At 41.1% G+C, this 72,089-nt stretch overlaps 2 long non-coding RNA genes across 5 annotated transcripts in view; one reads left to right on the top strand and one right to left on the bottom strand.

Moving 5' to 3' along the window:
- Positions 1–45,226: 45,226 nt before the first annotated feature.
- LOC112442315 (uncharacterized) lies at positions 45,227–48,834 on the bottom strand. 3 transcript variants are annotated; one of them, XR_003030393.2, is made up of 4 exons: positions 48,738–48,834; positions 46,338–46,558; positions 45,559–45,625; positions 45,227–45,452 (listed from the first exon to the last, which is right to left on the bottom strand). It is a non-coding gene; the product is annotated as an uncharacterized lncRNA (long non-coding RNA). The 3 variants fall into 3 exon arrangements; XR_009491528.1 differs by lacking the exon at positions 48,738–48,834 and adding an exon at positions 47,341–47,615; XR_003030394.2 differs by lacking the exon at positions 46,338–46,558 and having other exon boundaries at positions 48,738–48,817.
- A 16,266-nt stretch (positions 48,835–65,100) lies between these two features.
- LOC112442314 (uncharacterized) overlaps positions 65,101–72,089 on the top strand; it is a 10,335-nt gene continuing 3,346 nt past the window's right edge. Inside the window, exons 1-3 of one of the 2 annotated variants that reach the window (XR_009491527.1) lie at positions 65,101–65,206; positions 68,710–68,863; positions 68,972–69,047. This is a non-coding gene — a long non-coding RNA (uncharacterized lncRNA). Of the gene's footprint in view, positions 65,207–68,709; positions 68,864–68,971; positions 69,249–72,089 lie in introns of those variants that run through there. The other variant, XR_003030391.2, reaches the window with a different exon arrangement.

Raw genomic sequence — 72,089 nt, 5'->3', positions numbered from 1 at the left:
CTCACATGTTTGGGAGTCACCATTCACCTACTCTTTACCATCTGACCCACCACGGGAGCCCTAGACATTCACCCACTCTGGCATGCATATGTTATACAGATAAGAACATCTGAGCAGACAATGGAGAGCAGAAAGAGAAAAGGGCCCAAGACCATGCCTAGAGGAAATGCAGTGTTTATTCAGTGGGCCATGTAGACTCTCATTACGCAGCAACCAAAATCCATTGATTAAACAGTTCCTTAGGAATCTGAGATTATTATCAGATAGAAACCCCAAGAGTTTCCCATTTATTCATCATTCTTATGTATTACCCACCTTGCTCATATACCCTGTCCTGCAATCTCTTTTTTCAAATTCTTTTTCCCAGTACATTTAGCATTTAATTAGCACTCTCATTAATTATTCTCTAAATGTTCTTTATGTACTAGTGTTAGTGTGACCCTTGAGGGCAAGCCTGTGTATTCTATTTCCTCACAGCATTAATATAGTACTGGACACACGACAAGTAATCCAACAGATAACTGTTGACTGATGAGCACTCTTTCAGTTTTCTATTATTTTTCCCCATTATTACTAGCTTTCTCTTAGGAATTTTCAGTATTTTTATTAAACTGCATACTTAGTGGCTCAAAACACCACAAATGTATTATCTTACAGTTAACAGAAGTCCAACATGAGTTTCACTAGGCTGAAGGCCCTTCCATCCCCTGCTGGAGGCCTCAGGGGATGATCCCTTTCCTTACCTTTTCTAGCTTCTAAAGACCTCCTGCATTCCTTGGCACATGGCCCCCTTCCTCTATCTTCCAAGCTAGTCATGGCAAGACAAGTCCTCAAACCATATCACTCTGATCTCTTCTGCATTCCACTTCCATTTTTTTGTTATCTTGCCATTACATTTAGATCTACCCAGATAATCCAAGATAAAGTCTCTATTTTAAGGCCAGCCAATTAGCAATCTTAATTCCACCTGCAACCTAAATTCCTTTTGCCATGTAAGTAACCTAGTCACAGGTTCTAGGGATTAGGATGTGGACATATTGGTGGGACTGTGGGGGTGTCATTATTTTGCCTGCCCTAAATTCATTCACACTTATTCATTAAATTACATGGCTAAGATATCTGTTCTCTGAGCAGAGGCTCTCAGAAAACAAACTCTCCTTCTCCATTTTCATGAGCAAGAAGACTTCTAAACAAAAGAATGAACCATTGATTGGTAATAACTAGTTATCAACCAGCAGAGGAAAGATGAGTGCAAAAAGTTGGCTCCTGGCCCCGGACAAAGGTGTCTACTGGGCTTTAGAGTCTTGTAAATCCTATGACATGCAAGCTTCCAAATTTATTCTATAAGTACCTGGTCAAATACCTAGTAAAAAGGGGATTATATAATTTATCATTTGAATTTGGACACTATTAAGAGTAGAAGGGATATGGTAGGTGTAAACTGGGTCTGTGGTTGCCCTGAAAGAGGTAAAGAGTGCAGCCAGATGAAGGAAGTCCTTTTCACTTGGTGATTTTGGACCAGAAAGGGTAAAGGTGATCCCACTGCCACATGAAACACTTACTCTTTCTCTGTGGTCACTAGTTTGGGACCAACTCAAATCCCAGGTGTCTCAGTGGTAAAGACTCCACCCACCTGCCAATGCAGGAGACACGGGAGATGTGGGTTTGATCCCTGGACTGGGAAGATCCCCTGGAGGAGGAAATGGCAATCCACTCCAGTATTCTTGCCTGTAAAATCTCATGGACATAGGAGCCTGGCAGGCTGCAGTCCATAGGGTTGCCAAGGGTCAGACATAACTTAGCATGCACTAAATACCTATGGTGTGCCAGAGTCTCAGACAGCTCTGTTCTGAGAATTATCACCTTTGTTCTCCTTGCCTTGCCCACCAAAAACTTCAATGCATTCCAAAATGCTGCTTTGCCATTCATTTACACAGTGCATTTTCTTATCAGAGTACTTCCACACATTCCTTTGGGTCTTCACAATAGCTCTGTGAGACAGGTGAGGAAGATGCAGCCTTGATTTGTTCCTTTTGCCATAGAGGAGGAGAAGGCCATGGCACCCCAGTCCAGTACCCTTGCCTGGAAAATCCCATGGACCGAGGAGCCCGGTAGGCTACAGTCCATGGGGTCGCACAGAGTCGGACACGACTGAGCGACTTCACTTTCACTTTTCACTTTCATGCATTGGAGAAAGAAATGGCAACCCGCTCCAGTGTTCTTGCCTGGAGAATCCCAGGGATGGGGGAGCCTGGTGGGCTGCCATCTATGGGGTCACACAGAGTCGGACACGACTAAGCGACTTAGCAGCAGCAGCCATAGAGGAAGCTAGATGCTAAAGTGTTGAACAGCTATCCCAAGGTCATGGAATTGCTTAAACCAGGAACACAAACTACCCCAGACCTGGGCCCATTCCAGGGCTTTTTTCCATCACCTCCAGACTCTGGGGGGTTGTCACTAACCCATATTTGTAACAGTATTAGACAGAAGCCTGGGATAATCAGAAGCTTGCTACTGACTTCTCAAGGGCCAACTGGAGAGTTTCACTTAAGGTTTAAAGGAAAATAGTACAAACACTGCAATTAAAATTTAACTTCAGTTTAACTTCCAAATGAGCTAAAGAATATTCAAATCATGTGTTATGTGCCATCCAGCCATTCTGAAAACAGAGCTGTTTTGAACTTGACTCTCTAGCAGGTGGCTATAGCAGTAGCTTTTAAAAAGCACAATGACATTTTTGATATGTAAAACGTAATTTGCCTTCCTTTCATTAACAAACACCTTTCCAGAGAGCAAAGCTCATAGTTCAGGCAAATGTGAAAGGATTGCCTACCTGCTAGTGGATTATATAAATCTACACTGTCTCCTCCACCAGGAGGTGATAAGAATTAATGGTTATAAAGTAATCATGAACTTTTTACTGCAAAATTCAGACTTAAATTGAAGAAAGTAGGGAAAACCACTAGGCCATTAAGGTATGGCCTACATCAAATCCCTTACAATTATATAGTGGAAGTGACAAATAGATTCAAGGGATTATATCTGATAGGCAAAGTGCCTGAAGAACTATGGATGGAGGTTTGGAACACTGTATAGGAGGCAGTGATCAAAATCATCCCCAAGAAAAAGAAATGCAAAAAGGCAAAATGGTTGTCAGAGGAGGCCTCACAAATAACTGCGAAAAGAAGAGAAGCGAAAGGCAAAAGAAAACAGGAAAGATATACCCATCTGAATGCAGAGTCCCAAAGAAGAGCGAGGATTAAAAAAAGACTTCCTAAGCAAACAATGCAAAGAAATAGAGGAAAACAATAGAATGGGAAAGACTAGAGATCTCTTCAGGAAAATTAGAGATACTAAGGGAATGTTTCAAGTAAAGATGGGCACAATAAAGGACAGAAACAGTATGGACCTAACAGAAGCAGAAGTTATTAAGAAGAGGTGGCAAGAACACACAGAAGAACTATACAAAAAAGATCGTCATGACCCAGATAACCATGATGGTGTGATCACTCACGTAGAGTCAGACATCTTGGAGTGCAAAGTCAAGTGGGCCTTAGGAAGCATCACTACGAACAAGGCTAGTGGAGGTGATGGAATTACAGCTGAGCTATCTCAAATCCTCAAAGATGATGCTGTTAAAGTGCTGCACTCAATATGCCAGCAAATTTGGAAAACTCAGCAGTGGTCACAAGACTGGAAAAGGTCAGTTTTCATTCCAATTTCAAAGAAAGGCAATGTCAGCGTTCAAACTACGGCACAATTGCACTCATCTCACATGCTAGCAAAGTAATACTCAAAATTCTCCAGGCTAGGCTTCAACAGTATGTGAACTGAGAACTTCAAGAGGTACAAGCTGGATTTAGGATAGGCAGAGGAACCAGAAATCAACATCCACTGGATCACAGAAAAAGCAAGAGAATTTCAGAAAAACATCTACTTCTGTTTCATTGACTATGCTAAAGCCTTTGACTATGTGGATCACAACAAACTGTGGAAAATTCTTAAAGAGATGGGAATACCAGACCACCTGACCTGTCTCCTGAGCAACCTGTATGCAGGTCAAGAAGCAACAGTTAGAACCGGACATGGAACAACAGACTGAACTGCTGGGAAAGGAATAAGTCAAGGCTGCATATTGTCATCCTGCTTATTTAACTTATATGCAGAGTACATCATGTGAAATGCTGGGCTGGATAAAGCTCAAACTGGAATCAAGATTGCCAGGAGAAATATCAATAACCTCAGATATGAAGATGACACCACCCTTATGGCAGAAAGTGAAGAGGAACTAAAGAGCCTCTTGAAAGTGAAAGAGGAGCATGAAGAAGCTGGCTTAAAAGTCAACATTCAAAAAAAGAAGATCATGGCATCCAGTCCCATTACTTCATGGCAAATAGTTGGGGAAACAGTGGAAACAGTGAGAGACTTTATTTTCTTGGGCTCCAAAATCACTGCATATCATGACTGCCAGCATGGAATTAAAAGATGCTTGCTCCCTGGAAGAAACGCTATGACAAACCTTGACAGTGTGTTAAAAAGCAGACACATTACTTTGCCGACAAAGGTCCATATAGTCGAAGCTATGGTTTTTCCAGTAGTCATGTATGGATGTGAGAGTTGGACCATAAAGAAGGCTGAGCACCAAAGAATTGATGCTTTTGAACTGTGGTGTTAGAAAACACTCTTGAGAGTCCCTTGGACTGCAAGGAGATCAAACCAGTCAATCCTTAAGGAAATCAACCCTGAATATTCATTGGAAGGACTGATGCTGAAGCTAAAGCTCCAATACTTTGGCTGTCTGATGCAAACAGCTGACTCATTGGGAAAAAACACCCTGATACTGGGAAAGACAGAATGCAGGAAGAGAAGGGGATGACAGAGGATGAGATGGTTGGATGGCATCACTGACTCAATGGACATGAGTTTGAGCAAGCTCCAGGAGATGCTGAAGGACAGGGAAGCCTGGCGTGCTGCAGTCCATAGCGTCGCAAAGAGTCAGACACGACTGAGTGACTGAACAACAACAACAAAGTGATACAAGATTTGAAGCACATTGCAAATCATCTAGGTTAAAAAGCAGGAGAAAAGACACAGGAAGACTTTTCGTTCTGACCTTGGAGCAATCGAGCATACGTTTTATAAAGCAGGGAGCATTTCCCCCCAACAGTCAATTATTTCTAAAGAGCAAAAAGGAAGGGACTAACATATAGGTTTCAGAATCAATAACTGAATTTTCAAGGGTTGATTTACTTAAATTTAGAGTTCAAACTGAGAGGAATAGCTTATAGGAAAAAAGATAACGGTGTGTTAGTAAGAACACAAAATCAGACCAAATTTCTTAGCATCTGTTCACTGTTAATGTTTTCTTTCTTCCAGTCATTCTTTCATTCAAGATGTATTCACTGCATGGCTACTATGTTTCAGTCATTGCTCTACAACCTGAGCAAGAAAACAGATAAAATAACTGGTGTGTTTGAAATGTGGGGAGTTTTGAAAATTTGCCCAGTTGTGAAAAACATGAAAACTTAATCCAGATTGAGAGAGTCAAATTCCAGATTCTGGGCAGTTCGATAAGATCTTTTATTGGAGAAGAATTATCAGAGCCCTGGGTTCAAGTCAGCTTTGTCACAGTTTCCTGTGGCTTTTTCTATTAAAGACTCACAAGTCTCCATGGCTAGTTCTGTTCATGGAAAATAGTATTAAGAGAAATGATCTTACATGATATGGGGGAAGGGAGGCTTTACTTAAAGATCCAAGTAAGTTTGCTGGCTAAAATGTGTAGGTATTAAGTCGTTTCAGTGTGGTATATTTAGGGCTACAGGATGCTGATAAAACTGTTATCTTAAGCTGGTTCATAGTCAGTTCCAGCCCTTCATTAAAAGCCGAGTTGACATCCTGTCCCATGACCTTTCATCCATACTCACCCTTTCTAGGTTGGCTCCTGCTCCTCCATGTCAGAGGACTGCTCATGTGCCATCTGACAGATACCTTGAGCTCTGGTCCTATGCATCTTCTTCCCCTTCCTGGCACACCATACGTTCCTGCTAAATTCTGGTACTTTCCATATGCTGTTTCACCTGGAACCCTCCTCCCCTCACCACCATTCTGTCAGACTCCTTCCCAGACTCCTGCCATGCTTCAAATCCTCCCTATCCTTACAAACCAGGATGAATTCCTTTGCCATAGGTTCCCTCCTTTCTCTGTGAGTGTCTCCACCTGCTTCACTTGCTTTACTAGGTTTCCATCCATCTTCCCGGAAGACTAGAAGGATTGTAAAGGTGGTGGCTCCAGTAAGCTCAGTGCCGGGTCCACGGAGATGCAAATATTTGTGGAATGGATTTGAGCCTGTGATAGGTGCTCCTTTGTTCTCTCAGGAAACCCTGTACTTTGCCCTATTGCAGCACACATGCACCCTTGATTATATCGTCAGCTTTTTTCTCTTCCCCTCCAGTGAGAGGAGGGGAGGGAAGAGTATATATCTCTCATTTCTGTGTCTCTCCTGCCTGCCCCAGTGACAGACATGGAATATATTCTGAGAATCCAACACTAGTTCTTATAAAACAGAATTCATGCTATGCCTCTGTCAAGCAATATCAGTCAGTTTAACTACTGAATTTTCTGTCAGATGAAACAGGCCAAACATAAGGTACCTCTGAACTTCAGCCTTTTCAGTCCAAAAGTTGGCACGGTTTTCCTAAATGGCAAAGGACTCAAAAGACTGTGGTTAATAGTACCCTAATGATAAGGCAGCACAAGATTCATGTCATGTTTATTATGTTAACTGGGAGGCTTGCCACTGCTACTGCGCTTGATTCTTTACTCATCTGGGACTCTTATGAAAAGTGAATAAGAAACAAGAGGGACTTGTTGGACACCTACTCTGTACCCAGCATCATCTATAGCCAGAAGAATAAACAGATGGTCTCTCCCAGCTAAGTATTAAGTTTGGAGACAGGGCTAGCCCACAGTAATCTCTGAAGCATGTGAAACATCTGGACACCATATAAAGTCCTGGATATGAGGGAACAACCATCATTTAAGTCATTAGTGTGGTTCTGTAATGTCTCTAGGCAGACAAGAAATCACCTCCCCTCTCCCCCTCAAAGAGCTTCCTGATGGTGGTTTTAAGCCAAGAGACTCCAGTTAATGCTGCCAATAGCTCAGTTTCAGAGAAACAGATGCGAAACATTTTCCTCCCCCACTGACTGCCATAGAGTGAATCTGTTGACCTTTTCAATATGGACAGAACTTGGCTTTTAAAGTTAGCTTTCTCAAGAGGCTGTATTTTACTTGCTTTTAAGATTTTAAAACATGCATTTTTAAAAGACAGTGATTTTGACAATATTAAGTGTTGACAAGGATAGAGCACAACTGGAATTCACATATATTGCTGGTGAGACTATAAAAAGGTATAAGCAGTTTGGAAAACATACAAAGCTAAATGTAACATAAAGCTAAACTAAAACAACCCAGCAAGCCCAATTCTAAGCATTTAATGAAGAGAAAAGAAAATATAAAGACTTGGATATGAATGTTCATACCAGCTTTATTCCCAATAGCTAAGCTAGATATAATCCAAATGTTCATTGACAGACAAATGGATAAATTGTAGTATGTATATCCACACAATAGGATACTACTTACCAATAAAAAGAGACAAACAGCTGAAACAACAATGTGGGTGAATTTTGAAAACATTATGAAAGTTAAAGAAGCCCAGCACAAATTAATCCTGATTAATTGGTTTTATTTATATAAAATTTTGGAAAAGGTAAAGTTATAGTAGCAAAAGGCCAATCAGTGATTGCCTGGGGCTGGGTTCTGACTGGGAAGTAGATGATAGAAATGGTTATATCTTATAGTCATGGTTACATGACTGTATACATTTGTCAAAACTCATTTAACTGCACACTGAAGTTGGGTGCATTTTATTAGATGTAAATTATGTCTCAATAAAGTTGATTTAAAGAGTGATTTTTAGCCACATTTTTAAAAGGCCTTTTTTATTTACAATTGACCTTGAGACCAGAGAGAATTTTTAAACTGAATAATAAAGACTGAAAATTCCCATTTACTATGAAAAATTCGTCTTATGTTCTTAATGATTCATTTTACATTCATGAGCTTCAAAATAAAGCTTTCTTGGCAATATAATGTTGAATAATTATCATGAATATGACCCAAATGCTTCATAAATATGTCTCTAAAGGGTTGTTGTAATGGGTATTTCCATGTAGGAAAATGAGTGAAGTGGGGTAAAAGTGAAAGCAGTCTTACTGCATTTCTGCCTACCTGACAAGTGTATGCATCTCCACGAGTGATTCCATTCAGGAATCCTTTCTCCGGGAAATCTCCATGAAGACATCCGTAAGCTGCTTCACAGACATTCAGTCAGTGTGGACTTTGTACCTAGTTGGTCAAGTTTACTTTAGGGAAATTCTGTCTTCAGAGTGATGGAGGAAATTCTGCCTATCATTTTTGTCAAGAAAGGCAGTATGCAGGAGACTGAAGAGCACAGGCTCTGAAACTCTAATTATCTATTCAATCCATCCCAGTCAAATCTGGGCTCTTCCTTTTGCTAATAATGTAACTATAGGCAACTAATTCAAGCTCTCCAAGTCTCAGTTTCCTTCTCTGTAAAATAGGCATATTAGTATATATCTACCTTAAAGGATCATCTAGGTGAACAGAAAGACACTAGATGGCAGCGCTTAGCACAATGATGGGCATAGGTTACATCCTCACTAAGTATTAGCTGCAATTATCAAGGGGCTGAGGGTACTTCCTGACCCATTTAAGCTACAGCAAAGAATAGGTGACATCATGACTAATTGCAAAAGAAAATGGAGAGATAAACACACTACATGATTATGAGTCATATTTATCAATGAACTAGTTATGAAATCTCTGTACTTTTCCTTTAAAATTCTGTCAAATATTCAAATTCCTATTTTTAAAATCTCTTAGAAATAAATAATAAATTAGCTTCACGCTCACACACATAATTTAAATGAAAAAAAAAAAAATCTGGGGTAATATCTAAACTTTAAACCATGAAATTAATCCCAGGAGTAAACTACTGCTTGACACCATGGTCTTCTCTCCTGAAACATTCCAACCTCTTCTCATTAAAAGAAATTTATTTAATGTATTAAAAGAAAATACATTAATTTTTGGTCAAGAGTGTTAAATCCACTTAGAAATGTGATTAACAATGACAAACCATCTGAAATATTAACAGGAGTTGTGTTTTGATCATTTAAATGTGATGGTTGACCAAGCTGACTTCCTACCCATTTTATTAAGAGCCAAGTGGTAGTGAAATTGCCTTCTGTGGTTCAGTTCATTTCAGTGCCTGACACCCACTGGGACTTCAGTCTTCAGAACCATGTTTAAGGTGACAGTAAGGAAAACCAAAACAATACTGTTTGGTTCAAGGATTTCCCTAGAGAAGATGTTTTGCCTGAGCATTTAAGAAAGAAAGCAAAATAGCACTTTGCTACTTTTAAACGAATAATAAAAAAGCATGAAAATATCCTTTTTGGCTTCTTAGAATCTTTGCCTCTGGTTCTAGGAGCTTTTAGATGTAAAATGGGAATTAAATGGTTGTTAAAGGTTTAAAATTACATAAGAACAACAGCAGAACTTCTTCCAGCTCTGATGCAAAGTTCACATTAGGGAAAATCCAACTGGTGGCAGAAAGTAAATAGATTGCTTTTCTGAAAACTAGTTTTAATATTAGTTATGAAATAGTCTGCTTTGATTAAGATATTTCCATTACTGTGGGAATTCAGTAAATTCTTTTACATGAAAGTATAAATTTTGGTTCACTTGAGGAAACTAAATTCTAGAAAAGGTTAAATATCAAATGACTATCTCTCTACCCTTTCTGTACTCTAGCTCTGGGGATGATGGCAACCTCTCAGGTGATCTCACAGCCACATTTTCACTCTGCTATTTCCTCTGCTTAGAACTTGCTTCTGCCTCTCTTCATCTGGCTAATTTATTTTCTTCCAGGAGGCCTTCCTAACCCACCTTGGCTCTTGCTTGTGAGAGACTGGCCCTCTTCCAGTGGTTCCCATAGCACCCTGTCTCTCTCCAATCTAGAATTTGCTCACCTCTTGTGTTAGATTGTGAGCTTTCCAGAGGCTGAGGTCTGTGCTCATCTTGTTTACCATTATTTCCCTGCCACCTGCCCAGTTTTCAACAAACAGTTGACTAATTAATTAATGCTTCTTCTACTAACTTAAAACACATTGGTCCTTTCGAATGAACCCTTCAGCTCTGATCTAAATACTGACCTTGGGCTTCAAGGCTTCCACTCATACCCACCACCCACATGCCTGATTTTGTCACCTCCTCCAACCAATTTAGACCAATTGTGAGTGTCCTCGTATTTCTGTAACCCTGTTGTTCTTCCTATCACCTCTGGTCTTACTCAATATTAAACCTGTTAACTAGTTTATCTCATAGATGTCCCCAAGTTCCAATATTCTTCTGTTCATGGCCTTTTTTTTTTTTTTTTCTGGAAATAGTTATAATGAATTAAAAGTAGATTTTGTAGCACAGAGTAAGCTAGTTCAGAGAGAAATTCATTATTTTGCTCCTTGAGTTCCAGCCAAATAATATATCTTACCAGTTCATCCAAATAGTTGACTTATAAAGACAGCAGGTATTTGGGTGCCAGGGTGGAGGAGCAGGGATGCTGGCTTTCCCCAGAGCCATGGTTTCTCTTCTAGCCACATAGGGGAACCCCTGCCCCAGGGCCTCTGTCAAAAGCATAGGAGTTGAACTACCTTTTATAACATTAGTTCTATGAGAAAATATGCTCAAAGTTTTAAATAACTGACTTCTAGATTTGCTTCTGGAATACAGTCTTCTCATTTAAGCTCTGTGTATAGAAATCAAATGGAGTAGAATGGGAAGGGGCTGGACAGGACAGGACATAGTAGGAAATGACTCCAGTCTTTGCATCAGAAGTGACCTGTTCAGTTTCCTCAAGGAGCAGCAGTACAAGAAGTAGATTTATAAACTGTGACTATTTTTAGAGAGCTAATATTTGAAGCTGTGGATGTGACTGGTGATAGAAGCAAGGCCCGATACTGTAAAAAGCAATATTGCATAGGAACCTGGAATGTCAGGTCCATGAATCAAGGCAAATTGGAAGTGGTCAAGCAAGAGATGGCAAGAGTGAATGTTGATATTCTACGAATCAGCGAACTGAAATGGACTGGAATGGGTGAATTTAACTCAGATGACCATTATATCTACTACCGCAAGCAGGAATCCCTCAGAAGAAATGGAGTGGCCATCATGGTCAACAAGAGAGTCCGAAATGCAGTACTTGGATGCAATCTCAAAAATGACAGAATGATCTCTATTCATTTCCAAGGCAAACCATTCAATATCACAGTAATCCAAGTCTATGCCCCAACCAGTAACGCTGAAGAAGCTGAAGTTGAACGATTCTATGAAGACCTACAAGACCTTTTAGAACTAACACCCAAAAAAGATGTCCTTTTCATTATAGGGGACTGGAATGCAAAAGTAGGAAGTCAAGAAACACCTGGAGTAACAGGCAAGTTTGGCCTTGGAATACAGAATGAAGCAGGGCAAAGACTAATAGAGTTTTGCCAAGAAAATGCACTGGTCATAACAAACACCCTCTTCCAACAACACAAGAGAAGACTCTATACATGGACATCACCAGATGGTCAACACTGAAATCAGATTGATTATATTCTTTGCAGCCAAAGATGGAGAAGCTCTATACAGTCAGCAAAAACAAGACCAGGAGCTGACTGTGGCTCAGACCATGAACTCCTTATTGCCAAATTCAGACTTAAATTGAAGAAAGTAGGGAAAACCACTAGACCATTCAGGTATGACCTAAATCAAATCCCTTATGATTATACAGTGGAAGTGAGAAATAGATTTAAGGGCCTAGATCTGATAGATAGAGTGCCTGATGAACTATGGAATGAGGTTCATGACATTGTACAGGAGACAGGGATCAAGACCATCCCCATGGAAAAGAAATGCAAAAAAGCAAAACGGCTGTCTGGGGAGGCCTTACAAATCGCTGTGAAAAGAAGAGAAGCGAAAAGCAAAGGAGAAAAGGAAAGATATAAACATCTGAATGCAGAGTTCCAAAGAATAGCAAGAAGAGATAAGAAAGCCTTCTTCAGTGATCAATGCAAAGAAATAGAGGAAAACAACAGAATGGGAAAGTCTAGGGATCTCTTCAAGAAAATCAGAGATACCAAAGGAGCATTTCATGCAAAGATGAGCTCAATAAAGGACAGAAATGGTATGGACCTAACAGAAGCAGAAGATATTAAGAAGAGATGGCAAGAATACACAGAAGAACTGTACAAAAAAGATCTTCACAACCCAGATAATCCTGATGGTGTGATCACTGACCTAGAGCCAGACATCCTGGAATGTGAAGTCAAGTGGGCCTTAGAAAGCATCACTACGAACAAACCTAGTGGAGGTGATGGAATTCCAGTTGAGCTATTTCAAATCCTAAAAAATGATGCTGTGAAAGTGCTGCACTCAATATGCCAGCAAATTTGGAAAACTCAGCAGTGGCCACAGGACTGGAAAAGGTCAGTTTTCATTCCAATCCCAAAGAAAGGCAATGCCAAAGAATGCTCAAACTACCGCACAATTACACTCTTCTCACACACTAATAAAGTAATGCTTAAAATTCTCCAAGCCAGGCTTGAGCAATATGTGAACCATGAACTTCCTGATCTTCAAGCTGGTTTTAGAAAAGGCAGAGGAACCAGAGATCAAATTGCCAACATCCGCTGGATCATAGAAAAAGCAAGAAAGTTCCAGAAAAGCATCTATTTCTGCTTTATTGACTATGCCAAAGCCTTTGACTATGTGGATCACAATAAACTGTGGAAAATTCTGAAAGAGATGGGAATACCAGACCACCTGATCTGCCTCTTGAGAAATTTGTATGCAGGTCAGGAAGCAACAGTTAGAACTGGACATGGAACAACAGACTGGTTCCAAATAGGAAAAGGAGTACGTCAAGGCTGTATATTGTCACCCTGTTTATTTAACTTCTATGCAGAGTACATCATGAGAAACGCTGGACTGGAAGAAACACAAGCTGGAATCAAGCTTGCCAGGAGAAATATCAATAACCTCAGATATGCAGATGACACCACCCTTATGGCAGAAAGTGAAGAGGAACTAAAAAGCCTCTTGATGAAAGTGAAAGTGGAGAGTGAAAAAGTTGGTTTAAAGCTCAACATTCAGAAAACAAAGATCATGGCATCCAGTCCCACCACTTCATGGGAAATAGATGGGGAAACAGTGGAAACTGTGTCAGACTTTATTTTTCTGGGCTCCAAAATCACTACAGATGGTGACTGCAGCCATGAAATTAAAAGACGCTTACTCCTTGGAAGGAAAGTTATGACCAACCTAGATAGCATATTCAAAAGCAGAGACATTACTTTGCCAACAAAGGTTCATCTAGTCAAGGCTATGGTTTTTCCTGTGGTCATGTATGGATGTGAGAGTTGGACTGTGAAGAAGGCTGAGCGCTGAAGAATTGATGCTTTTGAACTGTGGTGTTGGAGAAGACTCTTGAGAGTCCCTTGGACTGCAAGGAGATCCAACCAGTCCATTCTGAAGGAGATCAGCCCTGGGATTTCTTTTGAAGGAATGATGCTAAAGCTGAAACTCCAGGACTTTGGCCACCTCATGTGAAGAGTTGACTCATTGTAAAAGACTCTGATGCTGGGAGGGATTGAGGGCAGGAGGAGAAGGGGATGACAGAGGATGAGATGGCTGGATGACATCACTGACTTGATGGACATGAGTCTCAGTGAACTCCGGGAGTTGGTGATGGACAGGGAGGCCTGGTGTGCTGTGATTCATGGGGTCGCAGAGAGTCGGACACGACTGAGTGACTGATCTGATCTGATCTGAATATTTGAAGCACACTGGTAAGTTCTCAGTGTTTGAACACAACAGGCCCTTAATGAAACATTCCTGATACATAGAAGTTTGAACCCGGGTCTCCTGCATTTCAGGCAGATTCTTTACTCTCTGAGCCACCAGGAAAGCCCCCAGTGAAGATTAATAGATACTATAAAAGGCAGTTCAAAGTCCCTTGGGTGGAGGAGTAATTCCTGTGTATGGTTCCTTCAACTGGGAGCACTACTGAAAGGAAGAGAGGAAATAAGTAATGCTTAAGTAAACAGAGCGAAGTTTGAAAGAAAGACAGGCCCGAAGTGTCCCATCTGGAAGAGTCTCTTGAATGCTGGCCCAGCCTGGCCTCTTCCACTGCCTCTTACTGCTCCTCTGGACCCTCTCTGGATGGTTCCTTCCAGTCACCTGGCCTTCGCTGTACAGGAGAAAAAAAACTATAGCTTCATCATGGAGCTCCTACTACTCCCACAGGTATGGTTCTAAATGTCAGCTAGACCTCCCCACTTGGATATTTTATAGCACTTCATATCCCACTCCCATTTCAAACTATGTCACTCTCCCTTTCAAAAAAAAAAATTCCTACCACCAACTCTCTGAACTCCCTAGCTTAGTTCATAGCATAACTGACATTTTTTTTTTTTTTTGCCATCTTTGATCCCTACTAGTTCTGTTCATCCCATGTTCATTCTACCAGCACATTCTGATGACTCTACTCCTACCAATCTCTTAAATCCAAATCGACTGCCTTCTGAGGCACCTAGCCATGTAGCAGCAGGACCTGGCTTTTCCAATTCCTGCAGAGGTCACTTCCCTCTGGGATATTAAAGAGAAGGTGGTTAATTTCACATCTGCTTCTGAGTCAGTCACCCTGCTCCTTGCTTCACCTACTGCCCGGCTCCTAACTTGGCTCTTGTGCCTACCTGGGACCTAGGCTCACTTTCTGTTGGTCACTGCCTCAGTTTCCAGAACCTGTGCCTTTTGGGGACATGATACCTCCATGCTGACCTAAAGAGGCCTGACCACCTTCTCATTTTCCCATCCTAGGCACACATCCCGTCAACTATTCATCCCCCAAAGCACCACTCACACAAGCCAACGTGTGTAATATACTTTTACTTTTCAGATTTTAGAATCACAGAAGGCAGCAACACAGTTCAGCACAGATGAACAAACAACTTAAAAGTGTTCCAGTCACCACTTGTGTGAGGCTCATTCCTGCTTCAGGGAATTTTTAACCCCTCAAAAGTGAACCAGCACCACTTCTTTGGGCCCCTCTCCCTCTCTTTAAACAGACCATGGCTGTGTCTCCCACTACTCCTCTAAGTTCCTGTGTCCCCACAAAATTCCTCTCTCTCAGAGCCAGAAGAAAAGGAAAAATTCATGTGACTTTGTTTTGTAGGACATTTGAATTTGACTCTGAAGAGGCCTCCCCAAGTATAACATCCTCTGTACATCAAGAAGCTTTCTAGCTGAGGAGTTCTCCCACAACCCTGGAGAGACACAGTCCAGGTGACATGGCCATTTCTTCTTCAGAGTAAACCCTATTTTCTCCTTATATCATGTCTTTCTCCTCTATTCCTTCAGCCTTCACCTGAGTTCAGGCTGTCACGATTGTCACTACCTGGCTGGCCTCCCTCTCTCCCATCTCACTCAGTCTCCTCCCTACCCCATCTCCCACTCCACCATCAGATTTATCTTTCAAAGTCCAACTGTGTCACTCCCTCTCATGTTGTTTAGTCACTAAGTCATGTCCAACTCTTTGCAATCCTATGGACTGAAGCCCACAAGCCTCCTCTGTCCATGGGGTTTCTCAGGCAAGAATACTGGAGTAGGTTGCCATTTCCATCTCCAGGGCATCTTCCTGACCCAGAGATCAATCCTGTGTCTCCTGCATTGCAGGCAGATTCTTCACCACTGAGCCACCAGGGAAGTCCATGTCATTCCCTTATCCAAGCCTTTCACAATTTCCTACCACTTGCAGAAACATCTTAGTGTGCAGGGCAGCCAAGACTGTGATTTGGCTCTGGAAGCCCCTGACCCTACTCATAACTAAAGTCTTGGCCATTCCCTGAACAAGTCAGAGCCATATCTCCTTGAATTTGCACCTGTCCTCAAGAACTCCAGCTCAGTCTCCAAAACAGCTCACACATCATCCTCCCTATAAAATCCTCCCAAGGTATGGAGCCTCATCAGGGTCATATGTTCTGTTCTCCCACAGAATTGTTACTTACCCCTACTGGCCCCAAGCAAATGGCATAGATCAATTTATTTCTATTTCTATCTTATTTACAATATACTTTACTCACAAGAAACAGACTCTGTTTTTTCCCCTTTGAGCCTCAATGTCTTGCACCGTGATTATCACAGATTGTCTACTGAACAGAAGATTAATTTGTGAATGGATGCCTATTATGGAAGAGTCTAAAGTCAGCAAGGAGAATTATGACTGGCCAATGTGAGTCTCTTCATCAGACTCCATGCACTTGAAGGATGAGGACAAGAAGGCTTGTTTTGATACCTCTTATGCTGCTGCTGCTGCTAAGTTGCTTCAGTCGTGTCCGACTCTGTGCGACACCAGAGATGGCAGCCCACCAGGCTTCCCCGTCCCTGGGATTCTCCAGGCAAGAACACTGGAGTGGGTTGCCATTTCCTTCTCCAATGCATGAAAGTGAAAAGTAAAAGTGAAGTCGCTCAGTCGTATCTCAGTCTTAGCGACCCCATGGACTGTAGCCTACCAGGCTCCTCCATTCATGGGATTTTCCAGGCAAGAGTATTGTAGTGGGATGCCATTGCCTTCTCTGTGATACCTCTTATATCCATTCCCAAATGGAAGATGAACTGGACTCAGAATCCAAAGACTAAACAGGAGGGGTCTTCCAGGAGTATCCTGAACAAGACTCACTAAAATTAATAGAATATGGATGGGGAATTTATTTCTGTGCCTTGTGTATGGCAGCACACTTTTTTTTTCTTTTTTTGGCCATGCCACACAGCTTGCAAGATCTTAGTTTCACAGTCAGGGATCGAACCCGGGCCCTTGGCAGTGAGAGCACAGAGTCCTAACACCTGGACCACCAGGGAATTCCCACGGCGTCTTTATTCCTGAAAGCAGTAGCTAACCATGTTTGATTAGTGCTAAAAAACTAAAAGAGAATGGCAGGGCCTATTTTTCTTAAAAATATTCACAGACAATGGCTCTGAATGACCACCACACCTTTCCATTCGCCATCGAGGGCAGGCTGGGTGCTTTCAGGTGCAGCTTCAGGGTGCCTGTGAGAACATACACAGAGTACAAGCAAGTAGACAGACAGAAAGCATTTATTTTTCACTCTGATTTAGCAAGGGTTCTGTGGACACTGGGTCAGAAGGCAGGAAGCGAGTTCAGGGAACAAAGTTGGAAATGATAGATCAGCTGAGGGGATGCTGGTGAGGAGCAGTGGCTACTACTTTACTAGTTTGAAGCTGTCCCGAATCACCCAATTCTCCTCTCTCTAGCATTTTCTGGCTTTGTCAAATCTCCAACAGTGAGAACACTATATTACAAAGCATAAGAGACCTATGATGCACCCAGTATGAGGATGACACTAGGAATTTACAGTCCAAATGGCTGCCCCACAACAAACTGCACATTTAAATGGAGTACCTAAGTCATATCTGGCTAACAAAAGAGCCACCATCTGTGCACTTTTAGCAAAAAGAACTTTGCCACAGAATGCTGATGTGGACTGATGCCTCATCATGAGGCTTTCACAACAAGTGAAGCCTGGTGTCATCAACTCTAACAGGAATGTCCAGATCTGAGATTATTCCACAATGTTCCAAAGCCAGGTGGAAGAGAGTGGGTGCTACCAGGCTTTGAATCTCACGTAGAGGCTGCCAGCCAGGACTTGCCCACCAATGGTACCACACTGGACAATAATCCTGTTGGCCAGGTCTTTCAATCTACCTCCAAATCAGACATTAAACTGCTCTGATGATGACAGCACACTCCATCTGGGTTCATTACAGAAATTGCAACAATGTTTGTTACTTATATATAAACTATAGTGATATTTTCATCAGCTACCAAACATTTATTGAGTACTTGCTTTATGCTAGAAATTGTGATAAATTCTTTTCTATGTTCAAACTCAATTCTCAGATCAATGCTAGGTCATGGCTCTTATTTTATTATGATCCCCATTTTACAGAATGAAAAATTAAAGCTTGATAGGATTCATCATGGCCACTTACCCAAAATCACACAGTTACTGAGTGGGAGAGGAAGGATTTGTACTCCTGAGTGTGTACACACACTTAGCCTTCATGACATTGGAGACAGAATCTGGAATCTGAAATGTTTATACAACTTTATCTTTATATGACTTTCAGGTCAGGTCAGTTCAGTTCAGTCACTCAGTCGTGTCCAACTCTTTGCGACCCCATGAATTGCAGCACGCCAGGCCTCGCTGTCCATCACCAACTCCTGGAGTTCATCCAAACTCATGTGCATTGAGTCAGTGATGGCATCCAGCCATCACATCCTCTGTCGTCCCCTTCTCCTCCTGCCCCCAATCCCTCCCAGAATCAGGGTCTTTTCCCATGAGTCAACTCTTCAAATGAGGTGGCCAAAGTATTGGAGTTTCAGCCTTAACATCAGTCCTTCCAATGAACACCCAGGACTGATCTCCTTTAGGATGGACTGGTTGGATCTCCTTGCAGTCCAAGGGACTCTCAAGAGTCTTCTCCAACACCACAGTTCAAAAGCATCAATTCTTTGGTGCTCAGCTTTCTTCACAGTCCAACTCTCACATCCATACATGACCACTGGAAAAACCATAGCCTTGACTAGACGGACCTTTGTTGGCAAAGTAATGTCTCTGCTTTTCAATAGCTATCTAGGTTGGTCATAACTTTCCTTCCAAGGAGTAAGCATCTTTTAATTTCATGGCTGCAATCACCATCTGCAGTGATTTTGGAGCCCCCCAAAATAAAGTCTGACACTGTTTCCACTGTTTCCCCATCTATTTCCCATGAAGTGATGAGACCATATGCCATGATCTTTGTTTTCTGAATGTTGAGCTTTAAGCCAACTTTTTCACTCTCCTCTTTCACTTTCATCAAGAGGTTCTTTAGTTCCTCTTCACTTTCTGCCATAAGGGTGGTGTCATCTGCCCCACTCCAGTACTCTTGCATGGAAAATCCCATGGACCGAGGAGCCTGGTAGGCTACAGTCCATGGGGTTGCTAAGAGTTGGACACGACTGAGTGACTTCACTTTCACTTTTCACTTTCATGCATTGGAGAAGGAAATGGCAACCCACTCCAGTATTCTTGCCTGGAGAATCCGAAGGGACAGAGGAGCCTGGTGGGCTGCCGTCTATGGGGTCGCACAGAGTCGGACACGAATGAAGTGATTAAGTAGCAGCAGCAGCAGCAGCATCTGCATATCTCAGGTTATTGACATTTCTCCCGGCAATCTTGACTCCAGCTTGTGCTTCTTCCAGCCCAGCATTTCTTATGATGTACTCTGCATAGAAGTTAAATAAACAGGGTAACGATATGCAGCCTTGACGTACTCCTTTTCCTATTTGGAACCAGTCTGTTGTTCTATGTCCAGTTCTAACTGTTGCTACCTGACCTGCATATAGGTTTCTCAAGAGGCAGGTCAGGTGGTCTGGTATTCCCATCTCCTTCAGAATTTTCCACAGTTTATTGTGATCTACACAGTCAAAGGCTTTGGCATAGTCAATAAAGCAGAAATAGATGTTTTTCTGGAACTCTCTTGCTTTTTCGATGATCCAGCGGATGTTGGCAATTTGATCTTTGGTTCCTCTGCCTTTTCTAAAACCAGCTTGAACATCTGGAAGTTAACGGTTCAAGTATTGCTGAAGCCTGTCTTGGAGAATTTTGAGCATTGCTTTCCTAGCATGTGAGATGAGTACAATTGTGTGGTAGATCTGCCTTTCTTTGGGACTGACATGAAAACTGACCTTTTCTGGTCCTGTGGCCCCTGCTGAGTTTTCCAAATTTGCTGGTGCATAGAGTGCAGCACTTTCACAGCATCATCTTTCAGGATTTGAAATAGATCAGGTGGAATTCCATCACCTCCACTAGCTTTGTTCATAGTGTTGCTTCCTAAGGCCCACTTGACTTCACATTCCAGGATGTCTGGCTCTAGGTGAGTGATCACACCATTGTATACAACTTTAGCCTCAACCAATATGCATGTGTATGCACAGGGTGAGGCCCTGCCCACAGGGACCTTGCACTATTGATTCACTTAGTTATACTAAGCAGTAGCAAGATGGTTTGGAGGTCAGCAATGTTCCTTCACCGTATGAACTTAACTGAAACAAAATCATCTCTGGCTTACTGTGTTCTGGCCCCACATTAGAAGCACAGTTACTCACTAAGGGAAACGACATCCACGTGTTTCTGATTTATTTACACCTAACTTATCCCAGTCTTGGTCTGAATGTACTGTCAACCGAATGACTTAAAAAAGCTTTCCAAGAGCCTTTTAACTTGGTCTTTCTTCAAGTTATGCCAAGAGTAAATGGAACTAGACCATCTTAAAATTTTAAACTTAGAAAGTAAGGTGTCCAAGGAAGCCAGAAATACAGCCAAGAAGACATTCTCATCTCTGTAAGGGACATTTCCAAAACTGCAAGTGTAAGAGTTCTCCAACAAATGAGCCCTTACTATAATTTAAAATCAGAAAAGAAAAAAAAAACTTGTCTAAAATCCTTGATTTATAGCTCAGGTTAGAGCTTTTTTATTCTCTAAGCAAATATTCTGACTACTTCACCACATAGAGGAACAACGAATGATTGATGGTTATATTAGGATTTTCACCTTCAAATCCAAAGTATTTTGAATCTATATCCCATATATTGAGAGAGACAAGGGAGAGGGGTGTGACTATTATGGGAGGATAGAACTAGAAAACAAAGAGTTTGTGATGCCTGTCACTTTCTCACCACACAGCTTCAAAACACCCCCAATCATGGCAGGAACACAATCCAGTATTCAATTTTTTTATTTGCTGTATTCATGTTTGTCTGAAACTTTCTACTCAGGACATGAGCCCATTCAGGTTAACAGAAGATGCTGAGTAGCCTGAGAAAACCATCATGATCTGAGAAGACTAAAGCAACTTAAAAACTGTAGGCTTCATGGCTACAGAAATCTTGTTAGGTTCTCTCTGTGGACAACTGAAGTTAAAATGTCCTTAACATGTTCTTCTGTGCAGAAACATACAGCTCTTTGTTTTTCCGATATTGGAGCAAGGGGCTCTCCAGAGATGAAGGCCTCCTGAGAGGGTTGGATTTTCTTTACTTAGGTGGTGATTATGGCTGGGGAGGGGCCACTCAGGGGTCATGATAGTCTTCCAAGCACATAATGTGCCATTAACTCTGCCCTAGCCATGGAGGGGGAGAAAGCATAGCTACAATTAAGGATGTTAATGCATTGTTGATTTGCATGTTTGATTTTTTCCCCCCAAATTTTGAAAGACATGAAGTTACAGCCCATTAAAATTTTTTAATGAAAAAAAAAAAGGACCCAAACCACTCTTTATTACAAGCATATCTGAAAAAGAACTCACCCACCACATTCATCTTTCTTCTAAATTGGCTGAATATTTTAAATGGTCCCCAGCTGATCTACTAACCTTACCGTCTGGCCTTACTTACCTTTACAATCATTATATAAGGAAAGTAGACTGATGCTAAATCCAAAGAATCAGTGGCCCCCTGAACAGCGAAATATAAACAGTAAGAGAAAGTAAAGATCGATACTTTACTCCATACTCCAAACAAGATTCCCTGGATTCCTTTTCCTTCACATTCCTGGGGTTTTAAAAATACAATTTCCCACTCAAGGAATTGTTTTAAAATGTTAGGGAAAACTTCAAATTTCTAAATGGAAAATCCAATAGCATGTAGCAAGCCCTTTGGGAATATTCCTATGATGATCATTAAGAGAGAATCCATAGCTTGTAACCAGATGGATCTGTGACTAAAGGCAAGTTAATTTCTGCCTCTTGCATTAGTTATCTCTTGCTATGTAACAAACTATCACAAACCTGGCTGTTTAGAACAACACATGGTTATCAGCTCAGTTTCTGAGGGTCAAGAATCGAGGGGCCAGCCAGAGCAAGAGTCTCACCTGAAGGTGCAGTTAGGAAAGTCTTTGCTTCCAAGCTCCTTACATGGTTATTGGCAGACTTCTTGTTCTTCAAGAACTGTTAGATTGAGAGTCTCAGATCCTAAGTAGCTGTTAGCAACTTAAAACCTACAGGCTTTGTGGTTACAGGGATCCTTTTGAGAGTCTCTTGGCGGATGGCAATAAAGTCTCTAAAATGTCCTTCTGAGTGGAAAAATAACTGTATGTTTTGACACGTGGATCTCCCCAGCATGGCAACTTGCTTCATCAAAGCCAGCAAGGGGGAGAAGCTGCCAGCATGATAGCAATCATTATCTTATGCAGCATAATAACATCCCATCAGAAGTAAGATCCCATCACCTTTGCCATATTCTGCTGATTAAAGCATGTCCCCGGGCCATCCCACACTCAAGGGGAGGCATAACACTGGGCACAAATTACCAGAAGGCACAGATCACTGGGGTCTATCATAGAATCTGTACACCATTATTGCTGTACTTCAGTTTTCTCATGTGTCAAATGGGAATGATATTGACTCCTACCTTGCCATATTGTATTTATTTACATAAAGAGCTTCAAAGAGTGCCTGACACATAATAAGTGCTTAATAAATGTTAGATACTGTTTTCATTGGTTTTTTTTTTTTTTTTACTATTTTTTTATTATGTGCTGTTTGTTACACTCTTCTTGCTTCCTATCAATTTTATGCACACATCAGAGTAAAGAAGGTAAGCAGTACACTAAGGCATGGGAATCTAAGCTGCCTAGTGTAAGTATCATCCAAACCAGAATCCAGCTGTCTCCACCACATGCCACTATCAATCTAACAACCTTGGAATGTCAATTTAAATGGGAAAAAAAGAGGCTTTCTGGTTAAGACAGGAGAGATCACTAATGTCTCAAGACTTAAATCTGAACCTATCTGTCTCTCAAAAGTCAACCTATGTAGTGGGTCCAACCTTTAGGAAACATCACCAACTTTCTATTTCCAAACATTATTCTAAACATAAATTTACTGAAAATAACTAGAATTACAGAACCTATGGGTCCCAGTACAGTTTTCATCAACAGTGCATTTAGATCTGGTATTGCTCTAGCCTCTGCATGGGAAGGGTGTTTTGTGCCAGTGTGCCTCATTTTAAGAAAATCCACAGCACAGGAATTCAAACTTTAAATATGAGAAACCAAGAGTATTTACAAACAAAACAAACATTTATTTTCATTAGCAAAAGGATTCACATCTAACCATTTTACGTGTTTCAAGATTAGATGGATGACTTGAAGAAAAGAAGCCAAAAGTTAAAAAGAGTTAGGAGCTCATTCAAGTTATGATTGTGTGTAGTATTTTCTATGGTAAAAATAAAAATATTTAGTGAGAACTGCTTTAAGAGACTGTTGGGCAGTCATTAGAGTAGTTAACCTTTAAGTCTCCCTACAAACCTGGTTCAAATCAGCACCCTGAATCCTTACAAAACCATGGAGTTTTAGAACTCCCTCATCTCCCTGAAGGAAGTTTCTCCAGAATGCTCTCCTAGAATCTGAAGAGAGATGCAGAATTCATTCATTAGTGCATCCAGCACCCAGAAAATTTCCTGACACATAGTAAGCACTGAAATAATATTGGATGGGTGGATGGATCAAAATCAAAGTCGCTCAGTCATGTTTGACTCTTCACGACCTCATGGACTATGCAGTCCATGGAATTCTCTAGGCCAGAATACTGGAGTGGGTAGCTTTTCCCTTCTCTGGGGGAATCTTCCCAATCCAGGGATAGAACCCAGGTCTCTCACATTGCAGGCGGATTCTTTACCAGCTGAGCCACAAGGGAAGCCCAAGAATACTGGAGGTGGTAGTCTATCCCTTCTCCAGCAGATCATCCTGATCTAGGAACTGAACTGGGGTCTCCTGCATTGCAGGTGGATTCTTTACCAGCTGAGCTATCAGGGAAGCCCCAGATGGATGGATAGATGAAATAAATGAATCACTCATTTATTAACAACTTCACAAACTCTCTTAGAACCACCCTGGCAACAGTGGATCTCTGACCCAGAAAAAGTTCCTCAGAATTGACTCATTCCATCTTGTACTTGATTCAAGGGCACTTTAGGATCAATCCAGGTCCCTTTTGACAAGAGATAAACAGAAATTGGGAGAGCTTTTATTTTCTTGTGGTACAGAGATGCACATATTACATTGAGGTCTTATCTTCTGAGACTCTGAAATGTCCTACACTTTATCAGAGATGCACAGATTTTCATTGCCATGACCAGTCTTTAAGGTTTCACACAGTTTTTCCAAGGTCAACTAGGGATATTTTGTATTTTAGCATAAAAAGTAACCTGAATATAAGAGTTACGCTCCTGAACTGCTCCTGAAAGATCTTGAAACTATCCCATGGGGTTGGGTCCATGTTGCAACAACTTTTACTAGTTATTCAACCAAATATTTATTAATTTTGTTACTAGATGCTAGGAATACAGCAGGAAATGTCCCTACTTTCTTGGGGCTTCCATTCAAGTGTGGAAAAATAGATAATCAACAAACAAATGAATCAAATACCTACAGATAGTAATGTGTACTGTGCAGACACCACTAGGGTCATGAAATCTATTAACTTAGTTTATCAACATGTTTTCTTCCCTGACTGATCCTCAAGTTTGTGCCCACAACTAGTACTTTTTTCCCTCTATTGCCTTTGTTTTCTAACTTCTGGGAAAGTTACTAAAAAATTGTATGCAAGGACCCCATATTTGCAGCCAACTCAGACTATCATTTTCCTTCTTTGTGGGTGTCATTCAAAACTTCTAGAGGCATTCTGGAGCAGCTGCTTTTTCTATTTCAGTAAGAATATGTAGGCAGTCTCTTGATATATGGCAGTACATGGGCTTTAAAATTAGGAAACCGGGGGAGAAAGCTTCCAGCTCACCTGGTATATTTCTCTTCATTTCATCACAGCGCTTGAGGGTTGGTCAACTGAATAACTCAGAACCAGCACACTATTTTAACCTTGGAGAACACTCCACCAAGATTTCACACAACAATCTTTGACTAACATTTCCCTGGGATGTCAGATCTTTCTCTTATTATCACTGGACAGCAATATTGATTCTAAAAGGAATGACTTCTAATAAAGTTTTCTTCTAAATCATACCATAAGATGTTATCTTATTTAACCAAATGGTGTTGATTAAAAGGCTAAAATGAAAGGTAAGTGGGCTGCTTTGTTTACTGGTGGAAGCAATTATTTCTTCAGCCCTAGTCTTCCATCTCCATAAATTAATGCTCTTTTCCCTGTGCTTCATTGATGGGTGATGAATTATGCAAATATTTTTCCTGCAAGAATTACATGAAATAGTCTCACCAATTCTTACAGCAAGACATTATAAATAATGGCAAACTATAATTCGATTTAAAATATTGTCCTCATCTATGGCCATACCACCCTGAATGTGCCCAATCTCATTTATTAACAAAATATTGTCCTCAACTTAGGTCACCTAAGTTCAAATGTTTTAACCTTTAAATCAACTCTATGAATCAAATTATATTTGTATGTACATGATTTTCTACAAAATTCAGCCATTTTGGCATTTGCTTTATTAAGAGAGTGATTTTTGGCCAGTTTAGAATTCTATCATTTCAATTCAAGTCATCTTCTACTACTAGTTCTACTGCTTGAAGCTACAGTCATTTCATCCTAATGTCATAATGAAAATAAAAATAAATTTGATTCATTAATTCACATAGTCTGCCTATTTCACAATAAGGGTATAGGTGCATTAACAGTTTTAAAAGTCAAATAATGAAGCTATTTTTAAAAAACTAGATGAAAACCAAATGACTCAAAATAGTTCATAATTAAACCAAAAACTTGCTCACGCCCTTTCTCTCACAAAGGAGGTATTTAAAACTGCAAATTGGCTGAGACTAATTGATCCAAAAGCATTTCTGATTAGCAGTCTTAATAATGTGCTAGCATCGGTTCGTCCCAATTCCCAGGATTTGCACGCGTCAGCATGACTCAAGAGAAAGAGCTAAACCATGGTCTCAACAGCCTGACGCAAGCATACACGGTAAAGGGTGCCTCTCAGCCCCAGGCCGTCCCATCTCACTTGACCCCACTGTACCAGACGCGGAAAGCCACTGGGCTGCGCTCCGCAGTGAGGGAATGAAGTACATCGATCGCTTGAGATTATTAGCTGGAGTGGAATGAGCCTCCTCCTTATTATGCAGATTAGTGGAGCTCCCCGTCCTAGCATATTGTGCAGATGCGGGCCAGCAGCTGCTCCTACAGATGGCAAGTACACAACTCCATTAGGATGGATCTATTGTCTGCGCCGGGCTTGCAGAGAGGCGGACTCAGCAATGAGGAACTGTTACAGGGTGAGATGTAAAGGCGCACACACACACACACACACTCTTAAAATCTGTACCCAAGAGACTCTTTACACAGCAGGGCTGAAAGCACTCAAATTAGAAATCTACCCTAAATAAGGATTTTCGTATGTCACAATTAAGCTTGTGTATTTTTTGAAGCAGATTAACCATTAAAATTGAGTAGCACAATTCAAATTTTGCAATGCCACACTATTAAATATTCAGATTAAAAACAAATCCTAGGCGATTCATTCAGAAATTTGCACAACATTCAGTTCTTCTGGGACCTTCTGTTGTTCTAGTTCCCTTTCAAAGAACCTTTAAAAAAAAAGCAAGTTTATTTTCCATATCAAAATGTGCTAGAGAACTGAGTTTCCCCTATTAAAATGTTTGTTTTACCAGTTGTTCCCAGTCTGCTGTTACATCATCGCGCCAGCGCCCACGCCAGCACTGCCCTCGGTTCCCATTTCCTTTGCCAAGACACACTAGCAGCGGCCATGGGCGGCCTCCCCGAGACATCCCGGGGGCCACACACCTTCAACTTCCCCACTTGGCTGCTTGAGATTGGTTCTGCTCTTTGCATTTCTTTCCAGAACAACTTCTCCCCAACCCTACCACCACCACCACCACCACCACTACTCCCTTTTTATCCTGGTGTGAAACAATGGTAATTTGATATATGGTATTTATATTGGCATTTCTCAACCCAGTGTCACTAGATGTCACACACATTTGTGGTGCTTTGATGTTTGCAAGTCTAACCTCTGTGAACATAAATTTGGTCAAATAATAAATTGGAACAAAGGGAAACAGATAACTTGATATGAAAGCCATATGACAGTGACTTGTTTCATGGGGAAAAACACAGTCAGTTTCTCCCTCCACTCACAAATGAAAGGGAAGAAAAAAGGAATCAGAACTAGGACTTTAGGGCCTAGCAGTGTTCATCCATCAGCATGTTAGACAGCCACACAATATGTTGTTAGTTTTGGAAGACATTCACTCAAGGAGAACACCATCGCGACTTGGCCCTCCTACTGCGTGCCCCTCCCCCCTGCCCCCACCCAGGTTCTCATGCTGTTTTCTTTCTCAGGGTCCTCTTTGGTGGGCAGCCACTCCCCCCAAAAGCTGTCATCGGGGGTCTGCAGTCAGAGGGGGTCTGCACAGGCAGAGGTCCTTCCTGCCTCTTCATGTGGGTTTTAGCCCCAACCCTGTCATCCATGCTAGGGGGTTCCTCCTAAAGAATGACTTCAGGGTGTGCAGCCCTGGGCGTGCCACACAATTGCTGGAAGGCCTGGAGTGACGACCTTAGGATAGGAGTGTAAGCCCAAGGGAGAACCCTGCTTCTGAAGTCTGGTGTTGACACTGGAAAGACAGCACAGAAAAATCTGACTCCCAATGCCTTCTGGAATAAGGAATTCCCCCTCTTCAGCACGATGGCCCTCCTTGTCATTGACCTTCGCTAAACCATGGCAATTTATAAATAGAGGAAACATGAATGAATTAAAAGCATTCCTTATTTTTTTTAAACTAATATTTGCACATTTTCTTAGTATCTTTCCAAATCTTTTTGTCCCCCCCACCCCCCCACCGCCCCTTTGAAAGATGGTTTCCCTCCCTGGATCATTCACTTCACTTGGTTTCTAACTTTAGATTTTCTTTCACTTGTTATTTGACTTAGCAGGTGCAACAAAACACAAACAAGTGTGCCCCCCCCTTTCCTCTTAACTGAAAAAGCTTCAAATAAATTTCTGAATTATGTCTCATAAAAAAAAAAAATAAAAAAAATAAAATGTTTGTTTTAGGATAGCTTGTCCTTTTGGAGTTATCATTTATTTGAAAGAGCATCAAAGCATTTAATTCAAGTTAATCTGGAGTCAAAAGTATGCATATGTGAATCCTTTTTGAATAAATATTTTAATCATTAGTAACTAAATAACATGGTCTGCTGCATAATTTTGGATGTGGTGTAAAATAATTTGATTATTAATTGAAGCTATTAAGCTGAGTAAAGAATTGGTTTTTGCTCCTGATTTTGTTTTTAGCTAATGTTTGCCTAGATCTTCCTCTAAAGTTTAATCTGAAAAACTAGAACTTTCTGAAGAGTAGGAGGGAACTGCCAGAATGTTATGAGTGTAATTTTAAATGTCTTATCAAAATAAATGTACTCCAATAAGTGCAGTCTTCAAAAGCTAAAAAAATTCAAGTTTAAAGGTAAATGAACAATGGAAAGAAAAGTGGCAAAATTATGTAGTTTAATAAATGTGGACAGCCAACTAAAACAATGTAAATTTATATCCAGAAAACACCTGTTAAAGAGTTAAAACTGCAAGAAGGAGGAAAAAAATGTAAATAGATTGTTCCAGAACCATGTTTACCAAACTTTGTCTCCCATACAAAGAGATAGATCACAACCCAGTACACACACAGGCATTTATGTACGACAAGTTTTACAAAACTTACCCTCGCTTCACATGATATATTCTGAGGTTTCCTATTTCATTCAATTCATATTTTCTAGCGCTGGTTATGATATTAAATGTATTTCATGGTCCTTTTTATGACCTGCTGTTTGAAAAAACTACTACTCTAGAATGTGGCCAAGCAGGTAGTATTGTTTTTAAAAAGAAGAAATATATGTGTCAATACCAACATTAGCACTAAATATAAGAAGTGGCCTACTCCACATTGCCAAACACAGACAGAACTGGCACTATGTAGGACTTTGCAGGAAGCAAAATCTGAGAACAGCTGCCTCCTTCCTCCAGAATGAATCATAAAGTAAATGACTAGTGGACTGAAAGAAGCATCAGGAATGGAACAAACAGATTTCAGGATGGTCTGGGGAAAAAAACTGTGGCCCTAGAACTCATGCTAGACATCTGTAAGATCATAAAATAATCTAGATTCATTGCAGAAGCTAGAGGGTTGAATGGCACATCCTAAATAGGCAGGTAAGAATTAGGAAAGCAGAACCCCTGTACCCAAGGCTGGAAATAGATCCTGCTTCCAAAGACAATCTAAACCTTTGTAGAGAGCCAACCCCAATATAGTCAAGATCTATAAAACCACAGAGCTCCTGAAAGTCCAAGCATCACTATGGAGAGAACGTGGCAGGAATAAACTCGTTGAGTGCATTAATCAGGAACTCAACAATAGTAGGAGTGTACCAACAGTACCCTTGGAAGACAGGAGAAGAGGATAACATAGGATGAGATGGTTGGATGGCATCACTGACTCAATGGACATGAGTATGCGCAAACTCCAGGAGATGGTGAGGACAGGGAAGCCTGGCGTGCTGCAGTCCATGGGGTCGCAAAGAGTCAGACACAACTTAGCGACAGAACACTTAAAATGGATTGAAATTATACTTCAGGAAAGTGAATCTTTTGCCAATGCATACAATTTGAACCTAAAATTCAAACGTCCTGTGAATTCATTTCACCTCAACATACATTTTTAACTGAAGCTTCATGAGTCCAGAAACGTGATCTATGCTATTTACTGCTGCATCCACAGAACATTGTACAGTGTCTTACGCAGAAAAGCCACTCAGTAAAGAGGTGATGCATGAGTGTGTCAGCACATATAATAGTGCACATGGAATAACATACATGTACACAATTATATCACTGTACAATAAATGCAAAAATTCAAATATATAGAGTACAGTCAGCAAAGAAAGGTTTATTGGGGAGTGGGGGGACCATGGGACACTTTGAGATGTTTTGAAGGATAATCCAAACTATGGACATGCCAGAGAAAAAGCACTAGAATGTGCAAAGGCATAGAGCTGTGAGACATCAAGAGGACTGCAAGTAGTGCCTCATGGCAAGAAAATTGTATCCATACCTCAGGAGACTGGGGTGAGGGCAGGGAAAAATACTAGGCTGGTGAAGGAAGCAGAAGCCAGGGCATAAAGGGACCTGATGTCATGCCAGAGAAGAGCCTGAACTTTAATACATCATGAAGAGTTTTACACAGAAAGGAGACCAGTCAGATTGAATTCAGATTTTTCTGGATTATCTAAATAGAGCATACTTAATAACTTATTATAAAACCTTTAAAATATATTTGCTTTCCTCTCTGGCAATAGACAGCCTTTGCTGTCAGTATGCTCCTATCTGCTGCCTGGACTTTGGTAGGACATCAGCAAACCTAACAGCTCTTCTTCCTCCCTCTAGACAAATCTGGCTGTCATTTCTGTATCTTGAATCCCAGGCTCAGTATTGTCCTCCTTCACTTACCAAAGACAACGGATATTGTTTAACTTACCTTTCTCTCAAACTTAGGTTGTTTGAATGTAGGCCACTGACTAACATTTTGACCATTAATTAAGGCAGATTAAAGATTCCCCCTCCCCAGTTTCAGGAATTCACAAATGAATTTCAAATGTTTTAATAGAATATTTGCTATTGATGTGTTCTTCATAGCAGCTTTTATTGTTGACTTCTCCAAATTCTCCTTGGTTCCTCTGCTCAGACTTTTTGTGTCACCCAGCATTCTTCTCACTCCCCATTTCCATTTGTCAAAATCCTTCTCCCACCAAGACACTGAATCACATTCATTCTTGTTCTATAGCTGGATGTGAACATATCAGACTGCCCCATGGACTGCAACCCTCAAGGGCAGGAACCAAGAGTAATTTATCTTTCATCCCACTCACACCCAATATAGCAGATAAGATAGTAAATGAGAATAAATGAAATAGCATATGTGAAATCCCTGTGTATAATGCAAATTACCATGAAAGTGGTAGTTCTTATTAGATGATTTCTCTCCCTCTCTTCGGAGAAGGCAATGGCATCCCACTCCAGTACTCTTGCCTGGAAAATCCCATGGCTGGAGCAGCCTGGTAGGCTGCAGTCCATGGGGTCGCTAAGAGTCGGACATGACTGAGCGACTTCACTTTCACTTTTCACTTTCATGCATTGGAGAAGGAAATGGCAACCCACTCCATTGTTCTTGCCTGGAGAATCCCAGGGGCAGGGGAGCCTGGTGGACTGCCATCTATGGTGTCGAATAGAGTCGACACCACTGAAGCAACTTAGCAGCAGCAGCAGCTCCCTCTCTTTCTCTATTATACACACATGTATACAGAGCAAAAGAATTCACTGTTTTTCCTATGGGGTTGTGTTTATCCATCTATATTATCCACCCCATAAGAGTCTGGGGGTCACCCCACCCTACCTCCCTCTACCATTCTCTTCTCCAACAATCTTCTTGCTTTTTTTATTCTCTGTCTTCATCCCAAGGTCTTAGCCAACCATCTTCCCAGTCAGAGTGGAGGCTCATACCAAATATAACCTACATGTTTATATTTGCCCCATGGACTGCCTTCATGATTTTATGTGTATGTGAGAGTGTGTGTGTGTGTGTGTGTGTAGTTAGTTAACACATTAAAATCAGAGGAATGCACATTAAAATTCTGCTTGGAGGGGAATTCCCTGGTGGTCCAGTGATTAAGGGTCTGCCTTCCAGTGCAGGGGATCTGGATGTGACCTCTGGTTGAGGAAATGGGATCCCACATGCAGCGGGGCAACTAAGCTCATGTGCTGCAACTAAGACTCTGACTCAGCCAAAAATAAATAATTAAATGCTTTTTAAAAAATCCACTTGGGGTTTCTGTTGAAGCACAGAAGCAGAGATGCTCTCTACCTGAGGTCCACCCTTCCCTGTTTGGTAGTGCCCACTCTCCCCATTGCCTCCTTGGTACTAAGGCAAGAGTCACACATAACTTATCAACATGCCTCTGCTGCTGTTTTTCTTACTCTAGAGGCATATTTTGTTGATTTCACATCTCTACCAAAAGTGGGAAAAAGAAAAACAGATGAAGAAGGCTGCATAAACTTTCTGACAGCAGACCTGCTGCACTCATTTATGTTATTCATGTGGCCACTGGAACATGTGATTTTTACATCTCTGATACAATGCATCTGTATCTGTGAGTCTGATCAAGGAAGCAAGACCACTATGAGTAACATGAAGTAAAGGTTTGTTATGCAATTGGAGTTGGTAAAGAAATTACAGAAATCTGGTAGTGGACCTGAAACCAACTATCTTAGGTCAGCAGGGCCAACAGTCAGGGGAAAAACTTGGGCATGGAGCAGGAGAGAAAAGAGGCAAACTGGCACCTGTGAGGACAAACTGGAACCTCCAACAGTCTCCCATCACCTCCAACCTCGGTGAAGCTGATACTCTTCACTGCTAGTCCCAGGACTTAGATGAGCTGAAGTTCAGTCTTAACGCCAATCAGGAGAGCCAGAAAATATTAACTTGGTACAAAATAATTGTGGTTTCAGACAGCGAATTTTAAATCATTATAACCAGGCTCAAACACATCTTTATTAATCAAAATAGGAACCATTACAATCAACACATTTTTGCCAACAAGAAATAAATGTGTTTACAAATAAGTTTGTAGTGTAAAAATCCATACTTCAGAATTCAATGAACTCTTGGAAGGCATTTTCTGCATCCTGCTGGTTGTGGGAGCGTTTTCCCTGCAAAAAGTTGTCCAGATGCTTGAAGAAGTGGTAGTTGATTGGTGAGAGGTCACGTGAATATGGCGGACAAGGCAAAACTTCAAAGTCCAATTCATTCAATGATTGAACCATTGGTTATGCGAGGAGAAGTGGGGCATTGTCGTGGAAAAGAACTGGGCCCATTCTGTTGATCAGTATCAGCTTCAGGCATTGCAGTTTTCAGTACATCTCATCAATTTGCTGAGCATACTTCTCAGATGTAATGGTTTTGCCGGGATTCACAAAGTTGTAGTGGATCAGACTGGCAGCAGACCACCAAACAGTGATCATGACCTGTTCTTGGTACAAGTTTGGCTTTGGGAGCTTTGGAGCTTCTTTTTAGTCCAGCCACTGAGCTGGTCATCACTGGTTGTTTATAAAATCCACTTTTCATCACACATCATGATCTGATCGAGAAATGGTTTATTGTTGTTGAGTAGAATAAGAGAAGACAACACTTCAAAACAACGATTTTTTTGATTTATGGTCAGCTCATGATGTACCCACTTATTTTTCACATTTCCCATTTGCTTCAAAAGCTGAGCAACTTTAGAACGGTCAACATTGAGTTCTTAGGCAACTTCTCATGTAACTGGAAGAGGATCAGCTTCGATGATGGCTCTCAGTTGGTTGTTGTCAACTTCTGATGGCTGGCCACTATGCTTCTCATCTTCAAGGCTCCTGTCTCCTCTGCAAAACTTCTTGAACCACCACTGCACTGAATGTTTATTAGCAGTTCCTGGCCAAATGTGTTGTTGATGTTGCAAGTTGTCTCTGCTGCTCTACAACCTATTTTGAACTCAAAAAAATCATTCAAATTTGCTTTCTAACATCATTTCTATAATATAAAATAAATATAAAGTAAACAGCAAGTAATAAGTCATTAGCAAAAAACAAAGCAAAAAATGCACATTAAAATGATGTATAACATAATCACACTTATTTAAGAACGTATTCCAGTATTTGGAGAAGGCAATGGCACACCACTCCAGTACTCTTGCCTGGAAAATCCCATGGACAGAGGAGCCGGGTAGGCTGCAGTCTCTGGGGTCACTGGGAGTAGGACACGACTGAGTGACTTCCCTTTCACTTTTCACTTCCAAGCATTGGAGAAGGAAATGGCAACCGACTCCAGTGTTCTTGCCTTGGAGAATCCCAGGGACGGGGGAGCCTGGTGAGCTGCCGTCTATAGGGTTGCACAGAGTCAGACACGACTGAAGCGACTTAGCAGCAGCAGCTTCCCTTTGATCTCCCAAAGCTCAGGTAAATTTCTTTGGTGACCAACCCTGACCCAGAACCATACAGTGAAGGGAATTCTGGGAAATTCCTCCTTATCTAAGTGACCCAGGACAAAACCACTGTAGCACCCACCAGTTAGTTTGGGCAGGTCTAATTACCAGAGTGTTCACAATGAATAAATATTTATTGTACTTCAACTGAACAAATAAATCTAACCTAATCATAGAAGGAAAAAACAAACATAGCTTAGAAAACACAAAAATAACTTAGAGAATGTAAGGATATATTGTAATCATGATCTAACACCAACCCAGCATCTTGCCATAGTAAATGGTTAATGTATTTTAGTGAATTATATCAGATAGTCCTGGTTATCTAGTTAAAAGCCAAATTAAAGATAAGATTCATATTAGGGAGAATAGCAATATTATAAAACAGCTTTTGGTTTTACTGCTTCATTGTTTCAGAAAGAAGCTCTTCTTTAGACAAATATGGTGTTTATATACCAAATATCCCTTTTATGGATCACAGCCTTGTCATGGAAAAGGGGCTTGAATAACTTAGTGAAGCTATGAGTCATGCCATGCAGGGTTACCTAAGATGGACAGGTCATAGTGAAGAGTTCTGACAAAATGTGGCCCACCAGAGGAGGAAATGGCAGCCCACTCCAGTATTCTTGCCTAGAGAGCCCTATGGACAGTATGAAAAGGCAAAAAATATGACAACAGAAGATGAGCCCCACAGGTCGGAAGGTATCCAATATGTTACTGGGGAAGAACAGAGAGCAATTACTAATAGCTCCAGAAAGAATGAGGCAGCTGGGTCAAGGTAGAAATGAGAAATGACAAAGTAGAAATCCTCAGTTGAAGATGTGTCTGGTGATGAAAGTAAAGTCTGATGCTGTAAAGAACAATATTGCATAGGAACCTAGAATGTTAGGTCCATGAATCAAGGTAAATTGAATGTGGTCAAACAAGAGACAGTAACAGTGAACATCAACATCTTCAGAATCAGTGGACTAAAATGGATGGGAATGGGCTAATTTAACTCAGAGGACCATTATACCTACTATTGTGGGCAGGCATCCTTCAGAAGAAATGAAGTAACCCTCATAGTCAACAAAAGAGTGTAAAATGCAGCACTTGGGTACAGCCTCAAAAACAACAGAATGATCTTGGTTTATTTCCAAAGCAAACCATTCAACAATACAGTAATCCAAGTCTATGCCCCAACCACTGATACTAAAGCAGCTGAGGTTGACCAGTTCTATGAAGACTTAAAACACTTTCTAGAAATAACACTGTGAGTGATATGGAAAAAGGAATTCACTATAGAAGTTAGATCTGACAAAACTGTGAGGATGGATGAAGAGATCTATATAATCCAACCAAAATAAACTCCTAGATGGCTTATGTAAGTTGATTTAGCTTTATATTTGATTTATTTTTCAATATCACTTATCAAGAAATGTGTATTTGACTTCTTGATAAGCAGCATTGAAAAATATCACTCACAGTGAGTCAGCTTCTCTGACCAAACCCCCACTGATACCTCATAGATGTTTGGTACCAGGGATCTCAAAGTCAAATGCATCAGAGGACAAACAGAAAGAATTCTCCCACTTACTGGATTAATATATCTAACTTAATAAGAGTTGTCCCCAAGCTAGCTATTGATAGAAGTTTTCAGTGTAATTGGATGACATATTCTTAATTTATCTGTGTACACATTTTCTTTTAGCAAAGTTTAACCAGAAATTCTCTAACAATTATTTTGATAGGCATTAGAAATTATCTGCAGCATTAAAAAAAAAAAAAAAGAAATACTTGAGTTTTTTAAAGAATCACACCTCTTTATGCATCTTTCCAAGACAAATATTATATCCCTTAGACCTTGAGCTCTACCAGTTCTAGAACAGATCTCAAAATGAAACCCAAATTTGAGTCCTAGTTCTTCAAAGTGTGTAAATCTGAAACTTCCCAGAAAAGACCGCCCCTTGATATGGAAGCTTCCGAGAAGGAAGATCATGTTTTCCACAGAATCCTGAGGGATTCCATGATCCACTTTCAGCACATTATGTCAGTAAGTTCAATGCAGTTCAAAGTCACAGGTTAGTCATGAGGTTTAAAACATTCATTCTGTTAAATTTGAAGAATAACCCATCAATGTAATCATATCTAAACATCTACTTTGAATCCCTAATTATTAAATGAGCTTGTCCACCAGAACTCTATACCTGTACACCCATATGAAAAATCTACTGCAGACTGCTTTAAAAAATCTATTCTAGGCCCATTATAAAAGATGCCTAAGCATCACTAATTATTTTGACTTTGGAAACTCATTAACAAGTATTTACACCCTGGAACAGATCCAATTTCAGAATAAGCTACAGCTGGAGAAGATTACAGTACAAACAAAAAATTCTCTCTCTCAAACTTATGAGTCCTGGATGAGAAATTCAGAAGGATTGAATTCTTCTGCTTTGAAGACCAAAATGAGAATAAATCATTGTACCAACTGATGATTATTTAAATGTGCTGTTAAGCACATATTCCTAATGGATTTATTTCAAATTCATTTTCATATTTAGACAATAGGTGAGATTAAAATGTGTATACTACATGCAGAAACATGTATGTCTATTTACAAAATACAGATGAGCAATAATCCTGCAGTGTTATTTGGGCATTTTTAGTGCTCACTAGTGAAGAGCTCACCACCTGCTGTGGTTTTATAGGCAGAAGAGACAAGTAACTTTGGGGCTCCAAATGTCAAATCCTTCTACCCAGTTATTCAATAGTAACATCAAGCACATGAATGGAGATGTTCATTCAGAACTTTTGTATGTGAAATAAACAAGAAAAACTGAAAATCCTATTAAGATATTCCCTCCTACCCCACCTTTCTATGCACACACACACACACACACACACACACACACACACAGTGCATGGCCCTCAGGCAGTATGCCCTCTAAAATGGAACACTGACTTCAGGCATAACTTGGTGGCCACTTCAGGGAAGCAGGTGCTCAGCTTCTTTCATCTTTGCTCTGTGATAGTTTCTCTGTCATGTACACGGTCATCAGCCTGACACATGTATGCCATCCCCTTTAATAACCTAGAGAGGTCTTAGAGTCAGAGGTTCCCTTCAAATGACTGACAGCCAGGGAGGTACCATACCCGCAATAGAGCTGTCAGCTGGGGTGAGAAGATAGGGTCTGTGGGGAATTCCTTTCTCTTCCAACAAGGAACCTTCACTCAGCATGACCTGCCTTGGAAAAAGCTTTGGACAAGGTCCTTTCTTTCCCACTTCAAATCCTGCCTTGAAACAAGCTTTCTCTGCCACTTGCAATTACTGTAAATCAATTTCCAAACAGAAATTCACTATGCTAAGTACGCATCAGCCAGATGAGTAGAGAGATGACAGGTGACCCTGACTCCTGTCAGGTGGGATCTCCTCTTTCTTCTCCCACAAACCCCCAAGAAATTACAAGATGACTCAGACACACAGAATTACGAGACTGGAGGTGACCTCAGGAGACGATCCAGTCCTGCCTTCTGGAATTGCCCACAACCTAAACTCCTCTTGCTTTTTCAGTATATTGAGTTTTTACTGCTATTGTTTAATAAAACCAAAATTCTAATATAAACATCTTCAATGAGAAATACAAATTAGTATAGGAACCAGAGACTTCCATTCCAATCACCAACCCATTCTGTGTAACCCCCATTTAACTCTTAATTTTATGTACTGAGTTGGCCAAAAAGTTCAAACTTCTGGCCAAACCAATACTTTGTGATATGTGACAATCCAGTATTCATTACTCCTTATGTGAAAGATCTTTCTATCAAGTAACATTTTAGACTCAGAAGCCCTGTAAATTATGTTATTTTCTTCTCTCAGGTAACTCATCTAAATTCCTAAGTTCTTCGTTTCCAGATGAAATTATTTAGTGGTATGTGGGCTGGCCTGGGCTCCTATAGAGATCATGAGTGGGGCCAGGATAGGGCTCTGCCTTGCGTGAAACATCTTGAATCTCATCATCCTTCTTAAAGGAACAGGAATCTACTACTAGAAGAAAAAGACAAACTGTAGAAGCAAAGACCATAAACCATTGTGACAGAAGCAGATTCTGCCATGATTGGCAGGCTCACAGATTGATGGGCAATGCAGGAAGAATCCATAGAAATAGCCAGCTTTGTCACAATGAAGCTGATTGGCCGCCATGGTAGTCAATGTACAAGAGGACTTACTGAAAATAAACAGTGGGAAATTTTTCTTCACTGTCTGCCTGGAGCTGGTATAGAGAAGGGAAGAATACAGATAAGCCTTGTTATGCTAAGTGGAAAAAGCCAGGCACACAATGCCACATATGGTCTTATTCCATTTATAGGAAATATTTAGAACAGGCAAATTCATAGGGACAGAAATCAGGTTAGTAGTTGCCAGGGGGACTGGAGCAGGAGGATGGGGAGTAACCGTTCACTGGGTAAAGGATTTCCTTTGGGGATGATTAAAACATTTTGGAACTAGATAGTGGTGATGGTTGTACAATATTATGAATGTACTAAACATCACTGATTGTAAATTTTTTTTTTTTACTGATTGTAAATTTTATGTTATGTGTTTATGTTGAAAGAGGATATCCCAGTGGCCTTTAAGAGAAGGAATATTTTCTCCAGTACCTGTGATCCTCCCATGCAGCCAGAATGGAGGAGCAGATGACAGACCAAAAGGGAGAAGAAAAGAGGAACCCCCAAGAGGAAGAGGGAGAGTAAGGCAGCTGCTCCCTCTTCCAGGATCACACCAGGGAAAAGGTCTTCACATGCACTTGTGTCACAAGTACTTTCTCACATACCTTGAAAGACCCAGACAGACCCAGACTAAAACCTGGCTCATCCTTCTAGCTATGTGGCTCTTGACAAGACATATCACCAAGCACTCCTGGAGTGCCCACTGCATGCGGGACTGTGTCATAAGCCCTACATACGTCATCTCCATAGCCTATGAGGCAGAAGTTGATAGCGCCTCTAATGGACATATGAGAAGCCTGCAATTTAAAATGGTTTAAGAAGTTGCCCCAAATCATTCAAGCACTAAGAATACAGTTAAGATTATTAAGCTTTACTGTCCCAATTTCTAAAATGAGGAGAATAATAACTGCTTTGCAAGGTTATCACAAGGATTAGAGATGAAGCATGGAATGTCACTGACATCTGGATGGCACTGCACAGGTGCTCAGTAAATGGTAGCTAGAATAAATGTTTGACTCCTGAGGTAGCACCACAGAGAAGGATTTTACTGGTAAGAGTGGTCACCTGGCTAGTGACAGAAACGTGACTTGCTCTAAGTCAACTTAGAAGAAAGTCAGCTTCCTTCTAATGCTCATCTAACCATTTTGTGTTTAAAAGGACACATCCAAGACAATAGACCTATAATAGATCAGTATATAACTAATCAAATCAGGTGCAATGTCAGGGGAGGGGCAGAAGATAGGTGCCTCTTTGGACAGTCAGACTCCAAATGAAGGGAAGGGATTGGGAGTTCTCATCTGATCAGGAAGAAATGGCTCCTGAAAGTATTTATCAAGAAGAGTTCTGGAGATGCTCTGGTCTCTGATGGTCCAGCCGCGTGACAGAGTCTATTAATGGTAGCAATAATGATGACAACAAGTGCCATCATTTTGCATTTACTACAACCAGGAATTAATTAAAGTATGTCATACACGTTTTCTTAGATACCTACATGGAGTAGTTATCATATAGCCCATTTAATTGATGAGAAAACTGAAGCCCAGGACCCTGAGGCTACTGAGTGGCTGAACTGGGACTGGAACACAGGCCTGCATGACTGTAAAATCACAGCTCTTGACTAATATATAACTACCCAAGAGGAAGACATCTAGCCCCTCATTACAAGTCACAGCTATGTCAGGCATGAATAGAAATAGGCTAAATAAGTGTCAGTATCTACCCAAGGACTAATATTTGCCAAAGAGGAAAAAAAGAAAACAGATACAGTGGTCTAGGCCCTGTACAGAATAGAATGCAGGAAATTCTTCTGGCATGAGAGATTCTGTGAATTTCAACACATCACCAAAAGCAGACACTGATGCACACATCAGAGTTAGGGCTTTCTCTCTTGTAGACAGACACTCTGACAACCACTTAGGTCAAACACTTCAGCTTTCCAGACCTCTTAAAGGTATTTTTCCAGTTGGTCCTGGCTCCAGCAAGGTAGAGACAGACCTTCCATTTATAGGCCATAGTGGTACTCTTGGTACAACTAAAACACTAAAGGCATAATTGGCCACATGTGGAATCAGGTTCTTAAAAACTGCACATATGGGACTTCCATGGGGTCACAGTGGACAAGAAGCCACCTGCCAGTGCAGGGGACACTGGTTCAATCCCCGGTCCAGGAAGATTCCACATGTATCTGAGCAACTAAACCCGTGCACCACAACCACTGAGCCTGAGAGCCGCAACTACTGAAGCCTTGTGCCCTAGAGCCTACATGTTATAATTACTGAGCACTCCTGCTACAACTCCTGAAGAACACATGCCTAGAGCCTGTGCTCTGCCACGAGAAGCCACCACAATGAGAAGCCCAGGTACCACAAGAGTAGCCCCTGCTCACTGCAACTAGAAAAAGCCTGAGCAAAACAATGAAGACTCAGCACAGTCAAAGATAAATTAATTTTAAAAACTGCACAGATGAACCTTAGTAAAAAATACATAAAAGAAACCTTAAATACTCAATGTACAAGTCTCTGTATCCAGCTCTTTTTAAGAGAAGTTTCCGAATTTCTCACCACATTCATAGTTTAGTCAACACACCACCAAGAGTTTATCTACAAATGCTATGAGAAAAACACTTGTGATCACATGTCATTTTGAGAGACTGGAATTAATTACTAGATTTACTTATCTGAAAGTTATATAACTCTACAGATACTTGATAGCTAACTATGATGGGTGTACTAACACATCTGATAGATTCTAAGATGCACATTCCTTTTTGCACATTTTAACACCTGTGAAATCCAGATGCAGATGTGTTATATGCAGTATAACAGTATAACATATGCAGTATAACACATCTGCATTGGCTGATAGTGTGGCCACTATCAGCAAGACCACAGTCCTGGCAGAGTTGTCATGTTCTGCTCATGTGAGAACATTAAAAGCGCCAGCATCAAAAATTGTGGAATGAATGTTATTGACAATGGAAGAAAATCCCAGAGTGAACAGTGGGGCACTTTTAAAAGAAATGCTATATCATGAATGCTATTGATAACCCAGAAGAAAGTATTGGAAAGCATTTCATCCTAGTTTAGTTTAGCATTCCATCATTAATTTGTGACAGATAAAATACTCATACTTCTTCTAATCAGTAACATGTGAGATTTGCTGGAGTTTAAGGGACAAGTATACCACAATGCAGTGAGTTTACAGGAATAAAAGAAACAAATCTCTAATAATTAAAAGAAAATAAATTGAATTTCCTTTCATTCCAGGAATATTAAAGTTTAAAATATCACAGTAACATTTATGTATAATATACACTCTACCTGAAAAAGATGCTACGACATGAACCATTTTCTTGTTGCTTCTTAAACTTTATTTAAAACATAGTATCTACTATATTTTCAATACAAAAGAATTGAAGAAATTCTTAAAATCCTCAAAATAGGAAAATAATTTATATTACAAAGTGTCACACATTTAAACTTAAGTTAAATAGAAACTTGCTAAGCCTCAGTTTCTTCATTCATAAAATGGGGTTCATTTTATGAACCCTACTTCATGGGATTTGTTATGAGAATTAAGTGGCTGACACACAGAAAATGTTTAGTAAAGAGATCCATATGGTAAGAGATAAATAATTCATAAATATACTATTCTGATAGTTATTTTTGTGATTCTTTTATATCCTGGCCCAGGACTCAACAAATTTTTTGTTAAGCGTGTAAAAAATGAGAAACTAAAGTGTCATATTTCCATCATTTCAAAAGATTCTATTCCCAGAAATGAATTATTTGAAAATGTTATTTTTAAGCTTACATAATACTTTCCTCATAGATGCAAAACCAGATGATTTTCAAAGTATTTTTGCAGGAATAAAGATGAAAAAGTAAGTCCATTTTTCTCTGACACTTTGGTACTAAAAAGGATTAATGGCTCAGTGCATTCAGGGAAAAGATGCAGTCTGAAGAGATATCCTTGGTATTGGGGGTGGGTTGTGAGGGGCTGAGTTAGGGTTAGGGGAGGGTAGAGAGAGAAGAGAGAAAACTGCAGTTGTTTATAATCCACAATTCAATTTCAATCTTTGACGAGGTAGAGTCTGTGCCCCTACACACACTTTTCCTTTTTTTTTTTAAGATCTTGAAAATGTTTAGTCAAATAGGTCTTAAATGTCAGTACTCTGGTGAGGAAGGAAAAAGGCAACACACACATATCCTTGCCTGGTTTGGTTCAAGCAAGATATGTAAGAAAACAAGCTCAAAATAAAACAGGGGATACCGCAATTATAAGGTACCCTTCTCAAAAAAAAAAAAACAAAAAAAACTGTGCTTGACATTAAAATGTGAAACATCAAGAGGTGGCTGTAGATTTTATAATTTTATAACCAAGTTTTTTTCTAATCCTAAAAATAAAGTATGTTTGATAACATGCCATTTCATAAATATCATGTATTTATACAGTAGGAACACTTTTTGCACATATTCCACATTTACATTTCAAATGTGCATTTTGAAGATACCTACCAAACACTAAATCACAGATAGAAACCCACAGCCTCCTAGGTAGACAGCAAGGTCAGGCGAAGGGCACTGGGAGGGAAGTTAGGAGACCTGTGTCTCCTTCCAGGCATGCCCCAAACCAGCTGAGTGACCATAAAGAGTCCCTTGACCTCTCTGGATCTCCATTTCTCAATTTGGACTTAAGATAGCTCCAATTCCTTTCCAATTCTAACATTCTTTGACTATCATGAGGATTTTGCCCATGGTGACCTTAATGTCAACAACAAGTGTAGGGAATAACAGTTACAATTCCAATCATTGCATTGTCTTAACTCCTACTCCATCTTACTTCTCCTTATGCTTCAAAACATACTGTCAGTCTTTCATCATTGCACAAGCCCGAACACACACTTCAAGAAAAGGATAAAATCATGCTGTGAGAATGATACAGTGTTTCATCTGATGTATTGAACACAGCCATATTTCAGTGCTAATTATGAAATAGCAAACGTAAATGGCTGTGTCCCTCCCTGAGTCTGCTGGGCCCACATTACACTTCCCTCTAAGGTAAGTGTGGATTCCATACAAACCCATTCTCCTCCACCCTCTCCTGGCCAGAAGACAGTAACCCCCTTAAGCTCAAGAGCACAACTCCAAAGAAAAGGTGCAATTTAATTCTTAGCCTGAAACACAGCCCATTTGGAAGGACACCAGTCACTAGGGTATTGTTAGTGCCTTGAAATGGCCAGCAGGGATTGCTGACTCTGCGAATCTCACTCCAAAGGCAGGAATTCTATTTGAATTACTAACATAACAGATGTTTGCTAGGACCCACCATGCAGTCTGCATACACAGTTATGCTAATTTGGCACACTCCTCTTCCAGTTAGCTCTGAGCCGTTAGAGCACGCAGCTAGTAGGTCCTTCTGTCTAACTAATAATTGCCTATTATTGATATTAATTAACATTTTTTGCACCTTTCCTTGGTTTTGACCTAGTATCTGTTGGTAGTCTAATCACTGTGGCCTATTAAAAGTCAAAATACAGGGGCCTATAGTAGTCACAAGCCATTTATCAAAACGCAAACAAGGCCAATTAAACAGGCAGCCAGACAGTTGTCTTGATTTGCTGCTGACTGTTTCTTGATCACCATTATAAATTGCTAATAGGGCAGAAAGCGCTAAGCGGGGAGCATCTGTGGGGGGCTGGTTATTGCTCACTCCCCGCCTGGTGACAGGTGAGAGAGAGGCTAGTGATGGTCTTATTGATGTGAACTGCCCATCAGTTGGTAGTTATTGTTAAAGTTCATGATGCTACAGCTGATCCCATCCTGCCGAGAGTCAATCAAATTAATTAGAGCTAGAAATTCTTCTTTATTATTTAAGAGCATGGGTACAGAAAGAAGTCCTGTAATTTGGATCCAAAGGCAATGACAGAAAAAAAATCTTCATGTAGTACAGTGTGGAAAAAAAAATCAGATATTGCTTCTTCCATTATTTATAATAAGGGCTGTGGCTAAAGGTTTTTATAGGCACAGATCAAGAGATCATAATAGAAGCATATTGACAGATTTTTTTTCTGCAATACTCCAAGGAACTGGCTGTAGCAGGAAAATATATCAAAACCTTATCATCAGAGCTGAGATCTTCTGTGAAAAATCAATAAAGAGTTATACATGGTTTGAGTTTAAACAGTTCTCTGTAGTCATTTAAACATAGTGCATCTGTACAGCTTTTTACCTCTGGAGACCAAGGTAACCTAGCAACCAGAGGGCTTAAACCGATTAACTACAAATGAAGTACTGTACACCTATCAAAGCAATTGTTCATCGTTGCCTTTGTTGCAAAGACTAAGCTAATTGAACATGATACAGTATGAAGATAATTAACACCCATGAGTTTGTTAATTGCCTGTTAGCACTACAACACAGTCTCTTGGTTTCTTTTTAACTGTCTCCTTTGTAACCTCTTACTTCCCTTAAAATGGTGCAGGACCTGTTTAACTGGCAATGATATCTTGGAGTTTATTAACCCTTTTTAAATTTAGAAGAAAAAAAAAAAGCCCTGTCTTAATGAAGCATATTGCATATGCTTGTTAAATACAAGCTCTCACTTTGTCTATTTTCCCAAGACTAGGAATTTGTTTTACAGATACTGTACAAACTATGTTTATTTTTTTTGCTAATTTATTTCAAGCAATTTAGCCATTACAAATGCTCTAAAAAAAAAATGGTTTTAGTAGTTGCCTTTATTACTCAGCTGCTCTGCTTTTGAGAGTGAGCGATAAACGTCTTTGAGGGTTGGCATATTAATTGAAGGCAGCATCTGGTCAGCAGCTGACCGGCTCCAGTTGTCCTGCTCCAACCGAGCGAGAGAGAAAGAAGCTTTGCCGGTTCTATTTGCCAAGCTCTCCGTGTCCTCGCAGCCGTGGACTAAGAACTCGCATTTTATCTCTGCTGGATCACCACATGGATGCCAGAAAATCAATTGGGCAGGAAAATCTGTTAATCTAAAGTGATTTCAATCTAAGAAATCATTTAAAATAAAAATTTCTATCATTACCTTTTTGGAAAAGCACTTTTTTCCCTCAAGTCTAACTGGACGTGTCATGATAATACCTCAAAATGACCTATCACAAGAATAATTCAAAGTCAATAGAATTGCCTAGCAAGGAACAATTTGATTTTTGGGAAAAAAATAGGGCATCTGATTACAAGCTTAAGAGGAAATGGAAAACCCTGATGCTGTGTGACTAGAAACAATTAACACACTCAGACCCAGGATACACACCCAACACTCAAGATGGGATTTTCTCCTGTTGAGAAGGAACACCTTGGCTGTGTCACAATTGTTTAACATGGATTTTCCTGGATGATCCTCTGTGTTTTTCATTACTGTGTCGTGGTTAATATCTGCTGGTAAGTCAGTCCCAGGAGGGCCACTTCTAGTGCCCAATTACAAGTTCTATCATCAATCATAAGTGTTATTTGTTCAACAAAATGAATTGCTAATTAATAACTGATGAGCATTATGGCCTTGAAGACTATAATACTATTAATTATGGTTGGCATGAAAGGGGTCTACCTGGCACATTTTCACCACAATTAGCCTCAGAAGCTTTACGGGAATATGTCTATGAAGACAACCAAAGAAAGGCCTGGTTTTCCTCCCTCTCCTGCATAAAGACTGGCAAATAGCACTGTCTCTTGTAAGGATCCCACCAAACCAACTCCAGCATCCCAACAATGGTTTTCTATCACCATGACTTGTATGAGAAACTTGACGTGGCAAAGAGAACCTCACAGAGGCTGACGGCACAGAATGTAGCCCCACATGCTCACCAGCATCCTGCTGAAATGCCGCAGCAGGTGACACAGCCACAGCATGGCAACTGGAATGTGGCTGCTGGCTTAATTTGAGGTTCAGTGGTTGCCCCGTTTGTGTTCTGAGCTCTGGTGCAGGTACACAGCAGCTAAATCACTTTAGCAGGCAGCTGGTGGGCCGGGACTGCTTGCATTTACTCACAGTCAGAAGGGAATACATCATCGTTCACCTTGATGACCTTCAGATCAGAGATTTAAAGAGGAGAAGCTAAGAAATGCCCTCTTGCCGATGGCTGAGTAAGGAAAAAACAGTTCCTTTGAAGAATAAACATGCAAAAAGCCTAATAATAATGCTATGAAACTCTGTGGAAATAGAACAAATGCACTCCCCCTGTGCTCTGAATCTATCTTGTTTCTGCACTCAAAGCCCAGAGTGAACAAACAGGGGAGGGTGATAAAACACTACAAAGACTTTTAAAAGTTATATGACTAATAGAAGGGAACAATGCTTATTTTTCTCCTGACTGGGTGTACAGGCTCCAGAAGGTAAAAAGCTCATTAAATAGTTACATGGATAATTCTGTAGTTTGGACCATCACTTCAGATTTAGTGCTAAATGGATTCTGGAAAATAAGCTATCTGCATGGATCAAATTAACTGGAGAATTAGACAAGTGTTCTCTTTGTGCTGAGTAATCAGAATAGCAACTCTCTCATTATTGCAATTAAAAATATTTGCAGGTTCAAATTATACAAATATCTTCCCTCGCCATTCTGCCAAACTGTCCAGAATGCACCCCCTTTTCCTAGGCAGGTACACATGTCCTGAGAGGGGAAGAAAACAGGTGCACCTCCCTCCAGATGGTACAATGATTGGTGTATGCTATTTTTAGCTTTACAAAATTAAGAGTTAAGAAGGTTGGTAAAGTGAAGGAAATGTCCACAAAACAGCCTGATTAGGCAAAGTATTCCTGCAAGTTGCCACCACTCTTCTCTGTCGATAAACGGTCACAGGAGCACACCTGGTTGGGAAGGGCTCATCAGCAGTCAGGCTGGTAGACTATGTGTACAATGGCCAGGACAGAACAGCATAGATATGCCAATAGGTTGATGGTGATATCTGCAAATGACAGTAGAAATCTCTGCAAGGAAGGGAGAGAACAAAGGAGGTGCAGCGAGTTCAGTGTGTGTGGGAAAGAAAGAATGGAGGGTGGGCAGGCAAGGCACCTTAAATTTCAAACAGGCTCCACCACTGACTACATTCAGGGATTTGAACCAATCATTTAGTCCAACTGAGTCTGTTTCCACTTGTGTAAAATGGGAATATTGATATTTATTCTGCTTATCTTACAGATTCATAAGGAGGATCCAATGAATAATACATCTGTGGCTTTTGCTTTGAAAGCACTATGAAAACCATAAAGACAGTTATCTAGAGATATGAGTTCTAATAATTATATTTGTTTGCTTCTTGCCCATTTCAACAGTTATCTCAAACGCTGGTGACTCAGATTGGAAAGAATCTGCCTGCAATGCAGGAGAAGTGGGTTCAATCCCTGAGTCAGGAAGATCCCCTGGAGAAGGGAATGGCTACCCACTCCAGTATTCTTACCTGGAGAATTCCATGGACTGAGGAGCCTACTGGGATACAGCCCATGGGGTCACAAAGAGTCAGACATGACTGAACCACAACACTTTCACCTCAGACAGACAAGGTTCCAAAAGCCATAGAAGGAATTTTGTCCACCAAACCCTAAATTTCAGAACTACAGAGTGAGTAGTGACTGACAGGCCATTGAAGCTTGTATGAGAAGGGATTTTATTTCCTTATATTAAATATCAGGCAAGGATACTTGAGCTACAAATAGCCATTTCTAGTGATCACACCTAAAACTACTGCTATAGCAAACTCAAGCTTGAATGTGCATGGTAACCATGTGAAGAAATGAAGGCAGCTGAAAGTCTACGGTAGGTATGGAATGGGGCCTCAAACCTGCATTTTTACTGGGGAGTTCAGGTCCCTCACACATGAGTTTGGGTAGACTCCAGGAGTTGGTTATGGACAGGAAGGCCTGGCGTAGTGCGATTCATTGGGTCGCAAAGAGTTGGACACGACTGAGAGACTGAAATGAACTGAACTCAGGTCCCTCTGAGGCAGGTGTGTCCACGGCTCCCAGGTGAGAGACACCAGGTCCCACAGACTGCGACCCAGGAAGACTGCTGCTGCCATTAGGTGACAGAGGCAGGATGGGGATATGTTCACTGCCACCTCAAGACCAGGAGTTGGCCTTGGCCAGGGTTCTTGGGCCTTGCAAAACACAGCTCCCAGCCAGCTCCCTAGGCCCCCCAGATCACCTGCTGACGCCAGGCTGGGTGAACTGGAAAGCTCCCTGGGAGAAGGCTGGGATCTGCCTCTTACCTCACTCTCTGATGACCACCATTCTGCTAACTGTTGACTGATTGGGCCCACTAATGTCATTCCCTGACGATTGGTTGCTTATGGGAGGGGCCTATTGTGCTACTGACCAATGGCTGAGCAGGACCATTAACGGTCACTCTCTGGCAGCTGCTCACTTGGGGGAGGGGCCCACTGTGGTGCTGACCAATGGCTGAACAGAACTACTAACAGTCCCCACCACTAACTGTTGCCTGGTTGGGAGGGGCAGTGCTGGTAACCAAGCAAAGCACCAGCCACACTAAAGGCTGTTCATGGCCTGGCTCTATTACAGTCTCACAACAAAGAAGGTGGGGAGCCACCCCAGGAGCAGGTGTAGATTCTGGCAGCCTGGAACAAGGCACTTATGAGCCACTGCTTCCTTGTGATCAATCCTTTTCTTGTTATTTGCTTAACTTTTGAAAAAAAAAAACCCTAGACTATTTGTAAGGGGTAAATATTCCTTTATTATTAAATAAAACATATCATTTGATATTTTATATACAGGTATTCCCTAAAACAGCTTCCCCAGTGGCTCAGCGGTAAAGAATCCACCTGCAATGCAGGAGATGCAGGTTCAATCCCTGGGTCAGGAAGATCCCCTGGTGGAGGAAATGGCAAACTACTTCAGTATTCTTGCCTGGAGAATCTCATGGACAGAGAAGCCTGGTGGGCTATAGTCCAAAGGGTAGCAGAGTCAGACATGACTGAGCAACTGAACACAGACACACATTCCCCAACATTGTGTTCCATGGAATGTGAGATGTTTACAACAAAGCTCTTCTGAGGACACATGAGTGTGGAGAATAGTGTAGGACTTCCCAAGGCTTTCATAATGTTGATGAGCTTTGCAATTCTCCAAGAGAACATGCGGGAACCAGCACTTCCCATATCTATTTGGTTACAGAACTTGCTAAGGAAGTCTGAACAGGGAAAATGTCTAATCCAGTGAAACAAAAAAATGGAAATTCTGCCTTAAAGGAAATATAAATGAATTGTCTAATGTGATCTTTCTGCAATCACGCACTAAAATGGAAATTATCACCATTATCATTTTACTGAAGTGAAAACTGAGGCTCAGAAGACTCCATGTCCAGTGGTCTGGATACGAAAGCTCAGTGAATCCCAAATAAGTTAAATAAAAATAAATCCTCCTTTAGAAACTATGGAACATCAAAGACAAAAGAAGATCTGAAAAGCAGGCAGAGAGAAGAGACAGATTACCTTCAAACAAGTGGTAGTTCACCTGACAGCTAAATGAACAAGAGACATGATGGTAATCAGGAAACAGTAGAATAACATCACCAATGAGCTGCAAGAAAATAATAGTCATCCTGGAATTCCATATTCATTAAATCATCTTTCAGATCAGAGTAAAATGAGGACTGTCACTCAACAGACTCTGTCTAAAGGAATTTAAAAGATGTAATTCAAGCAGAAGGAAATTGATTCTGCACACAAAAAGACAGTATTCGCAAATAAAATGGAAAATATGTAAGTCTACATGAATATTGGCCCAAGGAATTTCCTGGGAAATGACTGTGAGTCTGAGATTTGTATGCAGGAGGATTTTGAGAGCGTTTTCTAGGGGGCAACATCTGTTGGTGAGTAAACAAAGCAAAATTGGCAGAGAAAGGAGTGAACTGTGATGTAGTCACAATAAAACATCATCTGATCCCACAGAGAGCTCTGGTGTTGTCTCATCTCTCGAGGAGGGGGCCTTTATCCCACCACATATACACACTGACCAAGCTTAGATATGAACTGCCACCAGGGAGGGGACATGACTTTGGGCCAGACCATTCTCTTCTGCTGAGAACAATTCTCAATGAGGGACTCAACTGAAATCCATAAGCCATTAACATTCCTAGGGACTGGAAGAAGGACTGTCTTAGTCCTCAAAGGGAAAATGAGGCAGTGCACACAGCACCCACTACAACACTCAAAAACAAAAATGGTAGAAATAAATACATGACAAAGTAACATGTAAGTCAAGAAAGGTGATGGCAGTTAAAATATTCTAAGGTACTAGCATTGTTTGGGATAAGATTAAAGATGTTGATTAACTTTAGATTTTATTAAGACTGAATTTTTTAAAGAAATTTTTACAAAATTTTACAAATTTTTTGTAGCTATTTACTGATTATAAGAGATGCACTAAAACATAAGGCTTTGTAAGAGTAAAAGCAAAAAGATAGAAAAGAGTATACAAGGCAAATAGGTATACAAGACCAACCAACAACAAAAAGCTTGTATAGCTCTATTCATATGAGATAAAAGAGACTTGAAAGCAAGTAAAAATGTTAGAGATGCACTACAAAATAAATGTAGTTCACCAAGGAGATAAAACGACTCTAAACTTGAACATACTCATGGCCTCAAAATGTATTAAGCCAAGATTGTCAGAACCACAAAGTACAACCAGATATATAAACCATAAATCAAGCACAAAAAGTCCATAAGGATATGAAAGGTATGAAACTAAAGCTCATGGAGGTTGTGACTGGTGACAGAGGTGGGATTTAAGAGCAGTGCATCTGCTATATTCCAGGGCACATCCCACTGTCTCTTCCAGATAAGATAGTGAAAATTGAAAGAATCAAGGGTCAGGAAGATGTACAATTCTGATATCAGACTCTGACTTTAGAATGTATCTTTTCAGTGGTATGAATATTTAACTCTCTCTCTCACTGAAATCTAACATTAAGAGTGTTGAAAGTTACACTAATATCTATGAAAGCAGAAATGGTAGTTTTTCAGACACCAATCAAGTGACTCTAACACATCTGTTGTTCCTGATTCATTGTTCTTCACTGTTGGGTGTTAATGGCAGAAAAACATATATATTTCTTTGCTGCTCAGGATTAGTGACAATATTGATCTTCACAGAGAAAACCTCTGCTTAATCTAAATTGTCTGGGAAAAGTGACTTAATCATAACATAAAGTCTTATCTGAAAATAAGAATACTGCCCCCTTCCCCACCCCTCTACTGATTTTCAAGCTACACTGTATCTTTTGAATAAGACAGATCTACTATGAAGTTAGATAAGCTATAACCAATGGCACCAGAAGATTGCAAAAGCATTTGTCCAGAATATAAGGATTTTGCCTCTTTTCTCCCCAGTAGAAGTCATGGATAATGTCACTTGGAGAAAAATGTTCCAGTGCAGTGACCATTTTTCTGTTTTAACAGGCTTCGTCTTCTAATAAATATACACCAAGCCAAGCCGGGCAAATGAAATGCTAACCAGGGGATGATCGCTCCCAAAGTTCCCATGAGGACAGACAGCTGAGCCTCTGAAAACACCCTTCTGGGGAGATCCTGCTGGAAGTACCAGGCAGTCAGCCCTGAGAACACAAGTCAGCATATGCTCTGTGACCCCCACCAGCAGCCAAACCTTGGTTGGGAGGCTGGTGTGCAGGAATTACCCCTAACCCTCTGGAATTCTTACCTATTTGGGGGTCATTGATTTCTCTGGAAATACTATTTTCTCCCACTCCTTAGGGAAAATTAAAAACCCAAAACATACACTAAGAGACAAACTTTTGCTCACCAATCCAGGAGGTGTGAACCCAGTTAAAAACCACTGCTTTAGCCTTCTGGACTTCTCCAGCTTCTCACTGGACTTTTACACAAGCCGTGCATTTTGTAGAGAGAAAGTAGGTGCTTCAGAGCATGGGTTCTGGGGTCAGGCTTTCAGTTTGAACTCTGGCCTCATGACTGACCTCAAGCAAGCAGCTTAACCTGACTGTCCCAGTTTCATCTGTAACACGGGAAAAATAATAATACCTGTTTTATAAGGATGTTGTTAGGACTGAGTGAGTTCACTCATGCAAAAGGTTTAGATGAGTTCTTGGCACAAATCAACATTTGTGATCATCACTGTTCATTTCATTCCAGGTCCCTTTTGAAGGTCTCTTGGGATCTTTTCTTGACAAGACCAGCTCTTCCTATATAGGCTGGACTCTCTCTTCATTCAGGACATCATTCAGGAGATGTCTGACTCTGAATGACATCTTATCTTCCTTTTCTTACCTGGCTGGCTTGTTCAACAACTCATTCTTGGCAGATACAGAGCTAATATGATCCTTCACTTTACCAAATTTAGAAAAACTCTCAAGGTCTTCTTCAATTAATTCAGTCTTTTTCTGGGTCTGGAGGTTACTGTGTGAAACTGGTGTTTTCATCCTATCCTCAGGAAACTCAACATCTGTGGGAGTTACAGTGTGCCACTCTGGGTCCCTGACTCACCGCTTCTTAATCTGCTCCATCTCCTTTCCCCGATCTGGGACTGGTTGTGTTATCAGCTGGTCTCCTCAGAGCTCACTGGCCTTAATTTCCCTCTTTCCTAGACAAAACTCCATCTGTATGAGTGGACAGATCCAACAGGCACCCGTAGGCCAGGGCTGCAGGCCCGAGACCCAGAGAACATAATGTGAGTGTCATTTCAGCCCCCTGACAACTGGCACAAGCCTGCTCTGGCTGAGTCAGGAAGGAAATAGATGTTGACCTTAGAATGCCCCTGCCTCCACACTGATCCCTGTCCTTCACCTCAAGCCTTCATCCAAATCTACCCTGGGGTCTGTATGGCTGCTCATTCAGGGAATAAACTCATAAAAACTGAGATGCTGCCTCTCTTGATGGCTTTGAATTTTAGTGAAAATTTTTGAAAAGAGTCAATGGTAGGAATGGCCTAATGGAGACTGTTCAGACATCAGGCCATATCTTAAGTGGGATAGAGGGAGATTTCTCACAGCTACCATTTCTGGCTGCCCACCCCATCCTCCACCAGGCCATCCCTGGTCATAGACCCACACATTTCTAGGTGCACCATTGGTTCTAAACAAGTGTTTGTTGAATTAATCAGCCTTTATTGTAAATAATGTAAAAATATTCAAGTAATGGTTCTGTATGCCCTAGATACAGTTGAGCCATACCCGGACACAAAGCCTTTGTATGATAATGACAAAAAGAATAAACTAATGTGGGAGACCTTATCCTGACCAGATGGCTCACTTGTGTTACTTCATTTTATCTTTTCTACAATTCTACATGGATTGTACTATTATATCGTGAGTTTCCAGCAGACAGTGACCAGCCAGGAGCTTAAATAAGTTAGAAGGGCATAAGGTAGTAAAAATGTAATTATTTTCCCATGCCTTTTTAGCATCAAACCTTTTTCCAATGAATGTGTAATTATCAAACAGATGACAGTAAATTCTTTCCAAAAGAGGGATTGGGGGCACATAGCCACCCCAACTGTGCAGCCTTCGGCCTCCATCCAACTCCTCCTGTAGAGCCTTTCACCTTGAAAAAACATCTGGAAACACAGCTCTCTTTGAATCCCAGTTCTATCACCCATAAGCCATGAAAATGTAATATGCCTCTGCTTTCTGTCTGTCCATCTGCAACAGGACAGGGGATTGTGATGACTGCCTAACCTGAGGTGAGCCTGAAGAGTCCCAGACAGTGCTTAGCCAACAGCAGTCTTGTGGCCTGCTCCGGTTCACACAATGAGCAAGTAGCAGAGACCAGATTCAGCCCCAGGCCCAAGACGTTAGGGTTCATGCCTTTCCTGCCCCACCTCAGGCAGCTTCAGATAGAACACAAAGGGCTCAGTACCCAGCATCAAGCCAGTTTAGGAACAATCTGGAAAGCTAACAGGAAAGAATGATCACTAGCAAAACACAAATTTTGGAAAGGAGAGCACTGGCCCCACATTACACAGACTGTTGAAATTCCCCAGCATTGAATCCAACTGTCTACAGGACAGTCAGTGCAGTGTAGATGGGACTGATGAGAAAACAGTTATGGAGAACACATTTGACTGGTGAAGCAGTGTTTAACCTAGCTTGAAAGACTGTATCAAAAATGTATGGCCTCTGAAATTTCATCTGTTTTGGAATTTTGTAATCAGTTTGCAAATGTGATGTAAACTTAAATATTTTGTAATAAATGTTAAAATACATATGAGACAAGCATATTAGAAGTTCAAAGTCAGTCAACAGGTCATTTTTTCCATCAGTGCCTCATCATCAACTCTAATTTTAAAAATAATAAAATTACACCCTTCCACCCATTACAGCAGCCAAGCTTTCATGTTCAGCCACCAAGAGGAGACAGCATAGCAGATGTAGGATGTCCTTTATCCATATCCACTCCATCAGAGCAAGCACCCACCATCCTTTCTATCCCTGCCTCTGCCACCACAGTGAGGTCAGTGGAACCCAAAATGCCCTGTTAGTTGCTGCTGCCAAAGCTGGCAGAGGAGCTAGGTCAGGCTCAGCTGACACCAACTGGGGAGGTCAGTGCTGATTCAGGGGTGACACAAGGCTCCCCAGTTTGGGCTCAGTGACAGGGATGGCAATCAAAAGGCACACCTGCAGGTTATGACTCTGAACTGTAAAACTTGAAGAGAATAAGATGAGAAGGAAACCAAGATAGGTCAGCTCTTAAGCAAGGAAACTGAGCCCAGCAACAAGCTTTCCTGTGAAGATTACTCAAGACTTTTTAACCATTTCTGAATCCACACTACTTCTCAAAGTAGCTTCATTATAAGAAATAACACTATCCTAATTTTTATTTTTCTATACTAAGAAAAACTGTCAAATGGTGGCCCATTTCTTCATTTGAAGGGGACCATTAACGAGGTTTCAGAACAGTCATGAGACTCAGACTACTGTATAAGAAGGTAAATGGTTTAGATAATGCTGTCTTTCAAACTATACACTGAACCTCTCAAATACATTCAAATAACTTCAGATTGGGATCCCTTTTCTTCCCCCTCAAAATGTACTTTGGTCATTGTGGTAGACAAAATAGTGGTCTACCACTACCAAAAGAAGTCCATGGCTTAGTCCCTAGAACCTATAAATATATCCTTTACATCGCAAAAAGGACGCACATGTGTGAATAAGTTGAGGACTTTGAGGTGGGGAACTTGTCCTGGACTATCCCAGAAGGAGGAAGGGTCCAGGGGCCAAGGAATGCAGGGGTCTCTGGAAGCTGAAATGGATTCTTTCATAGAACTTCTGGAAGGAACCCTGCCCTGCCAACACCTTGATTTTGGCCCAAGGAAACCCCTTTCAGACTTCAGACATCTTCAATGTGTATTTTTTAAGCCATTTAATTGGGCTTCCCTTGGCTCAGATGGATTTTTACCTGCCTGCAATGTGGGAGACCTGGGTTCAATCCCTGGGTTGGGAAGATTCCCTGGAAAAGGAAATGGCTACCCACTCCAGTATTCTTGCCTGGAGAATTCCATGGACAGAGGAGCCTGGTGGGCTACATACAGTCCATGGGGTCACAAAAGAGTTGGACATGACTGAACAATTAATACACACAAGCCACTTAATTAGTGATCATTTGTTACAGCAGCAATAAAAAAACTAATACATTCATGTATTACCTTCCTTCCCATCCTATACCCCATCTCTCCTCCATATATACACGGTAGCCTGCCCTGGTTGAAGCATCAGTTCTTCTAGGAAGTCTTCCTTTCTGACCACAATCCACCCCTTAAAAGAAGAGAGGTGCCTCTCTCAGTTCCAACCTTCCTCAGAACACTTGTCACATTGTATTATAATTGACTGTTAATTTGTTCATCTCCCCCACCAGACAGAACTTCTGAAGAGCAAGAATGTGTTTTGGTATTTTCGTATCAGCACAGGGCTTGATACAGCACAGGATCTCAAAAAAACAAAAACAAAAACAAAAAAATTATTAAATGAATAACTGCTATTTCAAAGGTTTTGAGCAATTTGTCTCCTCCTGAAAACAAACTATACACATTTTCACCTGAGATAGTGAATGATGAAATGAATGAATAAAGGAAAAAATGCTATTGAATCACAGTACTTTCATCCATGAATCATATCAGAGAAAAATACTATGGTGCTAATCAGCCCACTGACCATTTTAGGCTCCTCTTCCTCCCCCAAGAACAGATAATCAGCTTTCTTCTGGGCAGTCCTCTCTAGAAGGCATTTCAACCTGCTATTACTGGGTTTAATGCAGATTTGCCAAATGTTAACTCTGCTCAAATAACTTTGTTTTAGGTTATTCTGGACACAGCAGTAGTGCCAGAAAATGTAATCTGTATAATTTAAGGAACTGGAAATTTTTATCTGTATTCATAAAAGAAAAAAGTTACCAAAGTGATGCAGCGATTTTTCTGAAGGGAGGAGGGAAAATGCCTTGTTGAGGGATATAAAATTCTGAAGGGAACAGAAGCAAGATTTTACAAGACTATTTGAGATAATGTCAAGTACAAGAACAAAAGAACATAAACTAAGGCTCGGAAAGGGTCAGACCCTCAAGGAATTTAAGCAGAATTTCTTTAGACATAGAGAAGGAAGTTTATAGAGTAAAAAGCAGAGGGTTGAAATGGGGGAAAGGCTGTTGTAAATATAGCTGAAGCTGTTAGACCAAAATTGTTCCCTGAGTTATACTCAAATCATAGATCATGGCTTCTAATTCCTCAGAACAGAGCAACTTGAGTTGAGTAATGGGCTCTCTCTGGGTGGTGTCATTTTTATCTTCTTTTTAACTTCCTTTAAATCAGTCCTTTAATTTAGTCACTTGGCAGGGCCTTAGGGTATGTAATCCAGGCAACTCTGTTCTCCAAGGTTACCAGACAGAGTCCTGGTCTCACGGACGGAAAACCAAGATGTGGAGACAGGATGGGTAGTGAGCTCCTAATGGGGGAAAACTGGAATTCAGAGCTACTAGATCACAAAGGTGTTTCTTACTGAGTTGAACTCTGGGTTTGTGATCTTCTTTAGCATCTCAGAAATGAGGCTGTCATGATGAAATTCCCAGGGACCACTGCTATCATTTACCTCCTGCATGTAAAACCCATGATTACAAAAAATGCCAATTACTGTCTGTGCCATTTACTTGACACATTGTTAATGAGTGGTATGGTCAATAGTGTGATTTATTCAAAGGGGAAAGAAAGCATTTCCAGAAGGAAGTGGACTTGAGCTAGGAGCAGTATGATGGGAAGCAGTGGGAGTTGGCTAGGTGCACAGAAGGAAAGGAGAGTGGAAGAGGGTCCTGAGAGGCAAAATGGGATGGGAAAAAATCATGTGTCTTCAGCAGAGATCTTGTGCAAGAGAGATGCTAGCAACCTCCTGGTACACGGCAGGTCAGGACTAGAAGCTGGCTCAGGGGATATTCAGAACTAGACCAGACCAGGTGCAAGTGACCAGTTCTTAGGAGGAGGGGTCACCCAGATCAGCAAACCCCACTTAGACAAGTGACTGTCAGAAAGTCATGGACATCAAAATAGCCTGAACAGAGATTGTTGAGGTCAAAACAAGAATTAAGCATTCAACTGGATTTTCCTGTTCTTTTACACTGTGAAATGAGGAGACTGGTACTAATATTTTTGATGCACATTAAAAACAAAAATGAAATAGCATGTTGTTCTATTAAGTTTGTATCATATTTAAAAAAAACATATAATTTAATGCTTGTAAGAGTGCTATAAAACACTTATTCACTGATAAGGACATAAATTGAGCAAGCTTTCTGCAAACAATCACAATTAATTCACTTACTTAACAAGAATTGACGAGGCTTGTCCTTACTCATCAGGCACATGCCTTTAAAACATCTTTTGTTCACCCTCTTTTTCCCCAGAGCTCTCTTGCTGCCCAAATGGGCTTCCAGAGCATCTATCTCATCACCATATACCCTCAAGAACAACAATATATACTTTTTCATAAAACCTGAACCCTAACCACAAGTCAAACATTTCATCTGGCTCTCACCTAGAAACAGTGATCTAGTGCAACTCTGAAGCAAAACTATGTTGTCTAATTACATCCACACAAAAATCATATGCAGTAGAATCTATGGGGACTTTGATGGTGATTTTGACTATGCTGAATATTCCTCTTAATCACTGATATTAGACCCTACCCCTGCCCCTAAGATGCTCCTCTGGCTCAAGCTCAACCAGCTGATGCAGAAGAGTTATATCATGTGTTTCCTATGCAGAGATATTTGCACTGTAAAAGAGGACATTTGGAGGAGCAATGGTTTATCCATAAGGAGTAACCCTGTGTAGGTGCAATACTTATTGAGGAGGGGGCTTTTAACCAGTCTCCTACTGGTACAGCAGGCCTTGAATTCTTTCTCCTTCAGTTTTATTAAAAGAACTGGACTGGCCCAACAAAGTGGTTCATAAGGTCTTAGATGCCTTTACATATACTGCAAATGCTTTGGGAACACTGTCATCAATGTATGATTTAGTGAATCAAATCAACACATACTGAGCATCTAATAGGAACCATCTAATAGGAACCTAAAAGTGTAAGTACTTTCATATACATTATTAATATTTCACTTAATCTTCACAATCACTTTGTGAGATAGGTTTTATAGCTGTTTTTATCAATGAGGTACATGCATGCTCAGTTGCTCAGTTGTGTCCGACTCTTTGTGACCCCATGGACTGTAGCCTACCAGGCTTCTCTGTCCACAGAATTTTCTAGGCATGAACACTGGAGTGGGTTGCCATTTCCTTCTCCAGGGATTGAATCAGTGTCTCTTGTGTCTTCTGCTTGGCAGCGGATTTTACCACTGAGCAATGGGGAAAGCCCATAAATGAGGGAAGTGAGGCTTATACAACATTGAGTTGTACAGTTGTCAAGGCAAAGATCTGAACTCAAGTCTGACCACTGAAGTTCACTCAAGTCTGACAGACTGAAGCCACAATCACAGAAAACTAGCCAATCTGATCACATGGACCACAGCCTTGTCTAACACAATGAAACTAAGCCATGCCATGTGGGGCCACCCAAGATAGACAGGTCATGGTGGAGAGGTCTGACAGAATGTGGTCCACTGGAGAAGGGAATAGCAAACCACTTCAGTCTTGCCTTGAGAACCCCAAGAACAGTATGAAAAGGCAAAAAGATAGGACACAGAAAGATGAACTCCCCAGGTCAGTAGGTGCCCAATATGCTAATGGAGATCAGTGGAGAAATAACTCCAGAAAGAATGAAGGGATGGAGCCAAAGCAAAAACAACACCCAGTTGTGGATGTGACTGGTGATGGAAGCAAGGTCCAATGCTATAAAGAGCAACACTGCATAGGAACATGGAATGTTAGGTCCATGAATCAAGGCAAATTGGAAGTGGTCAAGCAAGAGATGCCAAGAGTGAAAGTCGACATTCTAGGAATCAGCAAATAAAAATGGACTGGAAAGGGTGAATTTAACTCAGATGACCATTAGATCTACTACTGTGGGTAGGAATCCCTTAGAAGAAATGAAGTAGCCATCATAGTCAACAAAAGAGTTCGTAATGCAGTACTTGGATACAATCTCCAAAATGACAGAATGGTCTCTGTTCGTTTCCAAGGCAAACCATTCAATATCACAGTAATCCAAGTCTATGTCCTGACGAGTAATGATGAAGAAGCTGAAGTTGAATGGTTCTATAAAGACCTACAAGACCTTTTAGAACTAACACCCAAAAAAAGATGTCCTTTTCATTATAGGGGACTGGAATGCAAAAGTAGGAAGTCTAGAGTAACAGACAAATTTGGCCTTGGAGTACAGAATGAAGCAGGGCAAAGGGTAACAGAATTTTGCCAAGAGAACGCATGGGTCATAGCAAACACCCTCTTCCAACAACACAAGAGAAGACTACACATGAACATTACCAGATGGTCAACACCAAAATCAGATTGATTATATTCTTTGCAGCCAAAGATGGAGAAGCTCTATACAGTCAGCAAAAATAAGACCAGGAGCTGACTGTGGCTCAGATCATGAACTCCTTATTGCCAAATTCAGACTGGAATTGAAGAAAGTAGGGAAAACCACTAGACCATTCAAGTATGGATGTGAGAGTTGGACTGTGAAGAAGGCTGAGCACCGAAGAATTGATGCTTTTGAACTGTGGTGTTGGAGAAGACTCTTGAGAGTCCCTTGGACTGCAAGGAGATCCAACCAGTCCATTCTGAAGGAGATCAGCCCTGGGATTTCTTTGGAAGGAATGATGCTAAAGCTGAAACTCCAGTACTTTGGCCACATCATGCGAAGTGTTGACTCATTGGAAAAGACTCTGATGCTGGGAGGGATTGGGGGCAAGAGGAGAAGGGGATGACAGAGGATGAGATGGCTGGATGGCATCACTGACTCGATGGACATGAGTCTCAGTGAACTCCGGGAGTTGGTGATGGACAGGGAGGCCTGGCATGCTGCGATTCATGGAGTCGCAAAGAGTTGGACACGACTGAGTGACTGATCTGATCTGATCTGATTCAAGTATGACCTAAATCAAATCCCTTATGACTATACAGTGGGAGGTGAGAAATAGATTTAAGGGACTAGATCTGAGAGACAGAGTGCCTGATGAACTGTGGATGGAGGTTCATGACATTGTACAGGAGATAGGAATCAAGACCATCCCCAGGAAAACGAAATGCAAAAAAGCAAAATGGCTGTCTGAGGAGGCCTTACAAATAGCTGTGAAAAGAAGAGAAGTGAAAAGCAAAGGAGAAAAGGAAAGATATACACATTTGAATGCAGAGTTCCAAAGAACAGCAAGGAGAGATAAGGAAGCCTTCCTCAGTGATCAATGCAAAGAAATAGAGGAAAACAATAGAATGGGAAAGACTAGAGATCTCTTCAAGAAAATTAGAGATACCAAGGGAACATTTCATGCAAAGATGGGCTCAATAAAGGACAGAAATGGTATGGACCTAACAGAAGCAGAAGATATTAAGAAGAGGTGGCAAGAATACACAGAAGAACTGTACAAAAAAGATCTTCATGACCAAGATAATCACAATGGTGTGATCACTCATCTAGAGCCAGACATCTTGGAATGTGAAGTCAAGTGGGCTTTAGGAAGCATCACTACAAACAAAGCTAGTGGAGGTGATGGTATTCCAGTTGAGCTATTTCAAATCCTAAAAGATGCTGTGAAAGTGCTGCACTCAATATGCCAGCAAATTTGGAAAACTCAGCAATAGCCACAGGACTGCAAAAGGTCAGTTTTCATTCCAATCCCAAAGAAAAGCAATGCCAAAGACTGCTCAAACTACCGCACAATTGCACTCATCTCACATGTTAGTAAAGTAATGCTCAAAATTCTCCAAGCCAGGCTTCAGCAATACTTGAACCGTGAACTTCCAGATGTTCAAGCTGGTTTTAGAAAAGGCAGAAAACCAGGGATCAAATTGCCAACATCCGTTGGATCATTGAAAATGCAAGAAAGTTCCAGAAAAACATCTATTTCTGCTTTATTGACTATGCCAAAGCCTTTGACTGTGCAGATCACAATAAACTGTGGAAAATTCTTCAAGAGATGGGAATACCAGACCACCTGACCTGCCTCTTGAGAAATCTGTATGTAGGTCAGGAATCAACAGTTAGAACTGAACATGGAACAACAGACTAGTTCCAAACAGGAAAAGGAGTACATCAAGGCTGTATATTGTCACCCTGCTTATTTAACTTCTATGCAGAGTACATCATGAGAAATGCTGGGCTGGATGAAGCACAAGCTGGAGTCAAGATTGCCGGGAGAAATATCAATAACCTCAGATATGCAGATGACACTACCCTTATAGCAGAAAGTGAAGAAGAACTAAAGAGCCTCTTGATGAACGTGAAAGAAGAGAGTGAAAAAGTTGGCTTAAAGCTCAACATTCAGAAAACGAAGATCATGGCATCTGGTCCCATCACTTCGTAGCAAATGGATGGGGAAACAGCAGAAACAGTGGCTAACTTTATTTTGGGGGGCTCCAAAATCACTACAGATGGTGATTGCAGCCATGAAATTAAAAGACGCTTACTCCTTGGAAGGAAAGTTATGATCAAGCTAGATAGCATATTCAAAAGCAGAGACATTACCTTGTCAACAAAGGTCCATCTAGTCAAGGCTATGGTTTTTCCAGTGGTCATGTATGGATGTGAGAGTTGGACTGTGAAGAAAGCTGAGCACCGAAGAATTGATGCCTTTGAACTGTGGTGTTGGAGAAGACTCTTGAGAGTCCCTTGGACTGCAAGGAGATCCAACTAGTCCATCCTAAAGGAGATCAGTCCTAGGTGTTTGCTGGAAGGACTGATGTTGAAGCTGAAACTCTAATACTTTGGCCACCTGATGCGAAGAGCTGACTCATTGAAAAGACCCTCATGCTGAAAAAGATTGAGGTCAGGAGGAGAAGGGGATGACGGAGGATGATATGGCTGGATGGTGTCACCAACTCAATAGACATGAGTCTGAGTAGACTCCAGGAGTTGGTGATGCACAGGGAAGCCTGGCATGCTGCAGTTCATGGGGTCACGAAGAGTCAGACATGACTGAATGACTGAACTGAACTGACCACTGAGCCAATTGCAGTGGAACAGTGTTTCTGAATGACCTGCCTATAAACATTTGATACCACTTACATACAGCCTTTTCATTTGGGCACAGAAGTTTCCAAATTCCTTGTATCACCCTTATAGTACAAATTGTCTAAGAACTTCCTACATCTCTGTATCACTCAACACTTTTAAAAGCACCTTTAGATATATTATCTCAACTGACTATCAAAACTTCAGAAGGATGCAGGGCAAGTATTATCACTCAGGTTTATACATAAAGAAACTGAGGACCAAAGAGGGTAAGAACAGAGTGAGGTCACAGGATTGGGGAAAAGTGAATATTTTGTAACTGGGAATATTGGGAAGTTGACTCTAGAACACCCAGGAATGCCAGGCTTAGACTTTCCATCAGTGTCATGAAGCAGCCACCTATAGAAGAGCCATCAGTATGGGGTCCACCTACAACACAAAAACCAGGAGGCTAAGGTCTTATTTGAGGAGCCTATGTCTTTCCCCACTAGGAAACAATTTCTGGCTCATGCCAAACAGATTAAAACATTCCCACCTCACACCAGAACTTGAGTCAGGATCCAAAATACTTCTTTTCAGTTTCCATAATATTTTTATCCTTTCTAAAATTGCTCACTTAATTAAGATCTGCCTGTTCCTAACCCTTTCTCGGTTACTTTCCTAAGCACAAAAATTACATTAGACAAAAATGTATGTGCTTGTTTCCCAAACTACCACAAGCTTGCATCCCTAACCAGTTTCGGATTCCTCTAGAAAATCTGTGCTTGTAAAGGCTTTATTCATGGTTAATGAGAGATTAGATGACATTTGGCTAGGGATCCAAAAACATACAATTCCACCTTACCCACAGGGACCCCAAGACAGAAAACACGCAAGGAGAAACAGCAAGAGTGAAACAAGATACCACTCTCTTATTAGCCAGATGTGAATATCTTAGATGACTCCTATTTCCCATACACTGGGGTGAACCATAGGGAAATCCCACTGACCATTATTCTATATTTGTGTTCTAGGAGTAATAGCGACAACCTTGGATTTCATCCCTGAAAATTTTTCCTCTGTTGACCTGCCAACACATACTAAACTATATCTTCAGAGGCCCCCAAAACTGACATTCAACATATAAGGGAACAAAATACAGTTAATATAGAGCAACCAAGATGCTCAGTCCAGGCCTCACTCCCCTGTCTGCCACTTCAGACAACGTGCAACTTATAAAGCTATCAACAAAGTCAGCAGAGAAAATTTGTACCACAGGATAGGAATGAGCACCTATAATGGCAGATTCCCCTAATGAAATGGAAGGTCTTAGGGGTTAAATGCGTGAGTGAGGCCCACAAACCCTCCAGCACCTCAGGGCTGGATGTGCTAGGGCAAGATTTAAACAGATGGAAAGTGCCTCTCCTGTCCTTGAGAGGACAGATAAACATAATAAAAAGGAATGTGATGCCTGCTTTTTAAATTTCTCTTTTCAGTCACTTCTCAGCCATCTATTTCCTAAATGTTACAGAAACTTAATGCTACAATAATTCAATATGCAGGAAGATGCAGTCAGCCCTGAATACCCAAGATCCAATAACTGAAGAATATACCGCTGAGATTTTTAGTTATTGGTTTGAATGTTCTTTTGTGGCCACTCTTCTATAGAGTTTGAAACTTTTCCAACCCCTATCCTGCTAATTCCATGCATTAAAGATTGAAATGGATCCAAATTTCATTTCCAAAGAAATATGTTATATCAAGGATGATTATTATATTAAAATCTGGGAGCACACAAACTTGAGCCTGAGATATTTAAATTGTCCTTTTTTAAAAGTATGCAGTAATATTTTCCCTGTTGCCCTTATATCTCATGGAATCACAGTGCTAGACAGCAAACCCAGGAAACTGAGTGTACTTCTTAGGTAACTGAATAGGACTCATTTTGACTGACTCTTATTGGAATTTCAGACTTAGAGAAGGCACTGTGAAGTCACAAACAGGTTGTTTACTGCTCACAAGTATGTTTCGCTTGATCAGTGCAAGGGTCTCACAGGTTTAAAAGTGTACTGACAACATTCAAAGATCAGGACATTTCTCAGGAGAAAAGTAGGTTCCTTGGCTTTCCTTTTTAAAACCAGAAGCTCTGGCCATGCTGCGCAGTGTTTCTACCTAGTCAAAACCAGCCAGAGTGGGAGGAGGGCTGTTCCCTGCAGGCAGCAGACTCCAGTCTGCCCCAATCCCTGCCAGTCCTTGGAGGCATTTTAGTTTGTGATCCCTGCTCTCAAGCAATGGTTCTCACCTGAGGGTTTTATCAGAATCAACTAGAGAGGACCCTCCCCCACCACCTTCATCTGAAATACATACAGAGAACCACTGCCTTAAATAGTATCCAGTCCATCGGTGAAACAGGAAAAAAAAAATGTGCTACTTCTTTTTACCTAAAGATATTAGTTTACGTTCTACTCTTAACCACTGAGGCAAAAACAGATTCTACTATAAAGTGTATCTGACAATCAAAGCCTTCCACAATTTGCCTAATACATTGAAACAACCAATCATTATAGAGAAGGGGAAAAAAATCTTTCAAGATAATTCATTTTACCCTGATAAAACTGGCAGAATGTCTTAGTCAAAATAATGAAAGTGGTAACTATCATCTGTGATAAAGTTTGACTTGGAGTTTTATCCCATGCTTTGCAGCCTTGCTGCAAAAAAACCTTTAAAAAGTGGAGGTAGGAGGTGGGAAATGGGTTCCTAGCCAAAGCAATTAGTTCTAAGACATTAGGATCTCAGTTTACAACAGCTGAGATCCTAATGTCTTTAAGCTACCACCTTTGCAACAAACTCAGAAACAGTCCAAGTCCCCAGGTCTACTGCAGACTGATGCTGGCCCAAGTGTGAACCACAGACCAGCAACATCTGAGAGCTTGTTCAAAATGCAAACTCTCAGGTCCCATCCCAGACCTAATCAAATAGAAACTCTTGGGATAAGACCCAGCAAACTGTTTTAACAAGCCCTTCAGATGATCCTGATATGTGCTAACATTTGACAATCATGGGCAAGAATCGTCTAGAGAACTGAAAATATACAGATTCCTAGGCCCCACTCCCAAGTGCATTTCTAACCAATTCCAATTCTAGCAGCACTGCACTAGACTCGTGGATCTCAGCCCTGATTGTGCAGTAGAGTCACCTGAAAAGGAGAAAAAGCGAGAAAGAGACTACAAACCATGCCCCACTCCAGACCAACTGAAGCAGGAATCTCTAGGGATAAAGTCAAGACTCTGGGGTGTTTTTGTTTGTTTGTTTTTTAAAGCCTACCAGGTAATTCTAATGTGTACTCAAGGTGAGCCACTGCTCTCAACCTAGCTTATCTCCTCAGTCAATTTTAGCTCCCCTAACACATCAATGTATTCGTTTGTCTTCTCTCTGGAAATGTTCTGAAACTATTTCTGACTCAAGAGATAGTCATGACCGATAATCTCAGCTGTCTGAGTAAGTATTTCAAAGAACAGCCTCTCATCAGTCTGGTAGAAACTGTCCCCAACAGTCATTTTCTGACCGATACTTGAGTTCTTGTATGAAGATGGTGTTATCTGGGGATAACTGCTAAGGGACAATGTCAGCAAATTGCTCCTGCCAGGAGGTAGAACCCAGAGCCGTGAAAGTCAGACATCCTCCAAATAACACATTCCATGGCAAAAACTAAATGTTTTGGCTGAGGATGAGACACACAGACGTGCCAATATTTTCAATACCAATGCAGTTTCCTTCCAAGAAGCTTTAACAATTCCAAAAGAGATTTGTTTAACCCATTAACTAAAATCAGCCAAGGTATCGATATGGCGGCAGGGGTCAGAGGACAATGTAAACAACCTTAAAATCTCTGTTCAGTGAAGGCAGGAGCCACTAGAGAAGATGGCTCCTGACTGTACGAAACCACTCTGAGGACTTTAAAAAAGCTATGATGAGAAGAAATGTAGGTAGATGCCAATGTTTGCCCAAAATGTTTCTTAAAAGATTTCTAAAGAAAATTCCTTATGTTCAGTGGATTAAAATACCCTCAGACTTGAGTTTTTCCTGAAGAAGAGTGTACCAGTGACAGCTCATCAAACCAGAGGAAGTAAGATGGAAACAAAATGCATATTCATGTGTAATAACAGAGTAAAAAGACACTGTAGGAGAAAATATTGATAAACAAATATTTTCCTAGAGAAAGTGGTATGTATATTTTAGCTTCATAAACATACACTTGAAAGCAGAAGGGAAAAAACTTTTTTTCCATTTTGGCTTTATTAGAACAACAAGAGACTTTGTGTCTCCCATCAAAACACACCCAGGCCCTTTTGTCATGTCTGAGAAACTATTGATTCCTCTATTAAATTGTGCTATATGGAAAAATCTTGACAAGAGCAATATCATTTATTAGACTAACAAATATGTTAGTTGAACCAGCTTTGGAGACTTCTAAAATCCATTATACAACTGCAGCTCTTTTTCAAAGGCCAGGATGTATTACAGAGACCAATTCTCAGGACACAGTATGACTAATTTAGTTGCACATTCCAAGAGACCATTATTTCTTAGGAAGGGTAGAAAAATTATAACCTTCAACTTTGGGGGAAATCACCAACAGCTGATGTGTCTATACTGAATATCTCAACAAGCTCATTCTAAATTCCCTAATATTTCCATTCTCAGCATTTTCTGACACTAAAAATTTTATAAGGGGAAAAAAACAAGAGGAGAGACTACAAAAAATAAAATTAACAGATAAGCTGTGCTACTTTTTGAGGAAAATAGGCTATTTATAGCCCATCATCAAACCCTACCCCAGTGCTGCCCAATCACACCTCATCTAATCCACTCCTCACCCCATTTCTGCTCCTTCTCTTCTATGGATGATGACACAAAGGGGCCTTTTTAAGACTTCACATAATACATTCTACCCCAGCCATATGTATTACCCTCTGTGGCAAGCAAGATATGACAAACTCAAAGAATCATAGCTCTCAAAGATGCTTCAAAGTTCACCTTGTCCAACCACTCTTGTTTGCAAGAATGAGACCCAGAGGGAAAGAGACTCAACTAATAAGAGCCGATAAATCGATGGCAGAGTCAGGCAATCTGGCCCCCATGCCATGTGCTTCCCATCTGTCTGCCACACAGGTTCTTTTCATCTGTTACAAAATTAGTATTAAAAAAAATTAAGTTCCACCTCAACTTGTTTCACTCTGAGGCCAATCTGAAATACTCATGTAGAGACCTTATTGATGCTATCAAGAAACTAATCACTCCTTACAGTCAAGGTAAGTGGTCAGTGACTAGATCCTGTGCAGAAAATCAAATACACATCACTCCAAATGAACATCCAGCTCCACTGAGCTGTGTGCTGAGATTCGTGGGGTCTTTGAGGGCGCTGACTCCTGAAGGGAGAAGGGGAAGATTCTGGGGCTGCCTGGTGTCTCCCAAGTGCAAGATGCCTGGCCTGACCTTCTGCCAGTCCTTTCCAGGCCTGGGAAGAAGTACTCAGGACAACAGGAGGATTTTGTAAGTTCCCAGTGATCCAAAAGGAGGAGGGAAACTCTGTTGCCTTTGTCTATATCCAGGCAAGAAGGTCAGAGTCAAGCAGACCCGACAATCGCAACAGTATCCTCAGTCAGCATCTGTTCTGCATCACACAGTAGGATACAGACCAGGAGCCGGAGTGAGGTGGGCAAGAAGACACAGGAGGCAGGGAAAGGACTAAGGAAAGAAGAGAATGTAAGTGAAAAAGAAGGGAGAACAGATGAGGAAAAGGGTTGAGTTTTGAAAAAGACCTGTGGTAGAGCCATCTAATACTCACCCAGATCCTGCTCTCCTTGCCTCTAGGACCTTCTGAGCCCATGGAGGGATGACCCTTCCCAACCTGTGGGTGAGTCCAGGTGACCAGTCCACACCAGAGCAGGTGGGCGTGACATGGGGTCAAGTGTGTCATACCAGGATGAGCTCCTTGAAGGCTCTGTATCCAGCCTTGGGGTGGGCATCTTTGCAGCTGTGGGCAGTGCCATAAGACAGAAGCCTGGAATGCTGAGCCAACACATGGATGGCATTTGTCCTGGAGTAACACCCAGATTTGTAGAAATAAATTTTGCTGTATTAAGCCACTGAATATTAGAGGTGGCTTATTTCTGCAGCACAACGTAGCTTATCCTCATTAAAGAATCAATCAAGAGTAGGAAGTAGAAGTGAGAGAGAAAGAAGAAAAGGGCACAGAGAAACAGAGGGGGAGAAAAAGGAAAGAGGCAATGTGGGGGCCAAATGCAACGGCCTCTCACATAAATTGCTTTCATCCTTGTTCAAAGCACTCTAGAAGCACAGGAGGGAAATGGGCAAATGTGTCCAGGAACAACTCCCAGGGGAGAAGTCAGTGCTCATGGGTGCCACATTTCCACTGTGATGTGTTTGTAGTCACCTCCTTGCTGAATATGCTTCATGTAATACACATGTGTTTGTGTATTAACTATTATATTACTAAACACTAGACATTGTAGTTAGCACAAGGGATATGGAAGAGACCAAGACAGACATGGTCCCTGGCCCCACAGAGCTTGTAAACTATTATTTTCTTCCCTTTAAACTCTGCGGGCAACTCCATGCCAATATTCCACCTGGCAGGGAGGCAAGAATGATTACAAACTTCAGCCACCAGGCAATGATGAGTATGACGAAAGAGCTCCAGAGGCTGCACTGGCTGGTTCAGCCAGGAACCTGCTGTGGAGGGATGATGGTAAGGGACCTGTGAGCTCTGAGGGTCAGTTTCTTTATCTCGGATGTAATGAAGGTAGGCCTGATGACCTCTGTGCCACATTCAACTCTAACAATAGTGGTAATGATAACAGCACCAATAATAGCAGCTATTGAGCATTAACTATATGCCAGGCACAGAGCCTGGATTATTGCATTTAATCTTCACATCAACCCATATAAGGTAGGCCTTACCATACCCATTTTGCAGATGACTAAACTGTGACTCAAAGAGGTGAAAAAAATTTGCCTATGCTAGTAAGTGGTAGAGTTGTAACATAGAGGGAATTCTTACTGAGTCCTAAGCCCACAGCCTTAACTACTCTGCCAAAAACAAACACCACAAAGTGTATCTATCACTGTGGTTAAAGGAAAATCAAACACCCAGACAAAGCAGATGTGTTCTTAACACTCTCTTGAGATGCTAAAAACTCCACCCACCCTACCCTAGAAAACAGTCTTAAAGAGATAAAGTACCTATGGGAAACAAAGTTGAACCATCGTCTTTCATCTCTTCTGAGAAATGAAGGGCTTTGGTTCTAGCTGTATACGGTGCTTGCTCCATGTTGATCTGGGCGCCTCATTTGGGTGTGCTTGCCTGCTAAGTCGCTTCAGTCGTGTCCAGCGCTTTACAACTCTATGGACTACAGCCTGCCATACTCCTCTGTCCATGGGATTCTCCAGGCAAGAATATTGGAGTGGACTGCCATGTCCTCCTCCAGGGGATCTTCCCAACCCAGGGATCAAACCCACAACTCTTATGTCCCCTGGATTGGCAGGCGGGTTCTTTACCACTAGTGCCATGTAGTCCTCAGAAAAGATAAAATGAGCCTTCCCTCTAGATATCCGCCCATATTCCTCAGCTCCTGACTTCTGGGACAACCCGCCGTCTCTCCTTGACCATACTTGACCAACTAGGTCACTGGTCGTGCCTGCACATTTGCAGCCTAGGCCCCTGGAGTCTTCGGGGCCAGACACATTTCACCTGAAACACCTCTGCCCATCACTCTTTATTTCAGTCAGTGTTGGTTACTTGTGTCCCTGTCCATCCTAAGAACTAAATAAGAGTATAAAGCAACAAACAATTACAGACATTTTTTCTCCAGCCTTGTAATGGAACTGCAGGCTAGCCAGATATTCAGGGGATCTTGGGGATCTAACTTTTTAATTAAAAAGTGGTTTCAAAAGAGCACTTGAGTAGAAATTCTAAGTAACTGCCTGCCAACTCCAACTACCATGCCTAAGAACCCAGCAACAAGGAGACTTGTACACAGAGGAAACAAGATTTTGACTGCAGCCTTCGAGGTGAAAGATACTTTAAAACATGTAGCCTGGAGCATGAGCTGCGTGTGGTCCAGCAGAGCTGGACAACTTTATTATCAAGAGAGCCCATTTTGCTGGAGGGTGACACGGAGGCAGACCAGACAGAACTGACCAGTGTGAGGTAAAGAGAAAGCAAGAGTGGCACAAATGTGTTTCTTGGGAGAATGGAGTTGTCGTTTACCAAACTGGCGGAGACTGTAGAAGAAGGTATTGGAGGATGCAGGAGACATAAGGAGTTCTGATTTAGACATGTCAAGCTCAAGATACCTGCCAGGCGAGGAAGCTGAGAAATGGAGTAGCATGGAATATACAAGCTCAGGGGAGAAGCTTGAGTGAAATTAGAATAACCAGAATTGTTTTGAACCAAACCATTGAGCCAAGGTTTAATGCCTCAGCATTCTCATGCAAGCTGCTGGTGAGACGCAATGGGCAAAACTACAAGTGTGCACATATGTGTGCACTCCCACACACATATACAACCATATATATATATATATATAAAATATGCATATATTGCTTTGCTTATTTTCACATGTAACAAGGTATATGTATACTACTAGAAAGTTAGGTAGCCCCTTTTGGGGTAAAGAGCCCTGAATTAGGCACTGAGGGAGAAGTATAGATAGTAGGCAAAAAAAGGATATAACCCATTTCATCTGCACTATTTTCATGAAGAAATAACAACATCCAATCCCAAGGTCATTGTAGGATAGGGAGACAACATTGTGCAGTTGTTAATTGTTTCTGAATTAATATACAACTAGAATAAAACTCCAGCAGGCTTCCCTGGTGGCTCAGTGATAAAGAATCTGCCTGCCAATGCAGGAAACACAGGTTCAATTCCTGGGTCAGGAAGAGCCCCTGAAGAAGGAAATAGTAA

This window comes from Bos taurus, chromosome 2, assembly GCF_002263795.3.
Source record: "Bos taurus isolate L1 Dominette 01449 registration number 42190680 breed Hereford chromosome 2, ARS-UCD2.0, whole genome shotgun sequence".
Taxonomy (NCBI): domain Eukaryota; kingdom Metazoa; phylum Chordata; class Mammalia; order Artiodactyla; family Bovidae; genus Bos; species Bos taurus.
This window is presented reverse-complemented; position numbering and strand designations above follow the sequence as displayed.